Source organism: Nicotiana tomentosiformis, chromosome 9 (genome assembly GCF_000390325.3).
Source record: "Nicotiana tomentosiformis chromosome 9, ASM39032v3, whole genome shotgun sequence".
Taxonomy (NCBI): Eukaryota; Viridiplantae; Streptophyta; class Magnoliopsida; order Solanales; family Solanaceae; genus Nicotiana; species Nicotiana tomentosiformis.
The window spans coordinates 35,593,735-35,665,823 of NC_090820.1; the positions used below are offsets into that span (position 1 = coordinate 35,593,735).

Below are 72,089 nucleotides of genomic sequence, written 5' to 3' on the forward strand. Positions count from 1 at the left end.
TGATTTTGAATCTCCTTATGATATGGTAGATTGAGTTGAGTTGTTTGAAGAATTGCTTGGAAGGTATTAAGGACTCAATGGAGTTAAGGTATGTTAAGTCTATCCCTTCTTTACTTTTGGCATGATCTATGCGATACAAACGAAATGAGCAAACGCGCAACTTTCATAAATGCCTTTATTCATAAAAAGCACTAGGAGTGCCTATGTTGTTGATTCCCCGTGTGTCTTATTATTATATCTTATGTTCATGGGTCTTAAAAAATATGTAAGTTGATAAAGTTTATCCGAGAGATCTTATTGACTTACTTCATTATGCATTGCATTCATTTATACATGTACATTGACCTATGACCAGATGGCATTATATACGCATATATTATATGTATATGGGATATGGGGAAAGGTTATGGCGTTATATACGCACCACCACTACCTGATCAGCTGGTATACATTTATGATTTCGCCCACATAGGCTGAGATGATATGATGGGATTCCCACAGAAGCTTGATGATATTATGTACGCATATACCTATGCATAATATGACATTTATACTTATACGCATGCCATTATAAATTTTTCATGATTCACAGAGCTATTCAGACTTACATGTTGAGTTCTTTACTCCATGTTTCTTTCATGTCTTTTATATACTACTTTCATGCCTTACATACTCGGTACTTTATTTGTATTGACGTCCCTTTTGCCTGGGGACACTGTATTTCATGCCCGCAGGTCCCGATAGACAGATTGAGAGTCCTCCTAGTAGGATATCAGCTCAGCGGAAGGTGTTGTGCACTCCACTTGCTCCGAAGTTGCCTATTTGGTCAGTATGATTTGGACATGTATTGATTGGTATGGCGGGGCCCTGTCCTGACCTTTATGGAATTTATGTACTCTTAGAGTCTTCTAGACAAATATCATATATATGGATACTTGTATGGCCTTATCGGCCTATATTTTGATTATACAAATGATCATATCGGTCTTATAGGCCCATATGTCACATGTATAAGTTTCTATATCATGTTGGGTCGCCCTATGTCTAGTATTCCCTTTTATTTTATTCTGGTTATCTCATGACTCCTCTTTTGGCTCATTTACCCATGATGGTATGATAAGAAAGATATGTTACATTGGTACTCGGTTGAGTAAGGCACCGAGTGCCCTTCGCGACCCTACGGTTTGGGTCTTAAAAAAATTACCTCCTACTAGAACACAATATCCAAAAGTAGAACGTCTATCAGAAAGTGATCCTGCCTAATCAATATCTGTGTACCCAACAATTTGATCGTGGCCTCGATCCTCGAATAGCGATAATTTTCCTGGAGCTGACTTTATATAACGAAGAATGTGAATAACTGCATCCCAGTTACTCACAAGAAGAATTCATAAACTAACTTACAACACTCACAGAAAAAGAAAACTCAGGTCTAGTCATTGTGAGGTAATTCAATTGTCCAACCAACCTCTTATATCTCGTAGGATCGCTAAGAGACTCCATTAACCTGGCAGAAGCTTAGCATTCAGATCCATATAAGTGTCAACAGGTCTGCAGCCCATCATTCTAGTCTCCTCAAGAATGTCTAAGGCATAAATCTGTTGTGAAATAACAATACCTGAGCTAGATTGAGCGACCTCAATACCTAGAAAATACCTCAATCTGCTCAAATCCTTAGTCCGAAAGTGTTGAAAGAGATGTTGCTTCAAATTAGTAATATTATCTTGATCATTGCCAGTAATAACAATATCATCAACATAAACCATCAGAAAAATAGACAGATTAGGAGCAGAATACCGATAAAACACAGAGTGATCAGCTTCACTACGAGTCATGCCGAACTCCTGAATAACTGTGTTGAACTTACCCAACCAAGCTCGAAGGGACTGTTTCAAACCATATAGTGACATGCGCAATTGGCATACAAGACCACTAGACTCCCCCCTGAGCAACAAAACTAGGTGGTTGCTCCATATAAACTTCTTCCTCAAGATCACCGTGGAGAAAAATATTCTTAATATCTAACTGATAAGGAGGCCAATGACGTATAATATCCATGGACAAAAAGAGGTGAGCATATGCTACTTTATCCACGGGAGAGGAAGTGTCAATAAAATCAAGCCCAAATATCTGAGTGTATCCTTTTGCAACAAGACGAGCCTTAAGCCGATCAACCTGACCATCCAGGCCGACTTTGACTGCATAAACCCAATGACAACCGCAGTAGACTTACCTAAAGGAATAAGAGCAAGTTCTCAAGTGTCACTGGCATGTAAAGCAGACATCTCGTCAATCATAGCTTGTCGCCATACTGGATGAGATAATGCCTTACTTGTAAACTTAGGAATGAAAACAGTGGACAAAGATGATATAAAATCATAATGAGGAGATGACATACGATAATAACTTAAAGTCTTAAACTGACATAATAGGATTAGAATTAATTGTGGATCGTACACCTTTTCATATACAATTGGTGGACTAGGAGGAGTAAAGTCCGCAGTAGGTGCAGAATCTGATGCAGGATGTGAATCAACTAGGCCTAATGCTGGATGTGAACGACGATAATAAATCAAGAGTGGTGGCCTTGTGACTGGGGATGTAAGAGAAGAAACTATAGACTCCTCAAAATTATGTATATGTATTTATGGTTGTGGTGCTGATGTGGGTGTGGACTTCTCACAAGTAGATATTAGGTAAGACCTCAGATATATTAAGATGATAAAAAAAAAAAAGTAAAGTATGGTTAAGACTCAAAAAATATGACATCAGCTCACATAAGATACCTACAAAGGTCAGGTGAGTAGCACTTATACCCCTTTTGAACCCGAGAATAACCAAGGAAGACACACTTAAGAACACGAGGTGACGAGGAGCTAAATTATCTTTTCTAGGAGCTAAGTTGTGAACAAAACATGTACTCCCAAAAATACGAGGATAAAGAAAGTATATGGGTGACTGAGGGGACAATACTAAATGTGGAATATGATTCTGGATTGCAGATGAAGGCGTTCAATTAATCAAGTAATAAGTTGTAACAACTACATCGCCCCAAAAATAAAACGGAACATGGGACAAAATGAGAAGTGTGCGAGCAGTTTCAATGAGATGCATATTCTTTCTCCCTGCTACCCCATTCTGTTGAGGGGTATATGGACAAGATGTTTGATGGATATATAATTCCTTGAGAGGTCATAAACTGCTGAAACTGAAAGGATAAGTATTCTAAAGCATTATCACTACAAAAAGTGTGAATAAAAACACAAATTTGAGTTTTAATTTCAGCACAAACATTCGGTTCAGCTGAAACAAACATTCGGTTCAGCACAAACATTCGGGATCATATAAAACAACTCAGAACGATCTTTCATTAGGAAAATTCAAGTACATCTTGAGTAATCATCAAAGAATCTAACAAAATAACTAAATCTTAAGGTTGAACTAACTCTACTAGGACCCCATATATCAAAATGAACTAAAGAAAAAATAAACTATGAACGATTCTCAACATTACGCGAAAATGTGGCTGGGGTATGTTTTCCAAATTGACACGACTCACAATCTAATGTAGATAAACTAGACAAGCTAGGCACCATCTTCTGAAGCTTGGATAAACTCGAATGTCCTAAACGTCTGTGAATTAGGTCTGGAGGATCTGTAACTGGACACGTTGTGGAGAGATTGAGTGAGTTAAGATAGTAAAGGCCTTGTGATTCAATCTTGAGCCAATCGTCTGCCCCGTACTGGAGTCCTCTATAATAAAAGACTTATCAATAAAATATATACCACAATGAAGGGCACGAGTCAAACGACTAACAAATACAAGACTAGAAGGACAATCAGAGACATAAAGAACTGAATCTAGAGTGACAGAAGATGAAGGATTAGCTTGTCCAACTTCTTTTGCTTTAGTTTGGAACCCATTGGCTAAAGTAACAAAAGGAAGAAACTGTGAATATACAATATTCGACAAAAGTGATTTATTACTAGAGATATGATCAGAAGCTCTTGAGCCCATGACCTACGGTCCAAGAGTACTAGACTAAGAAACACAAGCAAAAGAATTATCAGTAACATGAGTATCAATCTGAGAAACTGAGGCTACTTATGGAGATGTCTGCTTACATTCTCGATAATGAAGGAACTCATTATATTCCCCTTCAGATAAAAAAAATCACTAGTCACATATAGTCTCTGCCTGAGCAACATGAGCGTTTCTGGATGGTCGGTCATGTAAAGAATAGCACACATTAGTAGGCTAATGTGTTTGAGGATTGTAGAAATTCTTTGTGGTGAGCTTGAGAGTCGCGGTACGGACTTTTGGGGTTGCTTAGTGCATCGAGGAGTTGAAGGAAAAAGTTTACAGAACATGGAAGTTTTGCGGTCCACTATGCGGCCCATTAATCGGCTGCAGATTGAAGCAGAAAGTTTTGCAAATTTTGAAAACCATTATGCGGCCGCAGAACCGTTTTGCCCAGTCGCAGATCCCATTGCAGATCCAGCATGAGAAATTTCAGAAGGAGGTTCTGCGGTCCATTATGTGATCGCAGAATTGATCTGCGGACGACAGACCTGTCGCAGAGTGAAGCAAAAATGCCCAGTTCTGGAGGGCCATTATGCGGTCTAATTTGCGAACCGTATAAGGGTTATGCGGTCGGCTCCATTTTTTCAATCTTATAACCCGACCCCCATTTTATTTATCTAGCCTAAATTTAACTACCTGATATTTTAGAGAGAGAAGAGGACTATTTTAGAGAGAGAAAAGGAAGGATGAAAGATTTCACTACTCAACTCTGATCAAACCTTGGGAATTTCATTAAAAGGAACTTGTTAGGGCTTCAAAAGGTAAGAATTTCTTCTCCCAAATCTTCAGTTTCGGGTTTGGGTTGATTGTGGGTGATGAGGGTAGATTTTATCACATGCATGAACTAATAGAGACTGCAGGGAAGTTATTGAACAATCTTGGGCGGTTTTGTTGTTGAATTAGTTGAGGGAAAGGTCGGGTCATAGTTGTAACAGCCCTTGCCATGCGAATTCCTCTAACCGTGCTTATAATTCTCTCCTCTTTTATATATTGGCATCGTTAGGAGTGTTGGGACATTATTGTGGAACTATGAAAAGCTCTTTCAAGGTATGGAGGCTAAACTCTTTTTTTATATTGGAATTCTCGTGTTCTTACAAAACTCCATCGTGTGAAGTTCGAACATGGAACGTTATTGATGTAGGGTATTCAAACTAGTAAAAGTGTTTCCCGATTGGAATAACGTGTTAGAATCATCGTGTGTTAATGATTCTCTATTTTTGACTTAATTATGTTATACCCTTTTTGGGAAGAAGATCTTGTATGAAATCAATGTGATTAAACACTTATTTCCCATATGATAAAACCCTATGAACTTACACTTGCTAAGGCCAAAGGTTCCAAATGGTTGATTTGAAAGGGAACTCATTTGTACAAACTATTATCGTTTTGGGAATCTGAAGTGTGGCATTGTGAATACGTCTCTACCCACATATATTGGGGTGAGGCAGCGGGCCACTTGTGTAGAGTTGTGGTAATGTGAATACACCTCCACCTGCATACACTGGGGGTGAGGCGGCAGGGCCGCTTTGTGTAGAGCTTGTGGTATTGTGAATACACCTCCACCCGCATACATTGGGGGTGAGGCGGCATGGCCGCTTTGTGTAGAGTTTATGGTATTGCGATTGCAAATCCACCTGCATACATTGGGGTGAGGCGGCAGGGTCGCTTTGTGTAAACGTAGTTGCAGAGGATCCCCGACTTAAAAATTTATTCATTATATTCATGTTGTATTTCCAAGTCCTTGCATAGGTGTTTGATTTTCATACTAGTAATATTCGACATGTACTAACGTCCCTTTTACGGGAGCGCTGCATCTTTAATGGATGCATGTGGTTCCACAGCGGAAGGCATTGACCAGTGATAGCGGTACATTCTCTTCCCAGTTGACTTGGTGAGCCCCACTTCATTTAGGGATCGTGCATATTTTGTTCTGTGTGTATTATATTTTGAGGTATAGTCGGAGCCTTGTTGTCGGCACTATCATTGTACTCTTTTGTATCTATTAGAGGCTCTGTAGATATGGTGTGGGTTGTGGGTTGGTACTGTGAAAGTTAAGATAGTAATGTCGTATGTGTATTACATGTTCCACTTCAAACTATGAAAGTGTGTGTATTTTGAGACTTTATAAATGAAGTAACTAATGGTGATGGAATTAGTGTTGTTCATGAATCCTTTTGGTGTTAATTAACGAAGTTTATCTTCTCTTTATTTACGGGTGAGTTGAGTAGAAGGCAATCCAGCTGGCTTGCTCGGTCAGGATATCTCGGTTGAGCGCGGGTTGCGCTCCCCGAGGTCGGGGCGTGACAGTTCATCAACTGTAGGAACTGAAGGACTAGTCAAAATTCAGTCTCTCACTGAGTCAAGGTCATTAGGAAGTCTAGTAAGTGTAAGAACTAGAAACATCTTCTATCGTTGTTCTTGTTGTTTTTCAATACTAGCAGTGACTGATATCAACTTCTCAAATTTCTCCATAATTGCATGCACTTGTCCCAAGTAGATAGACATATCCAATTCCTGATTCATTAAGTTTGTCATCCAAGATATCACATCATAAAATGAGATATGTCATTGGTGTATAAAGTATGAACTTTCTCCCAAACTGAATAACATATTTGAAATGGACAAAACAAAGGCATTACCTTGGAATCGATCGATCCCCACAACAAATTACATAATTGAGCATTAATTTTCTCCCACGATGTTTTGGACTTTTCATCTCCATCACTAGTCTTCTTGGCTAGGTAATCTTGAACACCTTGACCCTTGCACCACAACTCAATAGAAGAAGCCCACGTTAAGTAGTTTGAACTTCTCATTAAGGGTTTCGAAGTAATCATCAAACTTGAATTTTCAGAACTAATGTTCTTAGAACCAAAAATATCAAGCCCCAAAAACATTGTTGGACCAAATAGCATAGACGATCAAGAACAATAAAAAGCTCACAGGAACCGTGAAGAAAAAATATTGTAGCTCACCGAAAACTGAACAGTCATCGAAAATCTCGCCGAAAAATAAAAAGATCGTCGGAATTGGATGGATTGGCTCGGTATAGCCTTGCAAGCAAGCTGTCCAAAAGATCTTTTGTCAGAAACTGGATGGAGGGTAGCTCACGCAGCAGCGCGTAAGGAGATCTTGTCGAAAGTTTCCTCATATTGATCGGCGCGTATGGGGGTATTTTTCGGCACGGTTTAATGGGATTTGTTCGCCGGAGAGTATAGGACCATGCGGTGGTGTTGGTTTTAGTACAATACTGAAGGAAACGCAAGTGACGCAAAAACAACCCTAGAAGTTGCCGGAAATTGACACATGATGACTGTTTGGCGGAGTTTTCTTTCGCGGATGTTTCTCACAAACGCTCTGATATCATGTGGAGAAGTATAGCACGAATTTTTTTTATTAATTATGTCTAAAGCGTTGTACAATGTCTTATTTATATATAGTGACTACATAATAATAGGTATCTACTTCCTGATGTGAGACACTAAACATTACTAACTATTTAAAAGTTTCTACTCCCGACATACAAAATATATACAATTTGTTTATGCCTTCTTCTTCGAGTTTCAATCTAAAATTTTAACCAAAACCACTTCGAATCTTCACCAAATTCTTTTAAAATTGAGATATATACTCTACAAAATATTCTCAATTATTTGTAACAACACCCAATCCCAACAAATACTAATTTTGCAAAATTTGATTTTCGAATTCAAAACTTTCACTCTTGCCTTCAACAGTGTTCTTTTTTCTCTCTCTCTTTTTTTTTTTTTTTTTTTAATAAAGTGACTATTTAAAGAAAATCAAAAAAAATTATTTTGAAAAATATTAAAATGAACTTGTTTATTAGTGAAAATCATGCGTCGATTTGTGGTTTCTATTTTTGCAAACTAATGGACTTGTAATTCTGTGCACTACACCGTAGTAGTATTTTACCAAGTGTTCTTTTCTTTTTAATACAGTGTTTTTCACTCTCGCCTATCTCTACGTATGAGGGAATAAGTTGGATGGATGGAATGACGGAGGAAGAAGAGGAGATAAAATAGGAAAAATTAGATTCTAATACATTATTTTATATATATAATTCGTAAATTATATATCAATTTGTAATTAAGTTAAAACTTCAATATTGAGGATAAATAAGTTTCAAAAGTAGCATAGATAAGTCAAAATTCCATGATATTTTTCTTTTTATTTCTCTTTCTATCCCCTTTTTGTCGGGAATTCAGTTTTCATTTCCAAATTTTGTAGTCACATTGTGTTTACATGATCAACCATGTAACATGATATTTTTGTTAACTAATTGGTTATTTATTATTTCATTATTGCAAAAATAAATGACATACAGGTTAAACAGTCACTAGTTCTATCTTTGACTACGATCTTTTCAAAGAAATATCTTTTAACATTTTTAACTAAAACAATTATGGTTTATTGAAAATATTTGTTTAAAAGTTCGGTAAATTGATGTGTTAATTCACAAAAATCAATTTACCCTCGTTCTCACCATTCTTTTTAGTTGGAGATAGAACTTTTTCTAATTTCAGATTGATTGTATTTGATGAAAGGAAAGAAACACACATAAATCCCATATTATCAAAGATGTTAAAAACAACCTTTGCAAACGCCATAGTGCTTTCTTGTATCCAGTGTTGAAATTCAATTCAGGGATTTGAATTTTTTTTAAGAAAAGGGATTGAATTGATAATCTGATAATAAAGTGTTTGCTTGATTGTAGAGGGAGATATTCAAAACTTTATCATATTAAGATCTTGTTGCTTATTAATCTTCGATTTGCAGAATATCTACGAGATCTTTTGATGCATTTTGTATCGTTTTACTTCTCAAAATTTATCTTTTGATGCATTTTGTATCATTTTAGTTCTCAAAATTCTTACTATAGAAAGGAAAAAAAAAAAGCAAAATATGGGCATCTACTAAATGGAGTTAGCAATAAAAAGGATAAATATTGAGTTAATATTGCTTTAGTGTTAAGAAAATGCTTCTTCAACTTAATTCCTGTAAAATTGCAGGTCGGATATTTGGACCATTATCCTGTCTATGTCAAAGCCAAGCTTAACAATAACTCTTTTTCTTTTCTTTATTTATGGTTTCAACCTAGTTAACAATTTTACTTTAAAAAAGAAAAGATGAAGTGTGAAGCTAATTGTGAACCAAGTATAATATCTTGTTTATCAAAGAAGAAAAAAAGCTACCCCAATCGTGTCTTTCCTACTCATTTTAACAAGACAATCCATGAATAATATGTGTATATCCGTGTATAATCAATGTATACCGATTACTAAACAGTAGACTAATAAAAGTAAAAGTAAAAGTAAAATTTAAACAGTTATAAATTTGATTCGGATTATCAGTATACTTTAACACGTAAACTATAGGACACAGCAGAAGTCTCAAGGACGCCAAACCTGTGAACTTGGCATGCCTACCATTATTCATGCATATCCTGCTTAAAGGCTGTCTGTTTTGCCTACTCTGTTCTACATCCCTCAGCAGATCTGAAATTCTTGCAAATATCTCCCACGAATCAAGACGACATTACTCAATCGTGCAGTCATAGAGTTGCGCGATCAGAGCACTAGCAGCACCCAGTAGTGTTATTTTCTTCAGAATGACAACACAATGTGGTATAATATCCCAGAAAATTAGGATAACCCTCAATAAACATCAGTGCTTCGATAGGCCTTTTACCTCAATAGTGGCGTCATTTTCTTCAGAATGAAAGGAATGACACTGCTTCAGCATTTAGCAAATCCATGTAAAATATAATGAAATGTTTCCATTGAGCATAAGAACACATCAAACTGGAATTAGCGTAATGACATGTTTTTGGAATTGTCAGCAACTCGAACTCCAAGCACTCAACTATCCAAATTATTATGATATAAGCATGTGAGAGTCACATGAGTAGTTAATTGGTTAAGAACGTAGTTGGTTTGTTATAAGTTAAGGGCACAACCACAGGGCATCAGGGAAGTAGTGGAAGGTTGGAGCAGCTGGAAAGTTGAAAGGGCCATCAAGAAAGTCTGGAAGATGATCCCAGCATGCATTTTTTGGTGCATTTGGCAAGAAAGGAATCGTAGATGCTTTGATGGCATTTCAACTTCTATACACGCTATCAAAGACAATTGCCTTGTGCAACTATTTAGTTGGAGTTCTCTAACACCTATAAATAATGTAATTCCTCTTCTAGATTTCATTGGATCTCTAAGTCTAGCTTAACTCTGTTATATCCTTACTTTTGTTTTTGAGTTAGCTCCCTAAGCAGATTAAGTCTTTGTAATGGAGCTAACTCAATTCCTTCTTGTAACTTTGCATCTTCTGGATGCCTGCAATTAAGAATCTTATTTCATCAACAAAAAAAAGGGCATTTTAGTCTTTTCAGCTCTTCTTTCTTATTCTTCTAGTATATATCGACTGTATACGGTAGTGGAGAGCAAGCTTGCTCATTCTCTCAATAACAGAGAATTGTTCTAGAATTTTCCTCCATTAACCGCCTCAAGCAATTCTCAGATTTTGACATGGTATAAGAGCGGCATGCCTGGATCGCACCGCGTTGATTTCTGATTTCAATTTCTGAACTTATTTCTGTTCTCAATTTCTGATTTCTTAATTACTCGAAGTTTGATTGCAATTTGACAAAATCGTCGATGTCGGACGTAGATTCATCCATGGCGGAAACTATGTCGATAGATCACAATCATCCTCTATATGTTGGTCCTTCCGACACACCTAGCTTAGTTGTAGTTCCTGTTAAGCTTACAGGCTCAGAGAACTATGGGTTATGGAGTAGGTCGATGCGGATCGCTCTTTTGGGGAAGAACCTGAATTGTTAGGTGGAGTTGTGTATGCATCAGATGCGCACCTAGTTTGGGAGGATTTGCGCGAAAGGTTCAACAAAGTGAATCGTGTAAGAATTTTTCAATTGCATCGTGAAATTACAACTTTGGCACAAGGAACTAGCTCTGTGTCCGTGTATTTTTTGAAAATGAAGGAACTTTGGCATGAGTATGATGTTTTGGTTCCATTCCCAAATTGTTGTGAAAAATCGAAGGATCATGCAGAGCAATTGCATAAACAGAGAGTTATGCTGTTTTTATCTGGATTAAATGATTTGTATGATCAAGCAAGGAAGCAAATTCTCATGAAAACCACTGCTCCTTCTCTCAACCAGACCTATGCAATGATTATTCAAGATGAAAGCCAACAGACAATTGGTGCAAACCTGATAACTGATAAGGCGGAACCCCTAGCTATGCAGGCAGGAAGAGGAAGGGGAAGAAAGCAACTCCTTCAATGTGAATTCTGTCATTTGAAGGGACATACTAAAGAGAATTGTTACAAAATTATAGGTTATCCTGCTGGTTTTGTTCCAAAGAGAAGATATGGTGAAGGTGTGAAGAATGCAGGAGGTTGGCAACAAAACTCGAATGTTAATACAGGAGGCTGGCAGCAGAATTCTAATGCTGGAAAACCAGGAGGATGGAATGGAGCTGGTAAGCAAGGTGGTTGGAGAAGAGAGCCCATGGCAATGATCAATAATGCAGATGTGTCTTCATCATGTGTGCAAGGCAATGAAGATAATGCATTTAGAGCTACTGAAGCAAATGAAACCAGGGGATACCACTACTTCACAGATGACCAGTACAATCAGATACTAAACTTGCTGAGCAAAGAACCTGAAGAGCACCATGCCAACATGGCAAGTACAGCTACAGGTATAATCAGCTGCCTAATGAAAAGTTATACACAATCAAAAGAACAAGGAGTGGATTATAGACTCAGGTGCCACCCATCATATTACCTCAATTGTTAACAGATACTAAATGTACAGGGAAGACAAACAAGGATAGAGTACATCTTCCTACCGGAGAAAAGGCTAACATTACTCATACTAGTAGTACAACCTTGTTAGATAGGAGGACAATCAGAGATGTGCTTTATGTCCCAAACTTCAAGTTTAACCTATTATCAGTGTCAAAGCTAACTAGGGAGCTGGATTATGCCAACTTCTTTCCTGATTTTTGTGTGTTTCAGGACCTTTGAAATGGCAAGGTGAAGGGGATTGGCAGAGAAAGAGGAGGTCTATATCTGCTCAAGGGTGATCAATGTGGAAGACTAGCTAATAGAATAAGGACTTTCAATGTTGTGAGCAGGATGACTGAAGGTTCTTGTGACCTGTGGCACAAGAGACTAGGACATCCTTCCTTATCAGTGATGAAACATATAGTAGGTCTACATAATAAAGTTAGCAGTATGCTGCAAGATAGTTGCCTTGTATGCCCTTTGGCAAAACAAACTAGACTGAAATTTCCATTAAGTGATTCTAGAGCAGATACATTGTTTCATCTTGTGCATATGGATTTATAGGGATTGCTACCTTTGACAGAAAACAGTATTTTTTGACATATGTGGATGACCATTCTAGATATACATGGATATTTTTTCTACGGTTAAAGTCTGAAGCCATAGTAGCAATAAAATAGTTCTTGACCATGGTTAAGAATCAATTTGGCATTGTGGTTAAGGTGATAAGGTCAGATAATGGGACAGAATTCTTCAACAAGCAATGTGCAGAACTGTTGAATGCTCTGGGTATTATCCACCAAAGTAGTTGTCCTTATACTCCACAGCAGAATGGGATAGTAGAGAGGAAGCATAGGCACATACTTGATACTGCAAGAGCCTTAAGGTTTCAAGGCTCAATTCCAATCAAATACTGGGGAATGTGTGTCAAAGCTGCTGTCTATTTGATCAATAAACTACCATCCAGTGTCCTGGGGGGCAAGACTCCATATAAGGTCTTGTATTACAAGAAGCCTAGTCTTGCACATCTTAGAGTTGTAGGATGTCTTTGCTATGCTACAAATGTAGTTAAGACAGATAAGTTTGCAGAAAGGGCCAGAGCAACTGTTCTTATGGGCTATTCTGAAACTCAGAAAGGCTACATTTTATTTGACTTACTCACAAGGCAATTTTTCACAAGTAGGGATGTTGTTTTTAGAGAATCTGAGTTTCCATTTTCTAAGGAGAATGAGAACAACTCAGTCACTCAGGAGTGTGGAGGAGAATTGAATCCATTGTTATTTTCTCCTTTACATACTAATGTTTTGCAGGAAACGAGCAATTTAAATTCCATGGAGGAAGCAGTAGCTCTGCACGACAATGGGCAGAGTACAGTGCAGGAGAACTCAAACTCAATACTCATTAAATCTGCAGGAAATGGATGTTGCAGGAATCCCTGAGAATGCAAAGGAGAGATCAACTACAATTGAGGATCAGGAAGAAAATACAAATGAACAGCAAGAAGATGAAAATGCAACAAACTCAAGACCAGACAGAAAATCTACAAGGCAGGTCAAGGAACCAATATGGATTAAAGATTATGTGACAACCAAAAGGAACACAAATTGCAACTATCCTCTTTCAAATTACTTGGCCTATGATCAGACCAGTTCAAGCTACCAATGTTACCTAGCAAAATTCTCAAAGTTGACTGAACCACAGACATTCAAGGAGGTTGTGAAGGATAGTAGGTGGATAGAAGCAATAAAACAAGAGGTGAAGGCATGAGAAGACGACAACACATGGAAGGTAGTAGGGAAGAATGTTGTTGGATCAAAGTGGGTGTATAAAATCAAGTACAAGGCAGATGGAGACATAGAAAGATTCAAGGCCAGACTGGTTGCAAAAGGATATAGTCAAAGGGAAGGCTTGGACTACCATGACACTTTCTCACCGGTGGCAAAAATGGTCACTGTGAGGATTGTCATCGCATTAGCTGCTTCAAGAGGTTGGAGGCCTATACCAGATGGATGTTTATAATGCTTTCCTGCAGGGAGATCTATATGAAGAAGTGTATATGGAGCTACCTGAAGGCTTCAGAAGGCAAGGAGAAAAGAAAGTGTGCAAATTAATGAAGTCACTATATGGACTCAAGCAAGCTTCAAGGCAATGGAATATTAAGCTAACTGAGGCTTTATTGGGGGCTGGTTTTGTACAAAGCCATCATGATTACTCATTGTTCACACTAAGGAGTCAAGAAGGCATAGTGGTCATTCTTGTGTATGTGGATGATCTCCTCATCATAGGAAGTTATGCAAATGGTCAAAGACATACTGCATCAAAACTTTAAGGTGAAGGATCTGGGAGAGTTGAAATACTTTCTGGGAATTGAAGTCCTAAGATCTAAGAGTGGAGTACTACTGAATCAAAGGAAATATGTGTTAGAATTGATATCAGACATGGGATTAAGTGGAGCTAAACCTGCATGCACACCATTGGAAGTCAATTCAAAAATGACTTCAATAGAGTATGACAAAGCAAATGGAATCACAGGAGACATGGCCTTACAAGATGTTAGCACTTATCAGAGGCTAGTAGAAAAACTTCAATATGTTACTATAACAAGGCCTGACATTAACTATGTTGTACAAGCCTTGAGCCAGTTTATGCATGCACCAAAAAGGTCTCATTGGGATGCTGCATTGAAAGTGGTAAGGTACTTGAAGAGTGCTCCAGGGCAGGGTGTATTACTGCAATCTGAATATGCTAAGGAGCTCACATTTGGAAATCGAAGAAGCAACAGACTATTTCAAGGAGTTCAGCTGAAGCAGAATACAGAAGTATGGCTACAAGTATTGCAGAATTGACTTGGCTACTTGGTTTGTTCAAGGAGTTGGGCGTGGAAATAGAACGACCAGTCACAGTGCTCAGTGATAGTAAGTCAGCCATTCAACTAGCAGCTAATCCTGTGCTTCATGAAAGAACAAAGCATATAGAGATTGATTGTCACATCATTAGAGACAAAATCAAGGAAGGGATGGTCAAGACAACACATGTCAGCACTAAGGAGCAGCAGACAGATCTGTTAACTAAAGCTTTAGGGACTGCTCAACATGATTATCTACTTGGCAAGCTTGGAGTGTTCAATGTTTTGCACCCTCCAGCTTGAGGGGGCATATTATGATATAAGCATGTGAGAGTCACATGAGTAGTTAATTGGTTAAGAAGGTAGTTAGTTTGTTATAAGTAAGTTAAGGGTGTTTTAGTCTTTTCAGCTCTTATTTCTTCTTCTTCTAGTATATATCGACTATATACGGTAGTGGAGAGCAAGCTTGCTCATTCTCTCAATAACAGAGCATTGTTCTATAATTTTCCTCCATTAACCGCCTCAAGCAATTCTCAAATTTTGACACAAATAATGTCATTGTTAAAACTATTTCTCAGAAGAGCTTCCGTAACATCTTCAATTCCCACTTTTTACAGGAAGCCTCAATATATTCTTCTGTTCAATTAATATAAAAACTTCAGTACTTAAAGTTAATTGATTATAGTTAATCTATAACAAGCTTCTCAGAGGTTCCAAGTCTCACGTGTCGACAGTTCCTCATTCTAGTTTTGAAATAACTCAAAGAACATGACAACACCCTTGATCCATTAGAAATATATTTGTTAGGCCACAGTTTTCCGTCTCCAGCTTTAGTGTCATATTCCTTTTGTTTTTTTATGAAGTAATTATCATTAATAAAAGGTATCCAGAAGATGCAAAATACAAGGTAGCAAAAAAGTTAGCTCCAGAACATGTCATATATTCCTTTTGTTCCTCCAAATTTTTTATATTTTTATTATGTAAATCAAAATTAAAATCGAAGTACCTCTTGAGCTTACTTTGCACTGAGCTATCCACCAAAATAGAATCAAAGGATGCGACATAGCTCCTTCCGGAAAGTTGTTTGGCCACTTGCATCTGCGATAAGTTTTGCGGCACTACTTGTGTTATATTCGCTGGAGCAAGCATCAACATTTGAGATATCTGCAGTTTTATCTTTCTAAGACCTTCATCGAAGACCTTCTGCTCCTTATTTTCCATGATTTCAACACCAGGAAATTCGAAATCTAGAGTAGCCTTGCATTTTCTGTTATTCTCCTATACTCCTTGCTGAGTAATATGTTTAGATGCTTCTATCACCTTGGAAGTAGATTGCGAAGAACCATATTTTAGTAGACTGCTGTAAGCTGACCCTACAAGTTTTAGCATCATCTCCTTTTCTTAATAATAGACACAATTGCCTTTTCCTGAATCCTACCTTGTTCTATAGCATGACTTAATGTACAACAACAACAACATACCTAATGTAATCTCGCATAGTGGGGTCTGGAGAGGATAGTATTTCCAATAGACCCTCGGCTCAAGAAAAATATATGCATAACAGTAATGAAAAAGAAATATGGCAGTGTAGATTGTAGAATGACTAATGTAGAAGGTCGAAACAATTCTACGGACAGGTTGATTTCCTACCTAAGCCCTCTTATGAAACTAGATACGAAATAAGCTTCATTCAAAGCAGGATTTTTAACCAACATTTGAGCTCTCAGTGTTTCAAATTTCTCTAAGTAATTATCAACTCTTCCCTTCTCGGTCAATTTATTAGAATTCCAAAACATAGATCGACAGATATTCAAATTCTCAACCTAGAAAATTTCTTGGTTACCTAGAATTTAACCGTTGCAATACAGGCACCAGAGCACCACTATGCTGAAATGAAAACTAAATAATGAATTATCATTCAAATTTGGCTCAAGATTTATTTACACTCAAAGAGAAAAACACAAAAGACCACGTAAGATATACTTTAAGTGCTCATATTCATAAATGTTTCATAACTGAATTTTACAAAAAAAACATTAATATCAGAATAAAAAATTACACTAGGGCATAATATTCCTATCCCGGTCAACAAAATTTGGGCAGAAGATAAAAGAGGGACAAGGAAAAGTTCGAATAGTTTACGAACCTCGAAATCTCGTGTGAGACAAAAAGTTTTTAGCATCGGAGAAGAACCAATATCACCGCCGGCGACGGGTGAGACAAAAAGTTTTTAGCATCGGAGAAGAACCAATATCACCGCCGGCGACGGGGCAAAAAAAATTTGGACCATTTCTCGATTTGTGCGTGTCATCCTTGCGCAGGGGCCATGCTAATCTTCTCTGTATCGTTCCAATTTTATCGGATGTCCCCGAAGGGACGAACTCCAATATTGAGCTTTTGTGATATAAACTGTGGAACGCTTCACCAATTGCTCGGTGTGGGAACTACGAACGGAAAAGGGTTTTGTTTACTCGCTTGGTTGAGGCCTTCTCTAAAAGCCCATGACGAAATGGGCTGCTTGTGGACTACTATAATAAGATGAAACCCACTATATTTTTGAATGGCAAGTGCCTGCTTAAAATTTGAGAGATAAAATGACTTTTTTGCGTTATGAAAATAGACTTAAGTTACTAGCTCTACCATGTATAAAGGCGAGACAAATGAATTATTTCAAGCATGATGTGATTTTAACAAATTTATATTTTCTTGAGCCAGGATCCTCTAGTATTTACAATATTATGATTGTTCTATCAAAATATTTTTCACGCCAGATTGGCTAATTAGATATTTGGACTTGAGGGAGCTGGCTTCTTTCGTTCCAGTGTATTTGTTCTTAGCTCGGTTCTTACTACTACTTGTACCAACACTTGCAGATTTAACTTGTTTGGAAGCTTATTTACAATCATCATTCACTGGATTTTTAGCGTTCGCAACTTGTTTTCTACTTTTTTCTCTCGTTTGCCAACTCAAACTTACAACATTATCCACAACGTCACCTAATAATGTAAAATTCTGTTTTAAGACTTGCTTACGCACCTTCATTGGTGTCTGAAATACCAAAATTTTCTCTTTCTCGTTTTAACAATTTATTTATAATGAAAGTTGTAAACAATTTTTTATACTATCGTGTAACTTAAATAATTACAATAAAGTACACTTTTTCAGCTTATCAATGCACACCATAAAAAAAGTCGCATACTCATTTAGAACTAAAGCCTTGCATCTCTTATTGGGGAATTTTTCATTAAGAACTTACACCTATACATAACGTCTCAATACTTCATCCGTACAGGCTGAAAGGCGCAAGATGTTACTACACATTTGAATTTGAATTCCTGTCATATCCATTTGCTTCACTATTTTAACTGCTCCATCCTCGATTAATAAAGTAAAACTAAATGGAAGACATACGACTAGGAAACAGAACTATTACTATAAGTCCACCGAACCTTAAAATTTAGAGAACTAGTACGATAAAAACAGAAAATAGCTAATGTTAACCAATGACCATGTTTATATTACAAGTCCATCAGTTCAACCTGAGATAACAAAAAGAAAGAAAACACGAGCATAACAGACATAACCGTAAGGTTCTAATCTACTATAGTTTTGCATATGTAGCCAATCCTCTATATCAAGATATTGCAGATACTTGTCCCAAAACCTCCAAAAAGACCAGCAGATGGTGATAACGAAGACCAAATCATCAACGGGGACTGCCAAGAGGGGGGAAAACAACAGTCAAATAAGGGGAAATCACCAAAGAAACCAGGTTAGTAGCATTTTTATAGTAGGAAGCTGGTAAAAAATACAACCAGACCACAGAAAGCTTTTCTAATCTTTTCTCTGTGCTAGTCACCTACTATCATCATGACCAGCAACTGTATGTCATGGTATATCCATAACGTCCATAAAATGACAAGTCATATCTCGGCGTTTAGTAGCAACAGCTCAAAGCCTCAAACACCAACTCTCTACCAAAAGGGTGCTGATTTGAGCTGCTATGTAATAGTATATCCATAACGGCCCTTCGAACCACCAAAAAAGGGCAGCTGTATGTGTACACGAAGGAACAAATGTATAAAGAGTACTATAATATCGAAAGGACGTGCATTGTACAGGCTAGTTCAATTTAATGTTTCACAAACCTGTAGGACCTAGAGCGAGATCTGGCTGAGCTGTCTGCATTTCTTCCAGGTCTCTCGAGCCTCCTTGGGGCAGAGTCCACATCATGAGCAATCGGACTATTATCTCTTGGACTCGGGCTAGACCTACCTTTTTTCTGAATGCGTGGAGAATTTGACCTGGACATTTGCCGGGACTGTCTCGAAGATCTTCCATTCAACCTATAATTTCTTTCATCCCTTAGAGAAACAGATGGAGATTTTGACCTGCATCTCCTTGGAGAATAGTAATCATCCCGATTCTCACGATCCCTGTCCCTGTGAACCATAGTGTACTTAAGTCGCTTAATAATAAGTTTCAATGTAGTTTTTGCAGTAATCCATGAAGTTGAAAACAGTACAAACAAGTAAAAAGACTAGCACTGGTTCTCAAATGACTGCTATTCCAACTCACAAAGCCACAAACTACTCAAAAAATAAGACCGACACTTGAACAAACCAGGAAAGGTAGATTCCTTCACTATCTATCTACTGAACCACAACCTTTACCTGTATCCTTATTTCATAGTCCGGAAAAAACTACAGTTGATCCAGACTGTTTAAGCACTATATGGTACAGTTCTTCAGCATCTGATCACTTCAAAGCTCTTCTTTGCCCCAAATCTCGAGGTACCTTTCCTTGGGCATTCTCATGAAATGCCAATCAGTGAAAACTTCAAAAATCTTTGCCTCTTTGAAGGTGAATTCTTTCTTTGGCCAACTATAAGCTCTAAATTTTCTCTCTAACTGGATATTGTGCAACATTAAGAAATAAAACATGAATTTAAAGATAAGCAAATGAAGGTCTTTGTGACTGAAATATGTCCACACCACTTCAATTGGTTCTCCGAGGTACGATAGAAGGCTCATCCTTAATAGGAAAAAATCCAGAAAAGGAAAATCACATGAACTTTGATGATGGTGATTTGAAACTTCCGGAGATTCATCACATTTCATGAGCAAGTAATCTTTGACTTTAAGGTCCCTTTTCTCAATTGTCTTTATTAGTCCAGAATTCTTTAAGTCTCTTTCTCAATTTAGCATCTGCATTAATAAAGCCACCAGCAGATGTCATTCAAAAATCTAAAGGATAGATGACATATGCCTGCAAGACATTTGACATAATCTATAATAGTGCGTCCCAAATAAGTATTCAACAAAAGTAGAAAGCTAAAGAACCTAATAAGCCACCACAACTCAAGGGACGGAGAAAGCCTCAGTATTCCAGGACAAGAGATAACAGATAAATAAATAGAGAAAAGATCAATTCCTAAAATCAAGTGGATAGAGTGAGGCAACCACCACTTTGGCAGATATAAATATGCTACATCACTATCCTAAGTTCCTAACCACCAAAGAGAAAAAAACAAGCATAAAATAATCAGATACCAACTAAGGAGTGTTTTATGGCAAAAAAAGGTAATAACAAACAAAAAATATTATCATTATGAAAATAGGCAAGAAAAATAGATAAAGCCACAATACAGAGCGTCTTGATGATGCAAGGCAAAATAACTGCAATTTTACAAAGAAGAAGCTCATTGACGAAGGACATGCACCATAATGCTGAAGAGGAATCAAACAGATCAACGTGCAAAGTCTCTCTTAAGAGCAACAATTATATCTAAATGTAGGGAAAATGACCAATTTTGTCTTGATAGTTGAAATTGTGCTTGTGCACATCAGGCAACGAAATTGCTGCTACTATGACTACAGGCTACAGATATCTTTTATCCCTGTAGATGTTCTTACTAGATTTTGTCCCATTAGAATCAGTTGCAGTCCTTGCTCAAAGACAAACAAACAATAGGAGAATACAAGCAAAACTTCTGTTATGAAATACAAACCTTGAGTCGCGTCGTGCCGGGGAAGCCGAGCGCGAGTAAGCTGCCATAGAAAATTCTAGACCATTACTCTTAAAGGAAGGCAATACTCTTGATTCTAACAGTACTAAGTTTACTTCTTTCTTCTCTTTTTCCTTTTTTTAATTTTGGAGGGGTGGGAGCCTCAATGCAATATCATATAAATCAGCATCAGAAGTTAAATGAGTCATTGAGAAACTAAACAGTTACTTTTAGTAAGTGAGTTAGAATTCAAACTGACAGTGATATCTGCGACTTGGGAACCTTTGTGGACTGTGTCTCCTATAGCTGCCTCGAGCACTAGGTCCACTAGTTAAACAGAAAAAGTAGTAGACTTTAGATTCACTGAGGGTGAACACTTGAGCTGGAAAAGAGATTGATAATCAACATGATTGCAACTCGAAGCAAACCACATATATGTAGCACCTTGTGCGTAAAACCCTATTCATTTCTTGAGGGGTCTTTCGATTCTCCTCCGCAAAAACAATTCTAATTTCACGTCCACCAATAACTGTACAGTTTAAGTGTGCTTTTGCTTCAGCTGCATCTTCCGCATAACGGAACTTCACAAAGCCAAATCCTCGTGGTTCCCTACATATAAGTTGAGATTATTTTAGGAAGAATAAATAGATAAAATGTCACAGCGAACTTGCTTACATTGCTGATACCCTAGTCCAAAACTTAGATAAAGGAGGGGTACAATACGCCGACACTCAACATAAAACTTGTCGATTTATGGAAGTGAGGTTGCTTGATGTGATTAGGTTATGTCTTACATAGACCTCCAGGAGCATCGGCTAAAAAGTGTGAAACATGATGGTTGAAGATGTTAAAAGAGAATGAGGTAGAACCAAAGCCACATGGAATGCAATTGTCTTGAAGAATCTACAACCTCTTGAAATTCATGCAAACTTGGAGACAAATAGAGCATACAGAAAGAAAAAGATCACACATATAGACAATACAAACTAATTGAGATTAAGGCTTAGTCTTTTTGATATGCTCACTTGGTCAAATATTTGCTAGAGGAGTTTTTCAATCATTGTGGGAGATTTGTATGACGATAAGAAAATGTAGAGGACTTCTAGTATTAGAGCCTAATTTATTGAATATTGGAATGAGACATCTAGATGAAGCGAAAAGGATAGTGAAGATTCATATTGCCGACCCTAAGTAGCTTGGAACTGTGTCGAAGTTGGGTTGTTATTGATCATAGTGGTATTAACAAATAGCAGGACGTGGAAACAGACCCATATTGCAGAATACAGTACCAAGTGAGAAGCCATATTATCAAGGCGCGTGCATACCCAGTATAGTAATTCTTGGGCAGATAGACATCTTTTACAGGACCAAAACGTTCAAAGGGGACCCTGACATCTTCTGGCCTGTAGAACAAGCACAAAATGATTAACTTTATCCACAACTATAGCAACATCTGCTTAGAGACTGAGAAAGAGAGGGAGACAGAGAGAGAAAGCAATCTTCAGTTTATGAAATACAAATGGAAAACAAATCAACCCAACCTTTAGAAAGATGGAGTGCTTCAACTTTTATTAAGCCATATTAACTGACAGGCAGAAACTACTGTATAAATTCTGCAATTCATTTCTTTTTACTAGCTATATTATTTCAAAAGGTTTTTAAAGCCATCTGAAATATAAGAAACCATAAAGCCCACATGTATCAATGTTTGTAGATATGGAAGATAGTTTATTGCATAGCATCATAATTCAACCTCTCCGTCAGAGATACATCTGCTAGTGGTCCAAGGAGCAAGTCTAGGTGTTAAAGGATTTGATGTGTTTGAACACGTAAGAAACTTGTTACTAGTCTAAAACACGATCACTGAAAAAGAATCAAAATAAAAAGTGTCCATTGTCTAACGGATAGGAAGGAGAAATCAGATAAGTGAGATCTCGCGCAAGTGTTTACATAAATCTTCTTGTGTCTGAATAGTTGATTGATAGATCAATCAATCCTTAATTTAATTATCTTTTGCAAATACAAGTCGACAAAATGAAACTCAAACAACTCATTGATATGGTTTTCATTAAATAAAGGGAAAAAGGGCCAAATATACCCCTCTACTTTAGTATATCGGGCCATATCTACCCTCCGTTATACTATCAGGCCATATCTACCCTTACCGTTAGCCAAACTTTTTAAAAATACCCTTCACCCAACGAAAAGCCACCAGATTAATAAAATAATCATTTAAAAAAAATTCATTAACCCGTTAAACCAGTCACTTAAAATACGTAACTTAAATTTCTGAAGCGTCTTAACATATTTTATTTATTTAGAGAGAGTGATGGTGGAAGTAGGATTAGTAAAAACTTATATTTTTGGTTATTAGTTGTTCATGGTGGCATTAGGATGTCAAGTTATCACTTTCGGTTATTATTTTTTTGTGTGTGGTTATAATATGGCATCCCTTTGTCTAATGTTATGCACACTTGACAGTTGGTTTGTATGTTGGTAACAACTGATATATACTTTAATAATACTTGTGTTTGGTTAATACATAAAGTTAGTGTACTTAGGTTTTTAAGTTGCTTTCCAACTTGTTGGTGTACTTTCTTTCATTCTTGATGAATTCCTTAGACTGTAGCTAGATATTAAATTGAATCTCCTCTAATTATTTTCTAATGTTTATTCATTATAAGTTCAGTTGTTACTAAGAATTATGAGTATCACATCCCATAGTTTGGAATCTAACTTTGGTTCTTAAGGCGAGATTTGACGATAATTACTTGTTGCCCAAACGCTTAAAGCAGAATAAGAAAATCATGGTGCGTGAATACTCATCAACAAAGGCTCACTGTTGGAGGAAGAAATACTTTGGTAGATGCCCTAAGACTTCAGAACTGTTAACCTAATAAGATATAAACATTCAAGTCATGGTGGAAAGAAAATCATGATGAATACTCGGTACAGTTCGACATGGTGGGATAAAAAAGAGAGAAGCTAGAAGAAAAAAAGAAATAGAAAAAGGTAGAATATAATAAACATATAATAAGGATATTAAAAGAATTGGGACTCAATATATTAGATGATTGTCGGTATTTTTATGTCTTTCACTTCATGAGTTCAACAAGTGACTACGAAGGAGATGAATAATATGCGAGGAAAAAGTGCAGTAAATGAAAGGGGTTTAACGAGTTATTAATGGATTTTAAAAAAAAGTATTTTTTTTAATTTGGTGGCTTTCCGTTAGGTGGAGGGTATCTTTAAAAAGTTTAGCTAACGGTAAGGATAGATATGACCCGATAGTATAACGGAGGGTAGATGTGAACAATATACCAAAGTAGAGGAGTACATTTGACCCTTTTCCCTTAAATAAAATACAGCATTGAGGTGTCACTACAATGTTCATGTGCCAATTGATCCAATTTCCTTGGAGAACATTCATGAAACTAGTCCCTCAAAACGATGAGAATAAAAAGGTATTGATGGATAATGTAATTCAAACTCGATTGATGTTGCGGAGAGTTGAGACAAGTTCAAGAGGACTTATATGGTGTGAGGGGAGCTCAAGTTAATGCATCTTTCCATTTTGAGACATTCCAAAATGTCAGACAACATTTTACTCAGCGTCACTAAAATCCATCACTTTGTCGCTTAAAGAGATGAAAGGTGATAAAAAGTGAAGGCTTATCACTTTATGAGTGAAGCCATACACTTCAAAGAACTGTGCACTTCAAATAATGACGCGCAAATAGATTGCAACAAGAAGCGGTCAGTTATTTGAATCTCAACTTTCAGAAGTTAGACTAGCATCGATGTTATTGCATACTGGATGCTGCAAATAGTTATGTCAGTTGCAATTTAATTTATTTTTTTATATATATATATATATATATATATATATATATATAAGTTTGATAAATTTTTTATTTCATTTTTCTTATTGAAGTTAGGTATTTTGATTTGACATTTCCTCTATTAAGCTGATTTTTGAACCAATAATATCAATATCAGACTAATTCCACAAAGGAACATACACTCTTGAGTTTAAGTAGGAGAATTCAGGAATCGAAGCAACACCTAAATATATTACATATGAAAACATAAATTATGATATCCCCCAAAAAAGTAGTACAAGGACCCAAAAGCCTCAATGCAAAATCAAATTGAGGTCGACAAAGGCATGAGCTATTAACGGGCCTGCATGCAAAAGGTGCACTGTTAATCGACATGCCTAGGATACGACCTGCTAAGCACAAATATCATAAGGACAGCTCAAATCACCACTTAAACAACTGGTAAAATTCAGAAATAGCCATTTTTCAGCTCTTGTAATTGAAAATTTGCCACTTTCATGGAGTTTCTACAAGTTAAACTCCAGTACAGCTGCTATGTTTTTATAGACAGGACCAAAATGTGATCAGTGGGCGCTATCTCTACCTCAAATAACAATAAAAAATCTATAAAGCACCTAATAAGCATTAAAATCAGATAAATGCATGTTAAATATTTCAATAACGAAATTGATTTTGCAACAAAAGATAACCCTAACTTGCGCGTATGTGTTCATAAAAAATGATTGATACCTGGCACTAAGGGAGATGTTACGAACAAGAAGGCCAGAAGGTGCGGGAGAGCGACGGTCGTGGCGACGGTCACGTGGTTCGTCGTGGCGTTTACGTCGCACGGGGCTGTAACTCCTGCTACGGCTTCTGTGCCTTCCCATTACCCTCGTCGTCGTCTGTTCACTGTGAAGGGAAAATCTAAAACCTTAGTTCGGAATTGAAATTGAGAACCCTAGCCCTAATTGGAGGTAATAACTTCTCGGCTCTCCGTACTGATTTGGAGGTGGATTGACGTGACCTTTTAATAATAATAATAATAATAATAATAATAATAATAATAATAATAATAATAGGAAAACAAATTACGAGAATAATAATAATGTATCAGTTTTCACGTGTTTTAAAAATATAAAATATATTTATCATAAATTTAAAAATATGAATATTCAAATATTTAGCTTTAGCTTGTGTTTTCTTCAATTATTATATATATACGTAAATACTAATACACGAGTAAATTTAATATATTTTTTCATATATAGTGAAAATTTTAACAAAACAAAATTCATGAGATAAATTATGATTCAAGATAAATCTCAAATGCACCAGTTTTACTCACTCTTGCCCGACTTTAAAACAATACATTTCTATATATATTATTATTATTTTAAGACTGAACAATATAAGTTTAATCAATTTTACAATCGGAAATAAAATATAAAAAATGTGAAGATGGTTTGTTTTAGTCATGATTTCTCATGTTTGTATAGGCCAAAATTCGTCTTTAGAATATTTAGCGTAATATGGCATTAAAGAAAGTTATCGGTCGAGCTCGCACAAGACGCAGCGAGGTCAATGGCCGAGGTGTCGACATGAGTCGTGGTCCAGATATCGACGGTTATCGCAATCAAGATGTCAGCAAAGGTCGAGGTCGAGATCGGCTATTGATGATAGGACTTGTAATGGCTAATTTGTCAAGATATGATACTAAAAGAATATTCCCTACATTTGTACTATTAGGGTTTTCTAAAAAAAATGTCTCATATATATATAAAGAAGATACAATGATATAGGTATGTACTATTGAATATGATGAGAACACTTTTGATTAAGAGGACTTTCCCTCTAGCAATTAGCAAAAACACAAAGAGTACCTTTTTACAAAGATTCTTGTTCATATTGTTCCCCATTTTCTATCAGTTACAGCATCACAAAATCCCTTGGCAAGACAGACTCCACGTTCGTAGGAGAGGAGACACTGCCATCGATAAAGAAACTCCTTGAGGCCTGGCTGACTGATCCACTGACCATCGTCCTACATAAGCCCATTCAGGACGCGGCCGCACTAAAGGCGAGAACCTGTGTCGCACCATCAGTGGACGAGGGCACAACGCCCAATGCCTCCCTTAGGCAAGGTAGATCCCCCCTACAGCATCACAAAATCCCTTGGCAAGACAGACTCCACGTTCGTAGGAGAGGAGACACCGCCATCGATAAAGAAACTCCTTGAGGCCTGACTGACTGATCCACTGAGCATCGTCCTACATAAGCCTATTCAGGACGCGGCCGCACTAAAGGCGAGAACCTGTGTCGTACCATCAGTGGACGAGCAACGTGATCAACCACCCCGCCCACGACGACAGGTATTACTCACAGTGTTATTAACAATGCAGGCGACGACGCTCTCATTGCCATTCTAAAAAAGATGGAGGAAATGGAAAACGAGAACAAGACACTTCGAGATCAAATGAGATAGCACCAGGAAAGGGGCGATAAAATACTGGGCGCCCCTAAGTTATTGCCGAAGAGAGACGCCGGTCAGTTCGTCGAGCAATCATACAGTGATAGCACTGCCCCGCATGCCATACCAAAGACCTTTAAAATGACGCCTTATCTGAAAATATACGATGGCACAACTGACCCCGAAGATCATGTGACACATTACGTCACCGCCGTGAAAGGCAATGATCTCACCAAAGAACAAGTATCCTTCATTCTGCTAAAGAAATTTGGCGAAACCCTCACGAGAGGTGCATTAACCTTGTACTCGCAACTGACAACACGTTCCATCGAAACATTCAAGGAAATGGTTGATAAGTTCATGACGGCCCATGTCGGGGCCAAGAAGGCCGAGGCAAGAGTGAATGATATCTTTGCTATCAAACAGTCCCCGTGAGAAGGACTAAGGGACTTCATCGCCCGTTTCAACCGAGTAAGAATGACTTTGCCCAATGTATCAGAAGGAATGGCTGTAGTTGCTTTCTAAAATGGGCGGAACATAAATGGCTCAAGGGAAACAAGAAAATTATTAAGTCGACTTATGAACCCCCCAACGCCCCACCCAATAACAACTTGGGATGAAATTCATAATGCATATTATGCCGAAGTACGAGCAGACGAAGACCTCAATGGGCAGACTCATCAACTGACCTCAGTATAAGAAGAATCAAGAAAAGATCGGATAAGTGATATCAGAAGAGATCCGGCGACCTCAAGGCCGAACCGGGAACGACATATCCCATATGTCAAAACTACCGTTGTATCCTCACCTCGCCATGAAGAAGGCCCACATCGATCCAGAACAGGGACTCACCGGAATGAAAGAGGTATGCCCATTTATTATCCGCTCACAATTTTTGTGTGTCACCTACAGAGATCGTCTACGCCTTGGAGAAGCTCGGACCAAAGGTAAAGTGGCCACAAAAAATGAGGTCAGACCTGAATACCAGAAAATTATACGTCATTTGCAAGTTCCATAAAGAGTGAGGACACAAAACCGAAGATTGCATCGCCCTAAACATGAGGTCGTAAACATGTTGCGACAAGGACACCTCAAAAAATTGTTGAGCCATCGGGGAAGAACCAACTTTGCCAGAGAATGCGAACAACATCAAGGGCCGCCGAAGCCGCCCTTGCCAGCCCGCACCATCCACATGATCATCGGCAGAGGAGACGACGCTTCCATCAACAACGTGAAGTTCACCATGACCCACAAGCTCAAACGGTCGATCACCCATGAACAGTATGATAAACTCGAAGAAAGTATCATATTCGATAAGTCAGATACCAACGGTTTGGCATTCCCATACTATGACGCTCTTATTATTACTTTACGAATTTTAGATACCGACGTAAGACGGATTATGGTAGATGACGGAAGTGGCGCGTGTATTATCCATCCCCGAGTACTTACACAAATGAAACTCGAGGATAAGATAGTATCACGATGCATCACACTAGCAGGATTTAACAATGTAGTTGAACGAACATTTGGCGAGATCACACTCCCCGTCCTGGCGGGTGGCGTCACTCTAGAGACCATATTCCACTTTATGGACCAGGACACGACATACAACGCCATAATAGGGCGATCGTGGATACACACCATAAGGGCCATACCCTATAGCTTATACCAAGTCATAAAATTCCCAACTCCATAAGGCATATTCAGCATAAGCGGGGAACAACACACATCCTAAGAGTACTATCGCATCGCCTAGACTGCACGACCACCCAACAAATGAGAGACAAAGAGTAGAAAGCATAGCAATCAATAGGGTCGAGGTCGGTAGGCGACGATATCGAGGATATCATCAGAGACCCTGATATGGCTGAAGATGTAGGATCGACCATAGAGGACCTCGACCCCGTTCAGCTAGATGTCAATGACCATATCAAGAAGGTTTACATGGGCTACAAACTCTAAGAACCGAGTAAGTTTCATAAATTTCTAATTGTTAACGCGGACTTGTTTGCTTTTAGACATGCAGATATGCCAAGTATCCCAAAGGAGACCTCCACACACAGATTGAACGTCGATCCACTCTACCCCCGGTAAGGCAGGTTCGACATAAGTTCAACCTCGCAATCAATAACGCAGTACGCAAAGAAATGGAAAAACTACTGGAAAATGGCTCCATCAGGGAGCCAAAGTACCCCCAATGGGTCACTAACGTGGTCATGGTGAAAAAGAAGAATGGTAAATGGCGGATGTGTAGACTTCACCGACCTTTACAAAGTCTGCCCTAAGGACTCATTCCCATTGCCCCACATCAACCACTTCATCGACGCGACAACGGAGCACGACTTGCTAAGTTTCTTGGATGCCTACTCGGGCTATAACCAGATACTTATGGCGGAATAAGACTAGGAAAAGACCACCTTCGTCACCCACGAGGGGACGTACTGCTACAGGGTCATGCCTTTCGGGTTGAAAAATGCGAGGGTAACTTACCAAAGGCTAGTGACGAGGATGTTCAAAAAACAACTTGGAAAAACGATAGAGGTATACATCGATGACATGTTGGTCAAGTCCAAAAAGAAAGAAGATAACATTGACCACCTAAGAGAAGCATTCGGCATACTCAGGCAATACGGCATGAAACTGAATCCCGAGAAATGTGCATTCGGCGTGGCCTCAGGGAAATTCTTGGGTTTCCTAGTGTCGCAGGGATATCGAGGTCAACCCCGACCATATTAAGGCCATCGCGGGTATACCATAGCACTTGACAACCAAAGATCAAGTCCTGAAGCTAACCGGCCGAATAGTCGCTCTGTCAAGGTTCATTTCACGATCCTCCGATAGGTGCCACAAGTTCTTCGGCGTACTAAAAAGGGAGAACGGCCTCCAATGGACCCCTGAGTGCGTCCAAGCACTTAAGGAGTTAAAGGTGTACATATCCTCGCCGTCGTTGCTCTCGAAACCGGAACCAGGACAACCTCTTCTCATCTATCTCGTCGTGTTCGAAGTAGTTGTGAGCGTAGTCTTAGTGCAAGAAAATAAAGGTACGCAATCTCCCATCTATTACATTAGCAAAACACTAGTCGACTCCAAGACGAGGTACCCCCATATTGAAAATCTGGCTCTGACCTTAGTCGTAGATTCATGGAAACGTAGACCGTATTTCCAATGCTACCCCATCTCGGTCGTCACGACTTTCCCCTTAAATAGCATTTTACACAAAATCAAACTTTTTGGCAGATTGGCAGCGAACGACGATAAAGTCTCAGGTCCTCACCAACTTCATCGCCGACTTCAGTGCACACATACTACCCGAAGTCGAAAAGGAAGCCATCCACACTTCTTCCCAAATACACGACCTCTGGGTCCTATACACTGACGGTGCATCTAACGCGTCGGGGTCCTGGCTAGGACTCGTACTCGAAGTCCCAACAGGCAAATTGATTCGCCAGTCCATAAGATGCCCAGTCATGACTAACAATAAGGCCGAGTATGAGGCCGTAATTCCAGGACTAAGACTAACACTCAAATACGTGGAGAAGCAGATAAGGCTGCGCTGCAATTCTCAGCTCGTGGTCAACCAAGTCACACGGACTTTCCAAATCAAGGAGCAAAGGTTACAAAAGTACAAGACCGAAATCTGCAAACTACTACCCGGATTCGACGAATATCAGCTCGACCAGATTCTCCGAGAACAGAATATCGAGGAGGACGGACTGGCCAAATTTTCGGCAGCCACCAAAAATATCACAATCGGAGACCAAAATGTGGTCCACCTCCTCAACTCATCGATAGACCAAATCGAGGTAAGAACTATAAACCTAACTTGGGACTGGTGCAACCATATTATTACATATTTGTAGGATGACACACTCCCTAGTGACAAAAAATAGGCCAAGAAGCTGCGAATTCAAGCAGCCAGGTACAACATCGTTCACAACGACCTGCACAAAAGGACATATGGTGAACCCCTAGCGAAGTGCTTGGGCCCAAATCAGATGCGATGTGTCCTTGAAGAAGTGCACGAAGTCCACTGTGGAGCTCACCCCGACAATCGAGTTTTGGTGAGGTGCCTCATACGAGCAGGATACTATTGGCCCACCATGAAAAAGGAGGCCGCAAATTTCATGAAACAATGTGAGCAATGCCAGAAGTACGCCCCAATGATCCACCAAACAGCCAAACTCATACCCTCAGTAACTTCCCCTTGGCCACTCATCAAATGGGGAATAGATATCGTGGGCCCCCCTCCCTTGGCCATTCATCAAACAGGCATTTCTCTTAGTTTTAACTAATTATTTCTCTAAATGGGTGGAAGCAAGAGCATTCACCCAAATACGCGAACATGAAGTAATCACCTTCATATGGAAGAATATCATATGCCGTTTTGGTCTCCTCAAAGAAATCAGTCGCGATAACGGGCCTCAATTTGCAAGAAAGAAGGTCGTCGACTTCTTCGAAAAATGGCACATCAAAAGAATATTGTCAATGCCTTACAATCCCGCAAGTAACGGGCATGCGGAATCCTCCAACAAGTCAATAATGAACATCATAAAGAAGAAGCTTGAAAATGCCAAAGGACTGTAGTCGGAGATATTACAAGAAGTACTCTGGGCCTACCGAACATCGCCAAAAACGAGCATAGGGGAAATGCCATACTCGTTAGTCTATGGGACGGACGCAGTAATACTAGTCGAGGTCGGGAAGCCCAGTCTAAGAGACTTCCTCGAAAGTGGAACCCAGAATGATGACAGTAAAAGGCAGGAACTCGACGAAGTCGAGGGACGAAGAGATATGGCCTATGTGAGAATGGTCGCCCAAAAGCAGTAAGTAGAACTCTACCATAACAAAAGAGCAAAGATCAAGCCACTTAAAGTCGGGGACTGCGTGTTGAAAGTTAAAACACAAGCAAGCAAAGATCCACGGGAAGGCAAACTAGGAACAAACTGGGACGGCCCCTACAAAATCACGGCAGCGGAAAGCAAAGGGTCATTCACATTAGAAACAATGGAAGGAAAGCGACTACCAAACAACTGGAACATTACACACCCCAAGTACTTCAACTTTTAAAGGACGAGGTCCCCAAAGTCGCACTCTTTTTCGCTTAATCGAGTTTTGTTCCAATTGGGTTTTCTTGAGGAGGTTTTTAATGAGGTGAGGACGGGGATACCTTAGGATTGAGGTGTGCACAGACGAGGGTACTGGATGACTAGTTTATTGCTCGATCTCTCACTATTTTTCCAGTCGACCAATGAAGGGACTAGATCGACTGGGACTTTGACTGAACTACTAGCCAGTGCCCGGAAAATATGTAAATATCTCCAAGAATATGAATAAAGCACAAGAACATGAAGTTTATCCCCACTATCCCTAAGTAAAGATTACATTCGACCTCATTCGAATTAACACCTATTCGGCCCACGGCCCCAATCAATTAAAGGGTATATTCGACCTAGTTAGAATTAACACCTATTCGGCCCACGATCTCAATTAATTAAAGGTTACATTCGACCTCATTCGAATTAACACCTATTCGGACCACGACCCAAATTAATTAAAGGTTATATTCGACCTCGTTTGAATAAACACCTATTCGGCCCATGGCCTCAATAAATTAAAGGGTACATTTGACCTCGTTCGAATTAATACCTATTCAGTCCACGACCTCAATTAATTAAAGGTTCCATTCGGCCTCATTCGAATTAACACCTATTCGGCCCACGACCTTAATAAATTAAAGGTTACATTCGACCTTTAATTAACACTTACTAGGCCCACTACCTCAATTAATCAGAGGTTATGTTGGGCCTCATTCGAATTATCACTCACCCGGCCCACATACTTAACTAAATGAAGGCTACTTTCAACCTCGTTCAGCCTACTCAAACAAACTGGTTACGACAAAGGCAATCAAGAAACAAAATCAGGAAAACGCACAAACCCGAACAAAGAAAAGGAATCAGGTACGAATAGAAAAAACACTTCATACTTAGAATATTTGTTCTTTACAAAGGCTCGAATCCATGCCTAGAAAAAGTATACACAAATCTGCGTCTAAATAAAAAAGAACAACTAATCACCACTAGCTCCATCGCCCAGACCGTCTCCACCTACCTCATCGCCAGCGAGATATTCACCGTCATACCAGGCGTCATGTTCAATCCGATCCACGTCCGGATTCTCCTTCTCATCGCTAGCTTTCAGTGTAGCGGGATAATATCCACAAGCAAACCGAGCCTCACGCGCCTTAGCACGAGCATCCTCGAGGTCGGCTTCTGAAATAGCCCCCGCCCCCATCAGATCCCTGAATATGTCCAGCTAAGCCTCAACATGAATCCATTCCTCGTACAAATCCCGTGGAACATCAGGAAAAATAGAAGTCCTGGAAGAGGACGGCTGATGTGAGGCCAAAATGCTATACTTTTAGCACACTACTCACCCTATATTTTGTTGGTTTAGTGAGTTATTGTGCGACAATTGTGCTAAATTGTGTTATTTTATGTGTAGGAACATCGGAATGAATCATCGAATGAAAGTTGCACAAAATGTGGACAAAAAATGCAAGAAAAGAGCCAAAAGTATCAAGTACCCAAATAGTGCTACAAAACAGGCTTTGCAAGGTCTATAACCAAGTTGACTATGCTATAGACCAGGCTTCGGGAGGTTGATAGCCAGGTCAACCGCGCTATAGACCAGGATTCGCGAAGTCTATAGCCAAGTTGACCGCACTATAGACCAGGCATTACGAGGTCTATAGCCTGGTTGACCGCGCTATAGACCAGACTTCACGAGGTCTATATCCAGGTCGACCGCGCTACAGACTAGGCTTCGCGAGGTCTATAGCACAATAATTAAAAGTTGCGGGTTAAAAGACCCAGACCCGAATTTGGACTGGGGGATTGACATAAATACTCCCCAAGCTAGTTATTCTAGGGTTGGACATGATTTTGGAGAAGAAAAAGGCTACCAAGCATTATGGAGCAAGAATCAAACGAGTTTTTCCTTCCTTTATCTCTTTACTTTGTAGTTTCATGTCTTTAAACATTATATTGATTGTTGTTGTATTTATGAGTAGCTAAACTCTTTAATCTAAGGTTTGATGGAACCTATTGAAGGATGATTTTCTACTAAGTTTAATTTAGATTTACCTTTGATTTTTCTCTACTTATTCAACTATATTTTCATTGTTGTTAATTGAAGAGCTCTCAATTAACTGTGCCTATTTACTGTGTATATTATTCGAGAGAGAGTACATATTTAGGTAGTTGTTGAACAACATCACTCCTAACATAGTTGAGAGATCGACACGGAGAGTTTAAAGGCGTGATTAGAGATAACGAAACCTTGGTGCGATCGTCGTGAGCGGTAAATTAGTGCTAACTAGCGTAGTTCGGGAGAATACATCTAGTAAATTGTAGTAGGTTCTCGAGAGAGAGCTACGACACTTAAAGTACTCACGATTGGTAGAGAATATTTAGTCGAATGTATAGGAAACATAGCGGGAAAGATTCCGACAATAGGGAAAATCATAACCTTATACTTTTTCAAATCTTGTCTGCAATATTTGCTTTGTTAGTTATAAATTACTGCATTTTTAATTATTTTGATCTTAGTTAGTAAACTCTCAAATTGTTATATAATATTTTTGAAGGTTGATTACTTGAATTCGTGCAAAACTATTAGTTGTAATTAACACATTATTTCCATATGGGATTCGACTCCGAACTTGTAAACCAGATTATATTTGCAACGATCGATAGACCTCTTATGAGGCATAGTTGGGCGTGGTCAAATTTTGCCGTCGTTGCCGGGGAAGCAACAGTGTTATTAATTACAACTATAAAAATTGCTAGGATTCTTAGTTTAGACAATTTTTTCTATTTTTATTCATTACATTGAAATTCTAACGTTTGTGGTCTTGTGTGTTATAGGTATATGCCTAGAAACTCCTCAAGAACTGGTGAATTATTTGAAGTATTACCGGATCATGAGAAAGCTTTCAAGGCATTAAATCGTGCAAACAAGAAGAACAAACAACAACATCACCCAAGACAACAAATTGAACCGGATATGGGTGAAGTTTTGGATAATCAAAACAATCGAAACAATGTGAATGACCTGAACAATCAGGGTGTGGCACCTCTTGTGCCAGAAGCAGCTTTGTATGATAGGGCACAACCCACCGCTGAAAATTTGACAACTGGAATTGCAGTCCCTCAGATACAAGCGAAGTCATTTCAAATCAAAAACAACATGCTACATTTGCTACAAAACAAGGGACTGTTCTCTGGGTCTTACATTGAAGATCCACAACAACATCTGAAAATTTTTCTATCGATTTGTGTCACGCAAAGGCAACAAAATGTGACACCGGAAGCAATACGACTGTTGTTGTTTCCATTCTCAGTGACAAGAGAAGCCCAAACTTGGCTTAATTCGCTCCCCATAAATTCCATCACAACTTGGGAGGAATTAGTCAAGTAGTTTTTGAATAAGTTCTACCCACCCTATAAGACTGCCAACCAGGTTGATGAGATATTGAGCTTCAAGCAGAAACCAGCTAAAATATTACAAGAAATGTGGGAGAGATTCAAAGATATGCTGGTTAAGTGTCCACATCATGGCATTCCAGATCAAATGTTGGGACACCAATTTTACATGGGATTGCCGGACAGTTTGAAGGCTAATGTTGATGCTTCGGCAGGTGGAACATTATTTAAGTAAGTCATCTAGAGAGTGTAAGGTCCTGCTAGATAAAATGGCTCAAAACTAGGGACAAATGACAAGAGACTCCACAATCACCCATATAGTTCACTCAGTAGCATTGGACCCGAACAATTCTATAGCCGAGAATATGGCTACTCTGATGACGCAAATGAGTATCCTCACCAAGAAGATTGATGAATCATGCTAGAAGCAGGTATACATAGTTGACATGACTAATGAGGGATTATGTACACCATGCATTAACCAACCATGCATGTATTCGTGGAGTGGTGAATGCGACAACCATAACTATCAAGAGAACATGAACTATGTGGGCAACTATGGAGGCCAGAGGCAAGGTGGTCAGAATTGGGGGCAGCAAAATAAGTAGTATAGACAAGCACAACAACAGTACAATAACACCAATAATTCTGGAGCTATGCGACCACATGGTCAAGTAGTACCTTACCAAAGGCAACAATGATACAACCAGCAAAATCATCAGCTAACTTATCAACAACCTTAACAACAGATAGTGAAACAAGATGATGGGCTATCTGAAATTAAGGGAATGCTACAACAACTGATTGGATCCAATGGAAAAATGCAAGAGAAGGTTGAAGCACATGAATCGGCGATAAAAGAGGTTGCGGAGGAGACTGAGAAAGTGCAAGAAAAGGCATCAGAAAAAGTGCATGAGCAGTATCTAAATCAAGCCAAAGAAAAGAATCGACCTCCGACACCTTTACCGCAGAGGTTGGACAAATATCAGAAGGATGAACAGTACAAAACATTCATGAAAATGCTGAAGCAAATTCAGGTAAACATTCCTCTAATCGATGCCTTGAGGGAGATGCCGGTTATGCAAAAATGATGAAGGACTTGATGTCTCATAAGTTTGACTTCCAAGACTTGGCAACTGCCCCATTGACACAAACATGTAGTGTTGTTGTATCAAAACCTATAGCTGAGAAGTTATCCGACCCTGGAAGCTTCACAATTCCATGCACCATAGGTAGCTATGCATTTTCCAAGGCATTGTGTGATTTGGGATCAAGTATAAATATGATGCCATTGTCTATATATAAAAAGTTATGCATTGGAAGAGCAAGACCCACATCCATGTTACTACTGCTAGCGGACCGAACGGTAAAAAGGCCATCAGGTATACTTGACGATGTACTTGTATAAGTTGGAAAATTCGTGTTTCCAGTAGATTTTGTCATTCTGGACTACAAGGTTGATTACGAGATTCCCATAATTTTGGGAAGGCTGTTCTTGGCCACAGGAATAGATTTAGTTGATTGTGAAATAGGGAAGCTGAAAATGAGGCTGAATAATAAAGAAATAACATTTAATGTGCAAAAGTATATGCGACGACCCAATGAGTTCGCAAATTGCTCTTTGTTAGACACAGTGGATGTAATCATGGAGAAAGATGATGAGACACTTAATGCAAAAGACCCTCTAACAGCCTGCCTTATAAACTTAGAAGAAGTAAATGGTAAGGACTTGGCGGAATGGGTGTTGGATATTCAAGGGCAAGGGTACTGGAAAAGAGAGCTCGAATTCGAGCCTTTACACTCGGAAGAAAGAAAGACCCCTCCAGCCAAGCCATCGATCAAAGCGCCGCCACAATTGGAGCTGAAACCGTTGCCATCTCACCTTAGGTATGCTTTATTGGGACCTAACTAGACTTTACCTGTTATTATCTCATCTGGATTGTTAGATGTACAGGTAGAACAATTTTTGTAGGTGTTAAAAGAGTGCAAGACTGCTATTGGTTGGACCGTTGTGGACATTAAAGGTATCAACCCAACCTTCTGTATGCATAAAATTCTACTGGAAGATGGGCACAAACCTTCCAGATAACATCGAAGAAGGTTGAAACCTAATATGAAGGAAGTTGTAAAGAAGGAAGTGATCAAGTGGTTAGATGTTGGAATTATTTTTCCCATCTCAGATAGCAACTGGGTTAGCCCTGTTCAATGCGTGCCAAAGAAAGGTGGGATGACTGTTGTACAAAACGAGAATAATGAGTTGATCTAAAAAAGTATAGTTACGGGATGGCAAATTCGCATGGACTACAGAAGATTGAACAAGGCCACCCGAAAAGATCATTTTCCCTTGCCGTTCATTGATCAGATGCTAGATAGATTGGCATGGAGGTCCTATTTTTGCTTCTTGGATGGATACTTGGGGTACAATCAGATATCTATTGCCCCGGATGATAGAGAGAAAACGTCATTCACATGTCGATATGGCATTTACGCTCTTAGGAAAATGTTGTTTGGCCTATGCAATGCACCCGCCACATTTCAAAGGTGCATGATGGCCATCTTCACAGATATGGTAGAAGATATAATATAAGTTTTCATGGATGATTTCTCAGTGGTGGGAAATTCTTTTGATGATTGCCTTAAAAACCTGAAAAGAGTATCGCGGAGATGTATGGAGACTAGTATGTTGCTAAACTAGGAAAAATGCCATTTCATGGTACATGAAGGTATAGTCTTGGGATACCTAGTGTTGAGTAAGGGCATTGAGGTGGACCGTGCTAAAGTCGATGTAATAGAGAAACTGCCACCACCCACTTCTATCGAGGTAATAAGGAGTTTCCTTGTTCTACATGCGTTTTGTAAAATATTTTTCCGAGATTGCTAACCCTTTGTGTAAATTGCTTGAAAAAATCACCCTTTTGTGTTTTCTGATGACTCCAGTTTGGCTTTTGAGGGATTGAATAAGAGGTTGGTGTCTGCACGTATCATAGTTTCCCCTGACTGGGTACAATCGTTTGAGCTGATGTGTGATGCAAGTGACCATGTTGTAGGAGCAGTACTTGGACAGAGAAAAGATAAAATCATGCATCCAATCTACTATGCAAGTAGAACATTAAATGTGGCTCAACTGAATTACACAGTGACAGAAAAAGAGATGCTAGCTGTGGTGTTCGCATTTGACAAATTCCGGTCCTACTTGATAGGCTCGAAGGTAATTGTATATACTGACCATGCTGCTCTCAGGTACCTAATTGATAAGAAGGAGTCAAAGTCACGCTTGATTATATAGGTCCTATTGCTGCAAGAGTTCGACTTGGAAATCCATGACCGAAAAGGAACGGAGAACCAAGTTGTCGATCACTTGTCCAGGCTTGAAGGAGCTGAAACGAAGGTGGAGGTGGAAGAGATCTTGGAGACTTTCCCGGATGAACAAATTTTAGCCACGAGCCTTGAGGAAGTGTCATGGTATGCATACATTGCAAACTACCTGGAAAGCGATATTGTTCCCTATGAATTGTCTTATGTACAGAAGAAAAAGTTTTTTCGTGATTGTCATATGTATTTATGGGATGAACCATATTTGTTTCGGATTTGTATTGATAACTTGATCCAGAGATGTATTCCCTAGATAGACCAAGCTTATGTTTTGAAGGCATGTCATGCTTTGCCTTATGGAGGTCATTTCGGAGGAGTAAGGACAACTGCTAAAGTTTTGGAGCCGGGGTTCTATTGGTTGACGTTGTTTAAAGATGCACGCTTTTGGGTAAAGAGTTGTGATGAGTGTTAAAGGACGAGGAATATTTCTCGTCTATATGAGATGCACATGAACCCAATCCAAGAAGTGGAAGTATTTGATGCATGGAGAATTGATTTATGGGACCATTTGTTAGCTCATACAACAACAAGTATAGACTCGTAGCAGTGGACTATGTATAGAAATGGGTAGAAGATGTATCACTCCCAACAAATGATGCAAAGGGAGTTATTGGTCAAAACACTCTTAATTTCTCTGCTTGACACCTCAACTTGACCACTTGTTTGTGGGTAATTGGCAACCTTATGGCGTACGCTATATTTTTCCAACAATTTTGCGAAGGCTCGATTGCAGAAGTGAATTCCTCCAAGAGCGATCATTGGTGATGGAGGAACTCACTTCTGCAATCGAGCCTTCGCAAAGTTGTTGGAAAAATATGGCGTACGCCATAAGGTTGCCAATTACCCACAGACAAGTGGTCAAATTGAGGTGTCAAATAGAGAAATTAAGAGTGTTTTGACCAAAACTGTAAATGCTACTCGGACTGATTGGGCGAAAAATTAGATGATGCACTATGGGCCTACCACACTGTATTTAAAACTCTGATTTGTATGTCACCGTATAAATTGGTGTTCGGAAAGGCGTTCCACTTACCGGTGGAGCTAGAGCATAGAGCTTTTTGAGCATTAAGGCAATTAAATCTTGACATGGAGGCCGCTGGTACGAGTAGAGTCACATAACTTCATGAACTCGATGAGTTTCGTTACCATGTTTTTGAAAGCACCATGATGTACAAGGAGATGTCGTGTTGTTGTATAATTCAAGATTGAAACTATTTTTGGGTAAGCTGAAATCTAGATGGTCGGGGCCATTTAGAGTGGTGAAAGTACTCTCAAGTAGAGCTGTAAAAATTGAATTCGAGGATGGAACGAACATGTTTAGAGTTAATGGGCAAAGGTTGAAACATTACATTGGCATGGAGGAGGAAAACGTTGTATCGGTGATTCATTTGAAGGAGCCTCAATTGTTGAGTGAACCTTAAGTTTGATCGCATGTGTTGTGCCACGACGTTAAATTAGGCGCTCATTGGGAGGCAACCCAATTCGTAGTTTATTTTAGCTTAACTATAAATGTTTGTTTGTTTTATGCACTAACGGGTTTTTAGCTAAATCTTGGTGTCTGAACATGTAATAGAGCACGATGGAAAGTCATGGAGCTTGGAGTCGTTCACAACGCGAAATAAAAATTACATGCGTACACTCCAAACAACGATGCGTACCTCGCCTCACCCAGTTTAATGCACAACGCACCTGGAAGCAAACCTCGCATCGCAAACATTTCACCTCACGGCACAGCTTGCATCGCCTGCTGCCCAACGTGCTTTCCAGCTCACGTCTCCCAGTCTTCAACACGTTATATAACTCGCCCAGCGAGGGTTATAGTGGGACCAATCTCGCAACAGCCTCGCATCGCCAGGTAATTACCTCGCGTCGCAAGGGATACAACGAGCAAAACTTGGCGTTAGCCTGGCCTCGCACAGGATGCAGTGAGCAAAACCTGGCAGTAGACCTCGCATCGCCAGGTATGAACCTCGCGTTATGCCTCGTGTCACCTTCTTCGCAGCTCACTGAGGAGCTCGCGTCGCCAGGTAAGTTTCTCGCTAGGAGCTCGTGTCGCTAGGTAACATGTGTTTTAATTTTTTAAGTTTTGTTTTCTAACTTCTTTCTATTAAATAAACTATACAAACACACACACCTAACTTAAAATATTACACTTGTTTTTATTAGCCCACACCTCACTGCCCGTCCCTTTTCCTTTCCCCCTCACACACAAATTCCATTGAAGACATTCACTCATCACCTCTTTCACTCATTTGAGACATCAATTGAAGAACACTTCAATACTCATAAGCATCTAAGGTATGTTTCTAACTCTTTCATCTATCAAAAAATTGAATTGAGTTAAGAAATGAAATTCCACCAATTTTGGGTACGTATTCATAGCATCAATTTGCTTTGCCCACCCTAACCCCATAAATCCCATAGGATTGGTATTGATGTTGGGTACAAATGTGATAACATGAAATCCCCAAGATAATTTGGGGAGGGTGAGGCAATCCCTCATCTCTACAACCACTTTGACAATACTAGCGCATACTAAGTGTTTGTCGAAATGCCTCAAAGGCACTCTTTGCTCAAACGGAGTTCTAGTCTCCAGGATTATAATACTTATGCTATGTTGCATTGCACCACTCCAAATTGCAAATTTAGTTGGGCTCAACAGCAGCTACATGCATAGAAATTGTGGTAAATACCATTTTTTTATTGTTTTATTCGCATGCTAAAATAAATAGGTGAAGTCTGAGTAGCCTCAAAATGGTTGAACATCATGTAGTGAACTCTTAAATGTGGGGTCGCAAGACCATGTTTTGAATTCATTCATCTGCTTTATCACTGAGGAACGTTCACTTATATAGGTACGAGTATGCCTCCTAAAAAAGACTATGGTAAAGGCAAGGGCAAGGCTACTGTTCCGACTAAGGCCAAGGCTTCTTCCAGACCTCCACCGAAAAAGAGAAAAGGTGGAGAGGACACTTCAAGCCAAGTTGTAGGGTTGCAAGTAGTTGCATCTATAGCAGCCACACGCCCAAAACCTGAGAGACAACGAGAATTTGGATTGAGGAGCATACCTTAATCTGCCAAGGATTGGTACTAGCTTTGTCGGCCGAGACATATACATTCTAAGTCAGTTGTTCATGAGTTGTGCCTACAAGCTAAGTACCAATCAATTTGGAAAGGTATTCATGACCTTGGCTTAAGCTACATGTTTTGAAACACCGGGGATATAAATGTCAACCTTGTTTGGGAATTTTATGCCAGTTTTGATTCGAATGATCCTGAGAAGCTGATGCTTATTAGAGGAAGGTTGATTGATTTTTCGGCAACAGCTATATGCAATTTTTTGGGAGCTCTGGATGTTCCACAAGAACCCTAGGACAACTCCATCACTCGTCCTACATATCAGGCATTGAGACACACTCTCTGTGGTGTCAATTATGTGGCAGCTTGGGTTCATGACAAGAAGACCCAACACCATAGGAAATTTTCAAAGAAAATAATGAAGCCGAAAGCTCATGTGAGGCTGAAATTGATCAACACGCGACTATTACCATGCAATCATGAAACTCTTATAAGCCGTGAAAGGATATGCGTATTGTACTTCCTCATGACTAGCCAAAAAGTGAATGTGGGGCACTTAATACGCTACCAGATGTCCCAGGTGAGAATAAGCAAGCGCATTGACAGATTATACTTCGCCAACATGTTGACTCAGTACTTGTGCAAAGAAGAGGTGGATAAGGAGCGAGATTTTGATATAGTCATTCCTCCACCCCTCAGACTAACAGACATCACAAGCATACGGGTTAAAGAGGAGAATGCCATGGCCACAATGACAGGTGTCGAGCACATGCTCGAGATGACAGCTTTATGGCACATCTATATGGGATGATGGATTTACAGCTCATGATAGGGGGAAGGTCGGCCACTACTGAGGAGAGGGCCACCTTGGAGGAGCATTATCCACTCAATCATCATGCACAACAACTAGTTAGGCTTGGTTATGGGCAGCGACTCCCAGGTGATGAGGATGTCAACACACCAGTAAGTTCTGAGGCCGAGCCAGAGCAATCCGACTAGGATGTTGATGTTGATGCTGAGGGAGCAGAGGATGAGGACTAGACAGGTGCAGATGGAGCCTTCGACAATGAGGGCGAGGACGATGACTGTTCAAGGAGTTTTTTTCCAACCACCTTACATGTTTTTATGTTTATAAATTTATATATGCATTGAGGACAATGCATGATCTAAGTGTGGGGTGGAAGGTATTCTCTGTCATTTGTAAATATTAGATAAATTAATTAGTTGTGTGTTTAATGTTTATTTTATTTTTGTATTTCCCCTTATTTAATATTTAAAATAAATAAATAAATAAATTAAAAAATAATAATAATTTAAACAAAATGAAATGACTGGACTTTTTCCGACGATGGATCTTTTAGGCATTTTTCTTGAGGGACTTAAGTCTAACAAAAAGTATTATATATATATATATATACACACACACATCTTTTTATTATTGTATATAGTAATAATCCCTTGTGGTTTTTGTTTGTGCATCGGTTCTTTTCCACGGGATGTAGTTGAACCGGACAGTAATTTTTGTTTTGTCTTTAGATTAGAATAGAATTTAGAGAATAAAAGAAAAGGAAAATGAGAAATGCTAGGCGCCTTTGACTAGTTTGATAGTAGTATATTTAGGATCTAGCATGTGTAGTACATTCCTTATGGTTTGAAAATGTTTATTATGCCTTGCTATGTAATAACATGTTTATTGACGCCTATATCTCATTTTATTGGCTTGTGTCATTTTGTGCTTGATGCTTAATATTTTGTGGCTCTTTGGATACTTGAAATTGTTTGAGAATAGGAATGGAACCATCCTTGGTGAGTCGTGTGCCATGTGTGGTGAGAAATTGTATAGTTTGTGTCATTACATTAGAATCTAGAACTTGCCCGGCATCTGAGTTGAAGCGAAATTTTAGGTTTTGATCGGTTTGAAAAATGATTTTATGCTTTCTTTGATCTTTTTGAACTTAATGCCTACCATAAATAAATTTTATCCTTAGTCAACCCTTTTGAGCCTATAGACTTTTATTTGGCAACCACACTACAAGCCTATACCCATTTATTCTTAATTAGTATTATTTTGATCCTTGTACCTCGTAAAGAACTTTAATTGTGAAGTGAGCGCTAGAAGAAGTAAGGACTAAGTGTGGGGTGGCTTTCGAGTGGAACCAATGAACGAAAGAAGGGTACACTTGTTTTGTAAAATAATACACACTAGCAGAAACTAAAAAAAAAGATCTTGTTCTTGCTAGTGGGTGTGAATTAAAGTAGTGCTTAAAGAAAGAGAAAATACTTTGGGGATGATATTGTTTGTGAAAATGCAGTTGGGTTGAAGAAAAACGCTCTTAAAGTTAATTATGTGATGTGTTAAAATATTTAGGAGGGTTAGTCACTATTCCTAAATTTATCTACCCGTCCTTAAGCCAACATTACAACCCTAAAATGTCCTAATTTATTTTAGATCAAGCAAGCCTACATTAGTAGAGGTTTACATAATGGGCAAGCCTATGGTACTTTGTGCATGCATGCGACTTCTTTGTGAGAGTGAGCAATTTCTTTGATATATGAGAATCCTTAAAATATATTTGAGCATTTGATTCGAATGTGTGGATTCAACTTACTCTCTTGTTCTTGTTATGAGGGCACGTGATTTTGCAAGGGATATGTGACGTTATTAGATTTCTCTAAGATGTTAAGTGTTCAAGCTATGAATGCATTGTGATATTGAGTCGGTTTGTGAGGTTAGGATTGTTATAAACATGTTGTCCTTTTGTTGAATAAAGATTTGAAGTATGGCATAAAGTAAAGGGAAGTTTAAAGGCATACACTATAGTTTAATTATTGTTATCAACCATAGTCATAGGTATGGTGTGCTTCAGATATGCTAAAACAGAATAAAAGTGCTCTAGAAATTAGTGGTGACTCGAGGACGAGCAACGTTTAAGTGTGGGATGGTGATGTGAAGCCAAAATGCTATACTTTTAGCATATTACTCACCCTATATTTTGTTGGTTTAGTGAGTTATTGTGCGACAATTGCGCTAAATTATGTTGTTTTATGTGCAAAAACATCATAAAGAATCATCAAATGAAAGTTGCACAAAACGTGAACAAAAAATGCAAGAAAAGAGCCAAAAGAATCAAGTACCCAAACCGTGCTACAGACCAAGCTTTGCGAGGTCTATAGCCAGGTTGATCGTGCTATAGACCAGGCTTCGTGAGGTCTATAGCCAGGTCATCCGCGCTATAGACCAGGCTTCGTGAGGTCTATAGCCAGGTTGACCGCGTTGTAGACCAGGCTTCACGAGGTCTATATCCTGGTCGACCGTGCTGTAGACCAGGCTTCGCAAGGTCTATAGCCAGGTCGACAGCGCTACAGATCAGACTTCGCGGGGTCTATAGCACGGTAATTAAAAGTCGCGGGGTTAAAAGACCCAAACCCGAATTTGGACCGAGGGATTGACGTAAATACTCCCCAATCGAGTTGTTCTATGGTTGGACATGATTTTGGAGAAGAAAAAGGATGCCAAGAACTGTGGAGCAAGAATCAAACGAGTTTTTCCTTCCTTTATCTTTTTTACTTTGTAGTTTCATGTCTTTAAACATTATGTTGATTTTTGTTGTATTTATGAGTAGCTAAACCCTTTAATCTAATGTTTGATGAAACCTATTGGAGGATAATTTTCTACTGCGTTTAATATAGATCTGCCCTTGAATTTTCTCTACTTGTTCAACTATATTTTCATTGTTGTTAATTTAAGAGCTCTCAATTAACTGTGCCTATTTAGTGTGTATATTACTCGAGAGAGAGTACACATTTAGGTAATTGTTAAACAACACCACTCTTAACGTACTTGAGAGATTGATACAGAGGGTTTAAAGGTGGAATTAGAGATAACGAAGCCTTAGTGCGATCGCCGTGAGCGGTAAATTAGTGTCAGCTAGCGTAGTTCGAGAGAATACGTCTAGTTAATTGTAGTAGTTGCTCGAGAGAGACCTAGGAAACTTAAAGTACTCACGATCGGTATAGAATATTTAGGCGAATGTATAAGAAATGTAGCGGGGAAGATTCTAACAATAAGGGAAATCATAACCTTAGACTTTTCCAAATCTTGTCTGCAATATTTGCTTTGTTAGTTAAATTACTGCATTTTTAATTACTTTGATCTTAGTTAGTAAACTCTCAAATTGTTATATAATATTTCTAAAGGTTGATTACTTAAATTTGTGCAAAACTATTAGTTGTAATTAGCATGTTATTTCCCTGTGGGATTCACTCCAGACTTGTAAACCGGATTATATTTGCAACAACCGCTAGACCTCTTAGGAGGCATAGTTGGGCGTGATCAACGACTGAGATAACAAGTGTGCCTTCTCAGCCTCAAGAGCGGCAACACGATCACTAAGGCTAGAAGCCTCTTTTTCTAGCTCCCCTACCCGCTCATCAAGCCGCTCCTCTCTGAGCATGGCCGTCTCCAGTGCACTCTCTCTCTCAGAACTTAGAACGCGGATCGCAATTGTAAAAGCCTCCGCTCTTCTCACGGCCGACAACTAAGCTGACTCTGACTTCTTCTATGCTCTCCACTTTCCCAGCAACCTCACCACTCAGAGCGTCTGTTTTGAGTTGGCAGTCCTCGAGCTCGGCGCGCAACGAAAACACATAAGCCTGAAGATTAACGCATTGGGACTCAACCCCCATGTTGACCTCAAGTTTTTCCTCTTTATCCCTCAATGCCCCCTCGAGGACACTACATTTTCTGATGACCTTCACTAACTCATCGTCCTTCTCCTTCAAGTCGTCTCGGAGAGCCCCGGAAATTACTGCTCCAACCAAGTCACCTGTAAAGCTCACGGTGTTTGTCACGGTATTCACGATACTTCCACTCCGTCTTCTGAAAAATGGCCTTACGCATCTCCTCCAGCCGGGCACTATCGATCTCCAAAATCACGGTCTGAAAGAAAGATAGAAAACGAGGAATAAGAACAAATCTGAGCCCAACAAAAAAAAGGTCAAAAGGCTTACCCTGAGATCACGACCGGCTATACTCCTCGACAAAGTAGCATCCTTCAACTTTGCTAGGGTTTTACCCTCCACATCGGAAGAGAGAGGACCAAGAGAAGGGACCACGTCATCGGCATTCACCAACAAATCCTGGTCCAAGGGGATCACAATTGTCCGCGTAGTCCCCTCCAATCTCACCTCAAGTCGAGTAAGCCCTACCCTCATCATCCTTACCTCATCGACATCCATGTCGGAGCCCATCTCGTAATCTTCTTTGACTAAGCTTTTACCCTTTGTGTCAACCCGGGAAGAAGGATCCTCAGCTGGTAGCGAGACTAATGGCTCATCCTGTTATAAGGCGCCAGGGACTCTCGCTGTCTGCCCTTCAAAATTCATCGCGGTTTCATGGAGAGACGTACTCCCCCCCATGATGGTGGAATCGTGGGCGACAAATTGATATCAAGTCCAAAATTTATGGTCGTCGTTTCTTGAAAGACGAAATCATCCAACGCCGAACTCGTCACCCGCACGACATCATCGTCGATATCTACAAATCGCCTCTTACGGGGGAGCAAGTTATCATTATTCGATCACAGCTCCTCCTCATCTCCCTCGTCCACTAGATGGCGTAGATGGGAGGTCTAGATCATTGCCATAGGCGTAGTCAACGACCGAGCAAACCTCACTGCGGAAGAAGTAATAAAAGCTTCCTTTCTTTTACGGAATACCGAAGCTGGATCCCTCGACCTCCTCGAAGACCCTCGCGCTGAAAAAGAAAAACCAAAAACGTTTTTAGAATACTATCACCTCTTGTGAAAAATCATGACGAACATACGACAACGCTGTCAAAATGGCAGGGATAAAGGATAGCAAGTGCCCATGTATAAATAAACACATATAGACGAACTCACCAATCACGGAAGGCGCATGCCCGAATTTCTTGATAAAGGTCGGCCACTCACAAATCCCCACTATGTGAGGTAAAACTTGGCTGACCCAGTTATGGATGTCCCAAACCAAAGGAGGGGGCAAAGTCTCGGCTGCATAAAAGAATGACGAAATGTCAGATCACGACTAAAACAGATAAAACAAATGCTAAAAGAAAATACTTATGGGTGTAATTCCAAGCCTCAGGAAACCCACTCGCGTTGGCTACCACGTCCTTGGTCTTGACAAAGAAATAGTAGAGCCATATTTGACGATTCACCTTATCGTCCATCTTCACCACCAAACTTTGACTTCCTTGTTGGCGAAGACGCAACATCGTCCCCCTTATAGAAACTAGGGGCGAAAAGATGCATCAGATGGTGAAGAGAGACCCCACGACCAACCAACTCCGTATATTTCGTCAACATGCGGATAAACTTATAGACGTGGGGGGAAAGTTGAGCCATCCAGATGTCGTAGTAACGACAAAACTCCGTCGCCAATGGGAGAAGAGGAAAGGAATAACATACATTGAACAGGTACGCGTAGAACGCGCAATATGCCGGACGATGTATCTGTACCACATCGCGCCCCGCCGGAATCAGATCGATGTGAGCTGGTATTTTGAACTTTTCCCTGAACTCAACAAGGTTGACCTCGTTCATCATCGAATCTGAGAATTCATAATTGTTTTCATGTAATTTATAAAAATAAGATCTATTTTGACTATGAGGAATTATTTCTCTACTGTAGGAAACTTCTTGTTTTCAAGGGCAACGGGAACATCGTGTCACGATCCAAACCGATGGGCCGCGATGGGCACCCGATACCTACTCAATCGAGTATCGACGTAACATATCTTTCGTATCATACTATCATCGATAACTGAGCCGGAGAGGCTGGCGTGAGATAAGTAGTATAAAACATGTAATACCAATTTAAACATTAGACATACGGGCCTATAAGGCCAAAATAACCACTCGTACACTGAACATAGGCCGACAAGGTTACAAGACCATTTCCTCTTTAGGTCACTATGCTTAGGTTGAAGCCTTCTTCCTTATTTCCTCAATTAGTCTTTCGTTGTAGTACTTAGGGAAGACCTTCTGACTCTTGTAAAGTTGCGAGCTTATTATATCATATACTCGACGGAATTTTTGATGTCCTTCCTCGCCTATAACTATCCGTAGTTACTTACCTCCATGCCCTTGCACTTGTAGGGTTGCTCCTGAACTGATATTTTAACTGTCTTCCCAGTGGAACTCTCTTTTATTTCTGTAACACTCATACAGTACCTTTAACTACCCCAACTCCTATCTGAATATTTCCCACGGGTCACGATGTCATATCTGCGAGACTGAATTCCCCATGTTGGGGTCCAATGTGTTTATCTTGCACAATATGTTGATTTGTTTGTATCCTCTTGTCTAGCCATAACTAGGTTCTTCCCGAATCAACTACTAACTACTCGTTGGCCCATTCTCATATCAATATTCCGCGTAATCTTTCTTGGGTTATTTCCTTTGTCTTAACTTACGTCTCACACTGGCTCCTTCTTTATCAATAATATCCCGGGCTGGAACCCTTACCTCCTCTCCTTGACGCCGTTCTTGCATAATATTTTGGAATCGTAGCATATCTATAAGATTTGAATAAGTGCAATCTCATACCCTTTTCATTTTTATCGCATTCTTTCTTTACCATTTCATAGTTACTAGAGTCACTTAATTCTGACTTAATGTCACATCACTCTATATTCCCCTCTTTAGGGGAGTACTAAGATTTAGTGCTACGACGATCTACCTATAGATGTTTTACCTCTTCATCTTTGGCGTCTTTTCACATCATCGATGACCCTTACTCGCCTTGCAGTAAACCTTTTATACCAAGGATAACAAAATTCCTTACTCACGAGGGTGATACTTAGTGTAACTAGCACATACAGTCCCTTAAGCTTAACTTTGCTCACATTGCTTGCTTTAGGGAATCATTTTCCTGAATGACCATTCTCTGTATTTCTCATGAATCTTCTTCTGTTGTCCCTTCTATTATCGCCGAAACGCAAATCTGAAATTCTAATGATGCCGACCATTACAAATCACTCAGTCCCTAATTCATGTTTAGTTTACCTTATTCACCAGCCCATACTGATTTCTATTACTCTGGAGTCTAACTTTTCCTTCTGGTAATCACGTTAGAGTCACGAACATATTTTTCGAAATGAGGATACGACTTTATGGCCAATACTCTTTTGTTGTCTCAAGGCCTGTCACCTATTGTCCCTTCCATTACTTGACTATATACTCCGTAATACTGTCATTTCATTTTTTTTTATCTACGGTTGTCATCCATGTATCACATCTTATTCATAATGCTTCATTATCTCTCTTCTTATTTTCCTGCTAATATTTCTGTCTATCACTTTATTCTGAAAATTTTAACAAGATATTTCTTTGCTTTTAGCTCCTGTTTCTCTATCCACTGGATCTTTGGGTTTTCCTAACATTCTTTCTCTACTAGGGACGAGAGCCACACTAAGGTAATATTTATCCCTTCAAGGCTTCCAGTGCCTATCGTTGTAGTACTCATATCTAGGTGTACTATTCTAGAGTGCACCATCTGGGTGTCTCACAAGGAGATCTATTACTACATTTGTGTTATCCTTCAGAAGTATCAACTAATGCTAACAATCCATGCACAATTTTGGGTTACTCTAACCCCAACTTGATCCCGATATCACATCCTTCTCTTAAATTATATCTATCAGCTCCCATAGGGCATAACTAAGATGGGTGTGACCAATTGTACATACCTCTGTTATTATCGAAGGTAACTCAAAATGCTTATATCTCCCTTCCTGAGTGGTAAGTAATGATAATCTTCACTAGCTGAGTACCTCGTACCCTTCTTCATCTTGCCACTTTTACTTGTTGAAGCTTGTATCTAGCTTCTGAATCTCCCATTGCCTTTCACCATATGGGTGGATAGATATTCTTGCCTTAGGGCTCATTTTCCAGAAGCTCACACGTCTTAGTACACACATGATCTCCTGGAGACCTTACAATTACTCATCATAAGCACGATGCAAAATCGAGTTCCTCTGACTCAACTCTTCCACAGTCGCATTCAATCCCTTACCAACCGTCTTTCTAGATGTAATCATCATCATATTATGAATAAGATAGAGTTTAGGAAATTGAGTTCTTACAACTGAGTTCTACCACACGATCTAGAGTATGAAGAAAGAGTGACAGTCTTAAATGTCCTGTAGCCTCCTGCTTATAAGTGTGGTGTACAACACACCCATAAATAAGACTCTACTAGACACGGCTTGTAGACTCCCTAGGACAGGACTGCTCTAATACCACTTTTGTTACGACCCAAACCGATGGGCGCCGATGGGCACCCGATACATTACTCAACCGAGTACCGACGTAACGTATCTTTTGTATCATACTATCATCGATAATTGAGCCGAAGAGGCTGTCGTGAGATAAGTAGAATAAAATATGTAATACCAACTTATACATAAGACATACGGGCCTATAAGACCAAAATAATCACTTGTACACTGAACATAGGCCGACAAGGCCATAAAATCTTTTACGTACATGGCATATGTCTACAAGCCTCTAAGAATACATAATTATCATAAATGTCGGGACAGAGCCCCGCCATACCAATCAATACATGTCTTAATCATACTGACCAAATAAACAACTCCGGAGCAAATGGAGCACACCAACACCTTCCGTTGAGCTGATAGCCTTCTTGGAGGACTCTCGACCTGTCTATCGGGACATGCGGGCATGAAACGCAACATCCCCAGGAAAAAGGGACGTCAGTACAAATAATGTACCGAGTATGTAAGGAATGAAAATCAATAAACAATAGACATGAGAGAAATATGGAGTAAAAGACTCAACATGTAAGTCTGAATAGCTCTGTAAATCATTTCATATTTATAATGTCATGCATATGAGTATAAATATCATACCATGTATAGGTATATGCTTTCATAATATCACCAAGCCTCTAAGGGCATCCCATCATATCATCTCAGTCACTATGGGCAAATCATCAACGTATACCAGGTGATAAGATGGTGGTGCGTATATAACGCCGTAACCTTTTCCCATATCCCATATACATATAATGTACGCGTATATAACGCCATCTGGTCATGGGTCAATGTACATGTATAAATGTATGAAGTGCATAAGAAGTGTGTTAATAAGATTTCTCGGTATGTCATAAGATCAATATGCCTTTAGGATAAACTTTATCAAATACGTATTTTTCTGAGACCCATGAACAAAAGATATAATAATAATTCACATGGGGAATCAAGAATATAGAAACAAAACCTCTAGTATTTTTATGAATATAGACATAGATGAAACATGGAGTAAAGAATTCAACCTGTAAGTCTAAATAACTTTATGAATCCTGAAACATTTATAATGTTATGCACGTGCGTGTAAATTTCGTATCATGCATAGGTATATGTGTACATAACATCATCAAGCTTCTGAGGGCATTCCATCATATTATCTCGATCACTATGGGCAAAATCATCAACATATACCAGTTGATCAGGTAGTGGTGTGTATATAACGCCGTAACCTTTTCCCATATCCCATATACATATAATATACACGTATATAACGCCTTCTGGTCATGGGTCAATGTACATATATAAATGCATAAGAAATACGTTAATAATATTTCTCGACTATGTCATAAGTTCACTATGCATTTGATTAATATCATGAAATAAACTTTATCAACTCGCATATTTTTCTGAGACCCATGAATAGATGATAGAATAATAAGACACATGGGGAATCAAAAATATAAACATTCCTAGTATTTCTATAAATAGAGTCATTTATGAAAGTTGCGTATTTGCTCGTTTTGTTTTTATCGTACGGATCATGCCAAAAGGAAAGGAGGGATAGCCTTAACATACCTTAACTTTGTTGAGTCCTTAGTACCTTCCAAGAAATTCTTCAAATAACTCAACCCAATCTACTACATCATAAAGAGATTCAAAATCAGTGCTGAGTAAAGGCTAAGTCCGCAACTTAAACTAGTAGCTCGTTTACGTAAATTTGGGCAGCATCTCCCCTATAACTAGGCCCTCCTCCAATATCATATACCAACAACAACAAAAACAAGAACACAATAATAACAACATGTAAGCATTATTTTCCAACCTTATCTCCATCACAATATATCACAAAACAGCCCACACACCCTAATCACTTCATATATAAAACGACAACCAAAGTAGTGCCAAACAACTTAAAAAAATATAACGACGAACGACCAGCCCACCATTCCGTTATTATGTGGTGTTTCTCCACACCATTTGTCCTCCAAAACTCCATTAAACAGTAGAAAAATATACAGCCCAAAGGCAAAACGAAACATCCCACAAAACAATCCACTACAAGTCAAATAACTCGAACTCACGGCTTCCGATCACCGTCACGTGAGTTCTAACTATTAGAAAACAAATTTATCAACATTCCTTGATATTTAAACACTTAAATACAGAAAGTACACGTTTTCTTTACTATGAAGTACCTTCCAAAATTCAAACTACAAAAAAAGAAGAGACGATATAGCGATATTTACGTTGTAGGGATCGTTCTAATGTTATCGCTTCTTGATTCCATGCCCGGTTCTATGGTGTTCAATGGTTAGGTTCTATGGTGTTCTATGGTCAGGTTCTATGTGAAAATGAAGAGAGAGACGAGTTAAGACATATATATCAACTTTTGAAAAGTCAAAGAGGTGCTAGTTTGGCACCCTCTCATTCGCCTATCTTCCGATGCTTATATCTTTTTATCAGGATGTTGTATGAATGAACGGTTAAGAGCGTTGGAAACTACATTCCAAGACCTTCAATTTGGTATATAATATTTCCCCAAAAAGACCTCATATAGCATACAAAATTAATTTCTCAAAAAGCTCTATTACAAGGCAAATCCTTAGTCGGGTTTTTCGCAACTTAAATCCGATTTTTTTCAAACTTCATAATTTCTATCCAAACATCATATATAGCCATATTATGACTTTAAAATTATTTAAATCATGATTAACAAGTATCATATTCATTACGTCACCTTAAGACGCACATGGTGTAATAAATCTAGTACTAGTAGTAATTGTTCTGCCTTTTGTTGGGATATATACTATTAACCATGGATTTTGGTTTGGATATAATATTTATTATGGAAAAATTATTTATTCAATTTTAATAAAGTTTTAAATAGACCATATATTTATTTGTGTCATTTACTTATATAGTAAATGATTTAGTGTATAGAGTTTAGCTTATACATGGAAGATTAAATCATCGGTTCTTATAAGTATAAAGATCATATTCACAATCTAATGATGGAATTGGACAAACCACCAAGAATGATTGTAGCACAAGATTAAATATAATTTATCTTGATTATGAGAATGGTTAAATTCCAACTTCTTGTGCTAGTACATTTTGTATGTATTGAACGGACCAAGTAGAGATAAGTATTTTATATTGACTTGATAAAATAAATTCGCTAGCCATTAAATGTACTTATACTCTTAGTCTTGATATATTTATTATTATCTCTATATATTATTATTGTTTTAATTTATTAAAAGGCGAGATCATTTCGTTGTTCAATATGCCTGGTAAATTGGACAATAATGATATACATTGGCAAAGTAATAGTTAGTTGATGGAATCTATGTCTCGGTCTAGAGATCGATGATGCACCTTTATGAAAGCTTATAAGTTTTCATGTGTAAACCCTGCATGTGGATTTTGTATCCGTCACATGAAATAAGTTAAGCAAAAGTCTAAGAAAATAATCAATGAATTAAATTGTGAGTAATTTAATTTATTTGATTAGTATCTGAATCTTAACATGAGGAGTTAAATAAGGTTTAATGGAAGAATTTTGAAATTGAACTGAGGAGTGCAGTTACGAATTTTTAGTAGAATAATTCGTAATTTATTATGGTAGTATTAATTCGAATATTTCGAATTAAGTTCATAATAGGAAGCCTCGTTAATTAAATAATGTGGTCCCTGTTGTGCCTGAATAATTAAGAATTCTATTTGTTGGTGGAAAAGTAAGACCCAACAGGTTTAGAAAAATGTTTTAAACTCTAAAACCCATGACTATATAAAGGGGTCTTATTCCATAAGAAGATTATGGTTTTTACTACACGAATTTCCTAGAAGAAACTCGCCCACACGAGTTTCGCTAATTCCGGGTATTATTCGAGTCACATAGTAGAAGACCTTGGAACTGGAAGATGATCTTGTGGATGGTTTTTGCTCATGCTTGAAGGTCTTTTCGCGATCGTCATCATGCTTCAAGAGATAAGTATCGATTTTATGTTCGATTAAATATGTGATTATGTGTTGTCTATATTACATGCAAGTGATCTTGCCTATTTGCTTTCGGTGTTTATACATGTTTTCCATCAATTAGTATCAAAGTCTGCTCGCATTTAAATAGATAACCTTAATGGTGTATATTTGTGTGATTATATACGTTGTAATTTATAGTCTTACATCGATAATGAGTGTAAATCAGTTTTTTCTAAGGAAACATCAAATAGTGATTATTTGTGATTTTCGCCGTTGCCGTCAACGAGCAGAATCCCAAACATATTCTTTGGTCAATTTCTGTAGTACCGCGACTGGGTTTAAAAGGAAATTGAATTTGAAACTTTTGGACGATTGTTGGCGGTTGTCTTGCAGAAATAATTTTAAAGCTTCATGTGTTTTTGGTTGTTTATTGGTAAATAACCAAAAAGAGCATGTAAAGTCTTAAGAGGCTTTGGCGGCTGAAGACAAAATTTGTCTTGAAAAAGGGTTCTCTTTTTGGAGATTAGGTCAAACAATTAAGATGTGGTGCATGTGATTTGTCCCTGGTTAAGTTTATGACCTATGGCCCGTAAGAGAGCAAATATCCTATGTGAAAATAGATGACCTTTTGGCTTCATGGCTGTAGCTAGGATGTGGCTAATTACATGGCCACTATTTATTTGTAACTGGGATATTAGCGTACGGATATAGCTAATGACGTGAGATGTTTTGTCTCTCTTTTCCTTTCACTTGTATATAAAAAGTGTATAATTAAGAATTTATGATTAATAAATATGTATTATCAAAGTAATTTATTTATTGGGAGTCATTGAATATTCTTAAAACTTTATACATGTGAGATGATATCAAATGTGTTAAGAATTTATGATTAATAAATGTTATTACTAAGGTGATTCATTTATTTGAAATAATTGAAAATTCTTAATAATTTTACATATGTACGATTATGTTAATGCATGAATTGAGAGTTATGGATAATAAATAGGATCCACTAAAGTGGCCTATTTATTTGAGTCATTTAATCTTCTCAATGTACCATGTGTAAATTGACCTTGATTAGTGTAAGTTTGTGGTGGAGGTCTTATATACCCAAATGATATTTACCATTGGATACTAATAACACTAAACATATTCAGAGAAGAGATATTAAGCATTTCATTCAAAAGGATGAAAAGTAGTATCTTGGATTCTCATGTGTATATAACGGGAGGATAATTTGATGTAAGAGGAAACTTTGTGTATCTTACCCGAAATAAGGACATAATCAATGTCATGTGCTAATGGAATAATTATCAGGATAATAGAAAGCATGAACATATTTATTTTAATCCACGAGAATGCCTAAAACTGTTAATCTCTGAATTTGGTCATGGATTTGGAGGTCATGAATTTGACGAACTACAATTGACCTAAAATTTAGTAGATCCATTAAAAACGACCTGGTGAGAAACACTCACTGCTATGCAGTGAATCACGTTGTTTTTCGATTTTTCGGGATCTTTTATATGAAGTTTTAAGCAGTTTATTGGATTAAATAAGCTTTAATATGAAAAACTATTCTTTATATGTCGGTCTTATTGTGTTAAATCTGGAACATGATTACACATGATGATTTAACTTAATATTATATATGGAAAGAATGTAAATCACAATGATTTAATCTCTAAACTTGCGTGAAGCAATTAATCCGAATTTGGTATAGTTTTGATCATCATGAATTTCATGATCTCCAATTGACCTGAAATTTGGTGGGTCCATAAAAAATGACCTGATAAGAAATACCCACTGCGTTACAGTGAATTACGATGTATTTTTGGTAGGTTGGGATCGTTTAAATGGATTTTTTGGCGATTTGCGGGATTAAAACGTGATTTGAATATGAAAAGTCATTCTTTATGTGAGATTTATTTATGTTAAATCTGAAACATAGTAACACCTATTGATTTGACATAATTGATATATGGTAAGAAATTAACTCATATTATAAATTCTAAAAAATGCTTAAATCGTAACTTTTCGAATTTGGTCGCAGTTTTGGAGATCATGACTTTTATGATCTCCGATTCACCTGAAATTTGAGCTGTTTGGATGAGTTTTTGGGCATATTTTTCGAATTTTAAAACTTAATCCTTAGAGAAAATTTTGTGATTGTGATTAAGTGGTGATAGGAATTAACCCCTATGGTCTCCACTATTTATTTATAATGAGATAATAAATTTACGCGTCGACTTTAGGTCTTCCTCCATATCGGATAAATTTACTATGAACTTACTGTCACGACCCAAAATTCCCACCTTCGGACTGTGACGGCGCCTAACATTTCACTTGTTAGGAAAGCGAACGTTAGAATAATATTGACCAATTTTTTAAATAAATTTTAAATTATTAATAATCAAAGAAACAAATGGAAAAGCAAAGTTTGAAATATAGTGAAAAATTTATAAAAACAACGGTGTCTGAATACCATCCCAGAATTAGTGTCATAAGTGCATGAGCTTCTAGAATAATACAAATAAAGGTCTGAATAAAGTTAAGCTGTCTGGAAATAAACACACAGCTAAAGTAAAATAGACGGGGAACTTCAGAACTGCGGACAACATGCAGTTCTACCTCAAGTCTCCTCCGAATAGCTGAAATCCGAGCAAGTCAATGGCACGCCGCTGGGACCAACTCCGAAATCTGCACAAGAAGTGCAGAGTGTAGTATCAGTATAACCGACCTCATGTACTGGTAAGTGTTGAGCCTAACCTCGACGAAATAGTGACGAGGCTATGGCGGTTCAGCTACATTAACCTGTACGCAATATTAATAACAACAACAAATAATAAAAATAAATCAGGTAACTCATTTATAATAATTAAAGCCAACTCAGCAGTCATAATCCATTTATAATCTGTTGCAGCGTGCAACCCGCTCTCACAATATATTCCTTTTAATCAAGTGTGTCATATATTTATTTCAATCAAGTATATATATAGACTTTTAAATAAGTCTGTTGCGGCGTGCAATCCGATCCCCCAATATTGACTTTTAAATAAGTCTATTGCGGCATGCAATCTGATCCCTCAATATACATATACACTTTCATTTCCGTTGCGGCGTGCAACCCGTTCCCCCAATATAATTTTAAACAACTCATAAATATAATAAACCTTACTCCAATAAATACCACGTCCGATGAGAAATTATTAAGCATCAAGGCACACAATACTTATAATTTATTTATGAACCAAACAATGACAAATAATAATTTATTATGAAAATCATAGAGAAATTAGGTAGTTTAATATTTAATATGCTAAATATCAAATAACAATTAAAACACATAATTCAAATAGCATGTAACAATTAATGCATGAATTCAAGAATTAATATTTGACAAAGAATAGGAGAGAAATAATTATTATAATAATTAATTTATGATTTAAAATAACTTATGATTTTTCAAGTAAGCAGGCAAACAATTAATTTGACGACGTATAGACACTCGTCACCTCGCCTATACGTCGTTCACATGCAATTCACATAACAAATAATTTAAGGGTTCTATTCCCTCAAGTCAAGGTTAACCATGACACTTCGCTTTGCAAATTCCAATCAATTACTCAACCAAAGCTTTTTCTTTTAAACTTGTCTCCGAAAGTTTCAAATCTATTCACAAACAATTCGATATATTCAATACTAATCATAGGAATTAATTCCATATGAATTTACAAATTTTCCGGATAAAAAACTAAAATTTATTTAAATATTTGACAGTGGGACCCACATCTCAAATCTCAAAAAAAAAACTTATGAAATCCAAACACCCATTCCGAGACGAGTCCAACTATGCAAAAATTATCCAATTCCGATGTCAAATGAACCTTCAAATCTAAATTTTTCATTTTTGAAAGATTTTATAAAAATTCCAATTTCTTCCATCTAAATCCGAAATAAATAATGAATATAGACATAGATTTATGAAATATAATCACTTTTGATTATAGAACACTTATCCAATTCAAAGTCGTGAAAAATCGCTTTGGAATCGCCAAAATCCGAGACTCAAAACTCAAAAAATGAGTAAAAAAGGCTAAAACCTGATTTTTATGTGTTATATCCAGCATTTCTGCGGAAATTTGACCGCATCTGCGGTTCCGCTTCTGCTGTCCGCTTCTTCGAAAAATTGACCGCAGGTGCGGTTTCCGCTTCTACGGAAATTTGACTGCATCTGCGGTTACACTAGAAGGCCAAAATTTTAGATTTTTTCTTAAGTCCAAATTTTGATTCGTTAACCATCCGTAATCCACTCGAGCCCCCGGTACCTCAACCAATTATACCAACAAGTTCTAAAACATCATATGAGCTTACTCGGGGTCTCATATCACGTCAAACAACACTCAAATTACAATTCACCCCTCGATTCGAACTTTAAGTTTTAAACTTTTTAATTTACAAATCTCGTGCCAAAACATATTAAATGAATACGAAATGACCTCAAATTTGGCACACAAGTCATAAATGACATAAAAGAGCTATTCAAATTTCTAGAATCAGATTCCGGCTCTGATATCAAAAAGTCAATCCCGTGGTCAAACCTGGAAATCTTTAGCCTTTAAATTACTAGTTTCCGTTAAATGGTCATAACTTGAGCTAGGGGACCTCCAAATTAAATTTCGGGCATACGCCCAAGTACCAAATCACGATACGGAGCTATGGGAACTGTCAAAATACTAATCCGGGTCCGTTTGCTCAAAATATTGACCAAAGTCAACTCAGTTGAGTTTTAAGGCTCTATTTCACATTTTAATCCATTTTTCACATAAAAACTTTCTGAAAAATTTTACGGACTACGCACGCAAGTCGAGGAATAATAAATAGTGCTTTTCAAGGTCTTAGAACACAGAATTAATAATTAAATTTAAAGATGACATTTTGGGTCATCACATTCTCCACCTCTAAAAAAAACGTTCGTCCTCGAAAGGAGTTAGAAAAAGTACCTGAACTGGTGAATAAGAGTGGATATTTACTCTGCATGTCCGACTCGGACTCCCAAGTAGATGCTTCTATCGGATGACCTCTCCAGTGCACTCGAACTGAAGTATAACTCTTAGACCTCAACTGTCGGACCTGCCGGGATAGAATAGCCACCGGCTCCTCCTCGTAAGTCGAATCTTTGTCCAATTGGACTGAGCTGAAATCTAACACATGGGACGGATCACCATGATATTTTCCGGAGCATAGACACATAGAACACTGGATGAACCGCTGATAAACTAGGTGGTAATGCAAGCATGTAGGCTACTTCACCCACCCTTTCAAGAATTTCAAAGGGTCCAATATACCTGGGGCTCAACTTGCCCTTCTTTCCGAACCTCATTACACCTTTCATAGGTGAGACCCGGAGAAATATTCTTTCTCCAACCATGAATGCAATATCATGAACTTTACGGTCGGCATAACTCTTTTGCCTAGACTGAGCTGTGCGAAGTTGATCCTGAATAATCTTGACCTTATCCAAGGCATCCTGTACCAAATCGGTACCGAACAATCAAGCCTCTCCCGGTTCAAACCAACCAATTGACGAACGATATCGGCTTCCGTATAATGCCTCATATGGAGCCATCTGAATGCTCGACCGGTAGCTATTATTATAAGCAAACTCTGTAAGTGGCAAGAAATGATCCCAAGAACCTCCAAAGTCTATAACATAAGCGCGAAGCATATCTTCCAATATCTGAATAATGCACTCTGACTGTCCGTCTGTCTGTGGATGAAATGTTATACTCAACTCATCTCGCATGCCTAATTCACGCTGCACAACCCTCTAGAAGTGTGAGGTAAACTGCGTATCTCGATCTGAAATAATAGACAAGGGCACACCGTGAAGGCGGACAATCTCACGAATGTAAATTTCCGCTAACCTCTATGAAGAGTAGGTAACTGCCACTGGAATGAAATGTGCTGACTTAGTCAACCTGTCCACAATGACCCAAACTGCGTCAAATTTTCTCTGAGTCCGTGGGAGTCCAACAACAAAATCCATAGTGATACGCTCCCATTTTCGCTCAGGAATTTCTAACTTCTGAAGCAAACCACCAGGTCTTTGATGCTCGTATTTAACTTGCTGACAATTCAGACACCGAACTACATATGCAACTATATCCTTTTTCATTCTTCTTCACCAATAATGTTGCCACAAATCTTGATACATTTTGGTGGTACCTGGATGAATAGAATACCTGGAACTATGTGACTCTTCAAGAATTAATTCATGAAGCCCATCTATATTAGGCACATAAATACGACCCTACATTCGCAGAACTCCATCTTCCCCCACAACAACCTGTTTGGCATCATCGTGCTGCACCGTGTCCTTAAGGAAAAGTAAATAAGGATCATCATACTGCCTCTCTATGATACGCTCATATAAAGAAGACCGAGCGACTGTGCAACCTAAAACCCGTCTGGATTCTGAAACATCTAACCTCACAAATTGATTAGCCAATGTCTGAACATCTGCAGCTAATGGCCTCTCACCAATCGGAATATACGCAAGACTGCCCATGCTCACAGCTTTTCTACTCAAAGCATCGGCCACCACATTGGCCTTTCCGGGGTGATACAAAATGGTGATATCATAGTATTTCAACAACTCCAACCATCTTCTCTGCCTCAAATTAAGATCTTTTTGTTTGAACAGGTACTGAAGGCTACGATGATCAGTAAATACCTCACACGAGACTCCGTAGAGGTAATGCCTCCAAATCTTCAGCGCATGAACAATGGCTGCCAGTTCTAAGTCATGAACAAGATAATTCTTCTTATGAACTTTCAATTGCCGCGACGCATAGGCAATCACCTTGCCATCTTGCATTAATACTGCACCAAGCCCAATGTGAGATGCGTCACAATATACCATATACGATCCTGAACCTGTGGGTAATACCAACACCGACGTCATAGTCAAAGCAGTGTTGAGCTTCTAAAAGCTCAACTCACACTCGTGTGACCATCTAAATGAGCCGGTCAATGGGCTTGCTATAGATGAAAACCCTTCCATGAACCGACGATAATAACCTTGCAAATCCAAGAAACTCCGAATCTCTGTAACTGAAGTAGGTCTAGGCCAATTTTGAACAACCTCAATCTTCTTAGGATCCACTTTTATACCTTCTGCCGATACAACTTGCCCCAAAAAGGCAACTGAGCCTAACCAAAACTCACATTTTGAAAATTTGGCATATAACTGATTATTCTTCAAAGTATGAAGCACACTCTGAAGATGTTGCTCATGCTCCTCCCGACTGCTGGAGTAAATCAATATATCATCAATGAATATAACCACAAAAGAATCCAAATAGGGCTTGAACACCTGATTCATCAATTCCATCAATGATGCTAGGGTATTTATCAACCCAAATGACATCACTAGGAATTCGTAATGCCCATACCAAATTTGAAAAGCTGTCTTAGGGACATCAGATGCCCTAATCTTCAACTGATGGTAACGAGACCTCAAATCGATCTTCAAAAATACCTTGGCATCCTGAAGCAGTGAAGCTGATCAAATAAGTCATCAATTCTTGGCAACGGATATTTGTTCTTAATAGTTGTTCATGATCAATTACCGAATTGCCAATTAACCTCACGTTAATAAAAAGTCTCGTTGCAAACCTTCACAATACTGATAACGAGATGCGAGGCATGAATACCTCATAATTATTTACCCGAATTAAAGAGTAACATTTAACGCCACCTGGGCGAGCACCTACCTCGTAGGTTAAAACCCAATAATTACAAACACGATTTTTTTTTGGCAAATATGCACAGAGAATTTCATACAAGAATTCTCAAATAAGCCTAACATGCATGACTCCCTATTAGTACTATAGTACAAATTTAATTTTACAAGGGAGAACTTAAACACAAGAATTTTTCTTCACAAGGATCTCGTCCTTATATAACTTTCACTGCAACTCGTAGCCCGGTTTAAACATATCGATTTATATTAAAAATGCGAGGATCTCGTCCTCAGTTCTGTATCACAAGTAATATGCACATCGTGCCAATCGAAAATTTCCATTTTCTCTTTTTAAATAATTTTGGTTACACAAAATCACAACACAGAATGAACCCCACACCGATAGGGCATATAATTCATAATTTGTAATTAATTATCCGTAAATTACATCAAAACTTACCGAAATGAGTAACAAAAAGCCACATTTAGCCTCACAGATCTTATTAGTGACCAACATGGAATGATAGGCGTAGTTATCTCCATAGAATCTCCCAATGGGAGTAAACACATAAGTAGATTATAGAATTACGAAGCTCACTCATAAGTGGAGCACAATAGGAGGATTCGTCTTGATACTTAGAACCGAATCAAGTTAAGGAAATTATTCCTTTATTTTAAATCAAGATCGTACCCATAATGACACCATCTGATGTGACGACCTCCGCCATACCATAAAACAAACATAACAACGGTTGGGTCTCCACCTCTAGGACTCCTTCTACCCGCATGTCCTCCACCTCTAACTGTCTGACCTCCACCTCTAGGTACCTGACCCCTTCCATAAGTACCCCTGTCTCCAGACGAGGCACCACTGAAACCACCGAACTGACGAGGCCTCTTATCATACCTCTGCCATCTCTCCTGTGCAAGAACCATCTCGATCCTCCTCGTGACATTAGCAGTCGCCTGAAAAGAAATCTCATTTCCGGTCTCCTTGTCCATCTGAAGCCTAATAGGGGGAGTGAGTCCCTACATAAACCTCCTCACTCTCTCTCCCTCAGTAGGTAGTATAAGGAGAGCATAATAGGCCAAATCCATAAAATGGGACTCATACTGAGTGACAGTAATACTGCCCTATTGTAGACGCTCAAATTGCTTTCGGTAATCCTCCCTCAGTGTGATAGGAAGGAACTTCTCTAGAAATAGCTGAGAGAACTGCTCCCAGATAAGTGCAGGCGATCCAACTGGTCTAGTCAATGTATAATCCCTCCACCACCTCCTGGCAGAACCCGTCATCTGAAATACAGCAAAATCAACCCCATTGGTCTCAACTATACCCATGTTCCGCAGTACCTCATGGCAGCGTTCAAGATAATCTTGTGGGTCCTTAGAAGGTGTACCACTGAAGTGAACTGGAAAAAGCTTGGTAAACTTATCCATTCTCAATAAGACCTCAAAAGACATGGCTGGCCTATCACCTGTCTGTGCCGTAACAACTAACTGAACTACCCCAACTGGCGGGGCTGCTGGAGCCTGATTCTGGGGAGCCATCTACTCCGGAGCGAAAGTAGTGGGAGTTTGTGCTCCTCCTTCAGCCTGTGAGACGGCTGGTGCCACTGGAAATGTACCATTCTGGGCCACACCCTCCATGAGACTTACCAAACGGATTAGAGCGTCCTGAAGTACTGGAGTGGCTATGAATCCTTCCGGGACCTGAACTGGTCCAACTGGTACATTCTGAACTGGAAACTCCTCCTGAAGGTCCACCTGAGGTTCTACAATAGGTGCGGTTGCTCGAGCTCTGGACTGAGCTCTACCTTTGCCTCTACCTCGGCCTCTGGCGCGACTTCGACCTCGACCTTTGCCCCTAGTTGTAGCTGTCACTGGGGGATATGGCTCCTGTCCGGCTGTAGATGCAGTGCGTGTTCTCGCCATTTGCGAGAGGACAAGAATAGAAGAGTTCAATCGTCAATGATAGAATAAAATCGCATGACAAAGTAGAATAGAAGTGAAATTGTTCCTAAACTCCATAGCCTTTGAGAGATAAGTACAGACGTCTCCGTACCGATCCTTCAGACTCTACTAATCTTGCTCGTGACTCATGAGACCTATGTAACCTAGTGCTCTGATACCAACTGTCACGAACCGAAATTCCCACCTTCGGACCGTGATGGCGCCTAACATTCCACTTGTTAGGCAAGCCAACGTTAGAATAATATTAACCAATTTTTTAAACAATTTTTAAATTATTAACAATCAAATAAACAAATGCGGAAGCAAAGTTTGAAATATAGTGAAAAATTCATAAAAACAACGGTGTCTAAATACCATCCCAGAATAAGTGCACGAGCTTCTAGAATAATATAAATAAAGGTCTGAATAAAGTTAAGATGTCTAGAAATAAACACACATCTAAAGTAAAATAGACGGGGACTTCAGAACTGCGGACAACATGCAGTTATACCTCAAGTCTCCTCCGAATAGCTGAAATCCGAGCAAGTCTATGGCACGCCGCTGGGACCAACTCCGAAATCTTCACAAGAAGTGCAGAGTGTAGTATCAGTACAACCGACCCCATGTACTGGTAAGTGTTGAGCCTAACCTCGACGAAGTAGTGACGAGGCTATGGCGGTTCACTAACATTAACATGTACGCAATATTAATAACAACAACAAATAATAAAAATAAATCAGGTAACTCATTTATAATAATTAAAGCCAACTCAGCAGTCATAATCCATTATTATTTCACCAAATTCTATTGCAGCGTGCAACCCGCTCTCACAATATATTCCTTTTAATCAAGTCTATCATATATTTATTTCAATAAAGTATATATATAGACTTTTAAATAAGTCTATTGCGGCGTGCAATCTGATCCCCCTATATTGACTTTTAAATAAGTGTATTACCGTGTGCAATCCGATCCCCTAATATTGACTTTTAAATAAGTCTATTGCGGCGTGCAATCCGATCCCCCAATATATATATATTTCCATTGCGGCGTGCAACCCGTTCCCCCAATATAATTTTAAACAACTCATATATGTAATAAAACTTACTCTAATAAATACCACGTCCAATGAGAAATTATTAAGCATCAAGGCACACAATAATTATAATTTATTTATGAACCAAACAATGACAAATAGCAATTTATTATGAAAATCATAGAGAAATTAGGTAGTTTAATATTTAATATGCTAAATGTCAAATAAAAATTAAAACACATAATTCAAATAGTATGTAACAATTAATGCAGGAATTCAAGAATTAATATTTGGCAAAGAATAGGAGAGAAATAATTATTATAATAATTAATTTATGATTAAAAATAATTTATGATTTTTTAAGTAAGCAGGCAAACAATTAATTTGACGATGTATAGACACTCGTCACCTCGCCTATACGTCGTTCACATGCAATTCACATAACAAATAATTTAAGGGTTCTATTCCCTCAAGTCAAGGTTAACCACGACACTTACTTCGCTTTGCAAATTCCAATCAATTACTCAACCAAAGCTTTTCCTTTTAAACTTGTCTCCGAAAGCTTCAAATCTATTCACAAACAATTCGATATATTCAATACTAATCATATGAATTAATTCCATATGAATTTACAAATTTTTTGGATAAAAATCCAAAATTTATTTAAATATTCGACAGTGAGACCCACGTCTCAAATCTCGTAAAAACTTACGAAATCCGAACTCCCATTCCGAGACGAGTTCAACCATGCAAAAATTATCCAATTCCGATATCAAATGAACCTTCAAATCTAAATTTTTTATTTTTGGAAGATTTTATAAAAAAATCCAATTTCTTCCATCTAAATCCGAAATAAATGATGAATATAGACATGAATTTATGAAATATAATCACTTTTTATTATAGAATACTTACCAAATTCAAAGTCGTGAAAAATCGCTTTGGAATCGCCATAATCCGAGACTCAAAACTCAAAAATGAGTAAAAATGGCTAAAATTCGATTTTTATGTGTTATGTCGAGCATTTTCGTTTCTACAGAAATTTGACTACATCTGCGATTCTGCTTCTGCGGAAAATTGACTGCAGGTACGGTTTCTGCTTCTGCAGAAATTTGACCGCAGGTGCGATTTCTGCTTCTGCGAAAATTTGACCGCAGGTGCGGTTACACAAGAAAGCCAAAATTTTAAATTTTTCCTTAAGTCCAAATTTTGATTCGTTAACTATCCGGAATCCACCCGAGGCCCCCGGGACCTCGACCAATTATACCAACAATTTTTAAAGCATCATATGAACTTACTCGGGGTCTCATATCACGTCAAACAACACTGAAATTACAATTCACCCCTCGATTCGAACTTTAAGTTTTAAACTTTTCAATTTGCAAATCTCGTGCCAAAATATATTAAATAAATCCGGAATGACTTCAAATTTGGCACACAAGTCATAAATGACATAATAGAGCTATTTAAATTCCAGAATCGTAATTCGGCTCCGATATCAATAAGTCAACCCCGCGGTCAAACTTGAAAATCTTTAGCCTTTAAATTACTAGTTTCCGTTAAATGGTCATAACTTGAGCTAGGGACTTTCAAATTAAATTTCGGGCATACGCCCAAGTCCCAAATTATGATACGGAGCTACCAGAACTGTCAAAATACTGATCCGGGTCCGTTTGCTCAAAATATTGACCAAAGTCAACCTATTTGAGTTTTAAGGCTCTATTTTACATTTTAATCCATTTTTCACATAAAATCTTTCCGAAAAATTTTACGGACTGCGCACGCAAGTCGAGAAATAATAAATAGTGCTTTTCAAGGTCTTAAAATATAGAATTAATAATTTAATTTAAAGATGACATTTTGAGTTATCACACTAATTGAGTATAATTACTAGTAGTTGATAACATGTATTGACTCTCCATCTGAGTTTACACGTTGAATCAATTTTATAATTATAATGCAACCATGATTAAGTGGTGATAGAAATATATTTCTATGGTCTCCCACTATTAATTTTAAGTGAGTGTAAATTTATGTGTCGAATTTAGGTCTTCTTTTATATCGGATAAATTTATTGTAAGCTCATTAGGTGAAATACTAGTTATTGATATCATGTACTTACTCTCCATCTGAGTATACGTATTGGATCAATGGAACTAGAGCTATTAATTATGATGCATGCGTGACTTAAATTAACAGTATACTCTCCATTTGAGTTGTGTCTGTTTTAATTTATTGGAGTGAATGATCTAGCATTACATATATATGTTGCATGAGTAGTTATTTTTCCATCGAAATTTTCTATTCAAGGTGCATGAATATATGTGTGTAGTACGTTTGAAATTTTTATGTTAAATTATATACAATTGACTGAAAATACCAGTTTACTCTCCATCTGAGTTGATTCTGTTTCCTTTTTGATTGTATATTTCTTGCATTATATAATGTATTTTGTATGAATGATCTTTTCCCATCGAAATTTGCTATTCTAGATGCATGTATGTATATATATTGAATGCAGTCTGAATTTTATTATTCAATATTTTGATTTATTATGATCTATTTAATGTTTTGTATCTCAACTCCACAATAAATTCATGCAATTTGCCGCATTACCTGTTAAAATTTCCTTTGATAGCGATAAGACATTAATTTAAAGGATGAAAAATATGCACCTTTTGCTAGAAGGAATTATTTCTGGTTTCTAGGAAAAATAAGAGATGTATATTTGGTTTATTTTCAAATAAATCTTGTGTTATTGAGCTTGGTAAATATTTTATCTCTTGTGGTACATGGATGCATGACCTTGTTATTATTAATTAATGTCTCTCTTGAATAGAACTATATTAGTCTACCTCATAAGAGAAAATATTCTTCAAAATTTAGTAAAACTTATCAATGCACTTTTGTCTAAGTCATATTAATATGGATAGGATTTCAAGTTAGTCAAGGATGGACCAAAGGATCATTGAAAGTAAAGGCACTACCAACTTGTGGATCCCGTTTAGAAAGAAATATGACAAAGAGACATCTTTGCTCCAAATGAAAGAGAGCCAGTGATAAGTTAGAAATAATCCATTTTGATTGTGTTGTCTAATGAACAAATAGGCAAGAGGTGATTTTGAGTAATTTTATGACGTTCATAAATGATTACTCAAAATATGAATATATATTTGATGCACTGTAAGTCTGAATGCTTTGAATAATTTTGGGATTTTAAGGATTGATACGGGGAAGCACCATGAAAATATATTAAATTACTACGATCTCATCGTAGGTGGCTAGCACTTCTCTACAAACATCATTAGTTACTCATCAAAATATAAGAATATATCCCAATTGTCTACACCGGATACTCCATAATATAATGGTGTAGTAGAGAGAAGAAATAAGACTTTTATGTAGATGTTTAGATTAATGGTGAGTTATTCTGATTTATTTCATTTTTCGTTATGGATGTGCCTTAGAAACTGCAATTACATTCTGATTTTAGTTCTTTCTAAGTCGGTATGTTGGACCCCATAGAACTGTGGACTTAAAGTAAGTCCGGTTTGCGGCAAGTTCGGATATGGAATTGTCCAATATATATACTGAAAGGGAAAACAGATAAGATAAAATCAAGTGTCACGACCCAAAATCCAACCAGTCATGATGGCACCTAACCCAATCTGTTAGGTAATCCAATTACCAACTATCCAATTTCAATAATAATTATTAAAGCAATTTAAGTGAATATAGGTCTTAATCTTATATAATCCCCAAGAACTGGTAGTACAAATCATGAGCTTCTAAGAATAGAGTTTACAAAGCGGAAATGAATAAATACATAGTCTGTTTGAATAATACATAAATAGAGCTTTTATAAATCCAAGGCTACCTTGAACAAGAGGCAGCCACAACAGGAATGCAGGTACATCTTTAAATCCCGCAACCATCGAGCACATCAACAATAACAGCCAATATATGCACGCAATGTACAGAAGTGTAGTATCAGTATAACCGACCCCATGTACTGAGTAAGTAATAAACCTAACCTTAGGTTGAAAGTAGTGACGAGCTTCCACCAAGGTCAGGTCCACAACCAATAGTCCACAACAACATAAAGCAAATAGTACCAGAAGTAACTGAGAGATAAAATGCTCAGCCAAATCATGATTTCAAAAATAATAGTTCTTCCTTTCAAATACATCAATGAAAACCCAAATAATTTGTCGAAGTTGCCAATAATGTGAATAGTTTGAAAATAATAAATTTCTCCCAAAATCTTTTCAATAATAAATAAGATATTTTATTTTCCTTCCGGATAACCCATGTAAAACAAATGCATCACTATGCTCATCAGTCAAAAATGTATGACAAATCAGGAATGATGTGATGTTGTACAGCATGAGAAAAATACATCTCTATGCCTGTATGTCATGTGTGCATGCCAATGCGATGCAACTCAATGATAAAATCATAAACAGCCCCTCGGGCAGAACATCACTCATATACAGCCCCTCGGGCAAAACCTCCCAGTCACTCGTGCCACTCGGGCATACCTCATAATCACACTTGTCACTCGGGCATATCTCACAATCTCTCATGCCTCCCAGTCACTCAGCACTTGGCACTCGCATTCAGTAGGTACCTGTGCTCACTGGGGGTGTGTACAGACTCCAGAGGGGCTCCTTCAGCCCAAGCGCTATAATCTGCATGGACAACCCACGTATTGCACGGACAACTCACGTGCTATAATAATAAAGTATGCTGTAGGCGGACAACCCCGATCCACACTCATCCTCACAATCAGGACCTTGGCCTCACTCAGTCATCAATCTCTCCAGTCTCTCGGGCTCACAGAAATCATGATAAGCATCCCAACAACAATGATATATGCATCAACAATAAATAAGAGAGACTGAGGTATGATATGAATTGAATAAACATGACTGAGTGAAAAATTACAATTTGAACATATTATTCAACCATAAAAATGACCCCAATGGGTACCAACAATAACAACATATGCCTAAGCATGATTTTTAATACGAGACTCCATTCAATTTTCTCTAACACGTAGAGAATGTACGAATATCAACAGATTATTCAACTATATAGTCCCATGGAATTTGACCAAGTCACAATTCCTACGGTGCACGCCCACAAGCACGTCACCTAGCATGTGCGTCACCTCCAAACAATTCACATAAATACATATATTCAGGGATCATACCCTCAGCTCCAAGATTAGAAGAGTTACTTACCTCGAACAAGCTAAATCCAATGCCGAACAAGCTAAACAATGCTCTAGAAATCCCATTCTGCGCGTATCAACTACTGAACGGCTCGAATTTAATCACAATTAATTTGATTTAGCCCACAAAATTTATAGGAATTAAGTCCATATAAAAATACTAATATTTTCCACAAAATACGAAATTACGCCCCAAAAATTGCCCATGGTGCCCACATCTCAGAACCCGACAAAAGTTACAAAATATTAACGCTCATCCAACCACGAGTCCAACCATACAAATTTCACCAAATTCCGACATCAACTCGACCCTCAAATCTTTAGTTGAAGTATTTGAAGATTTCTACCATTTTCAACCCAATTTTTACCCATCTGAACTCAACACTCTTTCCATAAACCTTATTGATACGTATAAATAATACTCTTATACCCAAAATCATACTCTTAATCATCCATCATTTACCCAAATTCAAAATTAAAAATTAGGGAATGCAACCTTACCTCTTTGATGAAGAACTTGATGGATTTCTTGTTGGATTTCAAGGCATGGACAAGAATTTGATGAACAAGACACTTCATCTACTTCCTCTCTCTAGAAACTCTCACTTCTCTCTAAAATCATCAAATAATTGCCCCAAAATAAGCCACAAAGCCTATTTATCAAAATGGGGTAGGGTTATGAAAATAGAAAAAATAACCCTCCGATAGCATGTCTGCGGTTTTATAATGGGCCGCAGAATGGGTATGCGGGCCGCAAAAGTGATCGCAAAATCATTTCCCGGAACTGGGCTCTTCTGGTCCATTCTGCTATCAGTTTGCGGTCGCAGAAGCAG

At 38.3% G+C, this 72,089-nt stretch overlaps 1 protein-coding gene, 1 long non-coding RNA gene and 2 other non-coding genes across 9 annotated transcripts; all 4 read right to left on the reverse strand.

Moving 5' to 3' along the window:
- Window positions 1–9,334: 9,334 nt before the first annotated feature.
- Window positions 9,335–17,011, reverse strand: LOC117278627 (uncharacterized). Of its 6 annotated transcripts, none has more exons than XR_004508980.2 (3): window positions 16,900–17,011; window positions 15,760–16,073; window positions 9,335–9,813 (listed from the first exon to the last, which is right to left on the reverse strand). It is a non-coding gene; the product is annotated as an uncharacterized lncRNA (long non-coding RNA). The 6 variants fall into 6 exon arrangements; XR_004508981.2 differs by having other exon boundaries at window positions 15,773–16,126; XR_004508982.2 differs by having other exon boundaries at window positions 9,335–9,835; window positions 15,773–16,126.
- Window positions 17,012–17,028: 17 nt separating this feature from the next.
- On the reverse strand, window positions 17,029–17,131 carry LOC117278628 (U6 spliceosomal RNA). Its single transcript, XR_004508984.1, has one exon. It is a non-coding gene; the product is annotated as a U6 spliceosomal RNA (small nuclear RNA).
- Window positions 17,132–18,182: 1,051 nt separating this feature from the next.
- Window positions 18,183–25,591, reverse strand: LOC104103877 (serine/arginine-rich SC35-like splicing factor SCL28). Its single transcript, XM_009611818.4, has 7 exons — window positions 25,332–25,591; window positions 22,086–22,163; window positions 21,205–21,369; window positions 21,020–21,087; window positions 20,764–20,803; window positions 18,902–19,195; window positions 18,183–18,469 (listed from the first exon to the last, which is right to left on the reverse strand). The coding sequence occupies exons 1-7, from the start codon at window positions 25,469–25,471 to the stop codon at window positions 18,460–18,462; spliced, it is 795 nt and encodes a 264-aa protein (XP_009610113.1). The 5' UTR covers window positions 25,472–25,591; the 3' UTR covers window positions 18,183–18,459.
- A 9,980-nt stretch (window positions 25,592–35,571) lies between these two features.
- On the reverse strand, window positions 35,572–35,678 carry LOC117278629 (small nucleolar RNA R71). Its single transcript, XR_004508985.1, has one exon. It is a non-coding gene; the product is annotated as a small nucleolar RNA R71 (small nucleolar RNA).
- Between the last annotated feature and the right edge of the window lie 36,411 nt (window positions 35,679–72,089).

What these genes read in the sequence shown, in the direction of transcription:
- LOC104103877 (XM_009611818.4), bottom strand. Translation starts at nt 25,471, where the DNA reads ATGGGAAGGCACAGAAGCCGTAGCAGGAGTTACAGCCCCGTGCGACGT. An exon ending in AATAGGGTTTTACGCACAAG is followed by an intron (nt 21,088 to 21,204) that starts GTGCTACATATA and finishes CTGTTTAACTAG; the next exon opens with TGGACCTAGTGCTCGAGGCA. An exon ending in CCGGCACGACGCGACTCAAG is followed by an intron (nt 19,196 to 20,763) that starts GTTTGTATTTCA and finishes TATGGTTCACAG; the next exon opens with GGACAGGGATCGTGAGAATC.